Source organism: Arvicanthis niloticus, chromosome 5 (assembly GCF_011762505.2).
Source record: "Arvicanthis niloticus isolate mArvNil1 chromosome 5, mArvNil1.pat.X, whole genome shotgun sequence".
In the NCBI taxonomy this organism is placed as follows: Eukaryota; Metazoa; Chordata; class Mammalia; order Rodentia; family Muridae; genus Arvicanthis; species Arvicanthis niloticus.
In genome coordinates, this window is record NC_047662.1 from 37,598,613 (window position 1) to 37,665,343 (window position 66,731).

The 66,731-nt window shown below is 41.0% G+C and overlaps 1 protein-coding gene and 1 pseudogene across 1 annotated transcript; one reads left to right on the top strand and one right to left on the bottom strand.

Annotated features, from left to right (window-relative positions):
* Positions 1 to 8,324: 8,324 nt before the first annotated feature.
* On the bottom strand, positions 8,325 to 32,620 carry LOC117708417 (cytochrome P450 4A12B-like). Its single transcript, XM_034502027.2, has 12 exons — positions 32,426 to 32,620; positions 28,424 to 28,565; positions 27,816 to 27,857; positions 26,745 to 26,872; positions 25,519 to 25,643; positions 25,045 to 25,199; positions 24,500 to 24,606; positions 24,225 to 24,415; positions 23,990 to 24,123; positions 11,895 to 11,959; positions 11,681 to 11,757; positions 8,325 to 9,167 (listed from the first exon to the last, which is right to left on the bottom strand). The coding sequence occupies exons 1-12, from the start codon at positions 32,618 to 32,620 to the stop codon at positions 8,999 to 9,001; spliced, it is 1,530 nt and encodes a 509-aa protein (XP_034357918.1). The 3' UTR covers positions 8,325 to 8,998.
* A 21,084-nt stretch (positions 32,621 to 53,704) lies between these two features.
* Positions 53,705 to 55,926, top strand: LOC117708672 (equilibrative nucleobase transporter 1-like; annotated as a pseudogene).
* The last annotated feature ends 10,805 nt before the right edge of the window (positions 55,927 to 66,731 follow it).

Below are 66,731 nucleotides of genomic sequence, written 5' to 3' on the forward strand. Positions count from 1 at the left end.
ACACCCTGCGCTGGAGAACCAGTCGACTGACAGAGCTGGCTGAATTCGGAAGTGAAACAAAGGTGATTACATAGTAGCAAAAACGGGGCAAGAAATAAGTAAATAGAAACAGATGAAAAAGGATTTAAAGATGCAAGGAGTAAATTACAGGCTGCTCTGAGTCAAGAGAGCCAAACAGATAGATAAAGGTTATAGTAACGAAAATGGGGCAAGAAATAAGTGAGTAAAAACAGATGAAAAAGGCTTTAAAGACTCGAGGAATAAATAGAAGGCTGCTCTAGACAGAGAGCTAAACAGAATGATAATGTTAATTGATTTAACTTTCAAAATGGGTGTGATTCTGAGTTATACAATTATATTTTTCTGGATAAAAACTCAATGTAAAGGTTTTTCTGGTTACTGGCTTAAGGAAAGACTAATTTGAAAAAAAAGGTTTTTCTATGAGTTTTCTGATGAAGTCATTAAGGTAGTAGTTATGTCTTCCAGAATTATATGGATCAGACATGACAGAGGTAGGCCTCCAGAACACTAGATTTCAGAGAATCAAAATAATTATCTTGATACTAAACCTTGTTTTGAGATTTGTATATTACAGAATACACAGCTTTGGAGAATAAATCTTATCACCTACATGTTCACTGATGCCCTGGACTTCCAGCTGGATGCAGTTAAGACAGACTTCAGATGCTTATCAATTTACCCTTCCCCTCATTCCTCTTCTAAAAGTCAATGCCCATGTTCAGCTTGAAGAAGTTAATGAAGAGTCAGCGCCCCAATTCCCTGGACTTGGGGACTGAGGTGGTTAATATTAGGCTTTCTTAATCTGTATAATTGTTACTAAACTGATACAAAATTCAAGGATTTCATTGGTATAAATTTGTGGGTACAAGGCTTATACCTTTTACTTCCCCAACAGGGGAAGTTGTGTGTTGCCTTAAAGAGTGTTGCTTTTATATCAACGGTTTAGATATTAAGTCTCTTGTCTCTCAGGTTCATGCTGTTCAAACTGATGGCTTTGGTACGGCAACAGATAACAAATGAAACCCATACAGGTCCAATATTACAGGCTGGAAGTAGGGGACTCTGAAACCTCTGTCATCAAGACTGACGAGGATTAACCCCTAACTTACGTGCTAAGCAGGATAGCCAATGACGGGTAAGAGAGCATATCGAGACCCTTGCCCCTAAAATAAGGGAGGCCTCACCATCTTAAGTGAGGCTGGGGTCCTTTGTTCCAACCTAGGACAGGCACAGTTTCCGTAAGTTTTCCCAGCCTTCCCTTTTGAAAAAAATTTAAAAAGGGGGACCTGTTGGGAGCCGACTTTAGTAGAAAGTGGCTAGATCAACTTTGCAGCCATCTGGAACCATATACCCTGATGAAAGACTTGGTTATCAAAAGCCTATAACAGCTGAAGCACACTCTGATAAATATATTGTTTATCCCACATAGCTTGTTTTGCTGTTTAGTGACCTCAACTGTATGGTGCACATGGTAAAGTGTTTTCACCTGTGTTCTCCTGATTGTGTATATAAATACCTCAGAATTCCCTTCAATAAGAGAGACTTGAGAAAATAGAAGAGACTGAATCACACCCTGTCTTGTCTCCATTCTTCGTGTCACTTGCCCCAAGAGCCACACTCTCTCTTGACCAGAGCACTTAGCCCCAAAAGTGTTGAGGCAGAATGTGGGCCTCAACACCAGAGTTCATTGAGTAGAGAGTTGTTCAATTTCCAGGAGTGTGTAGGCTTTCTGCTGTTTCTGTTGTTGTTGAAGTCTGGCTTTAATCCATGGTAGTCTGATAAGATACAAGACGTTATTTCAATTTTCTTGTCTCTGTTGAGGCTTGCTTTGTGACTGACTCTATGGTCAATTTTGGACAAGAATCCATGAGGTGCTGAGAAGGTATATTCTTTTGTGTTTGGGTGAAATATTCTATAAATATCTGTTAGGTCCATTTGATTCATAATGTCTGTTAGTTTCATTATTTCTGTGTTTAGTTTTGGATGTCCTGTCAATTGGTGAGTGTGGGGTGCTGAAGTCTTTCACTATTAATGTATGGGTTTTGGTGTGTAGTTTAAGCTTTAGCAGTGCTTGTTTTACAAATGTGGGTGTCTGTGTTTAGGACATAGATGTTCAGAATTGAGATATCATCTTGGTGGATGTTTCCTTTGATGAGTATGAAGCGTCCTTCTCTGTCTCATTTGCTTAATTTTAGCTGAAAGTCTATTTTATTAGATATTAGAATGGCTACTCCCACTTGCCTCTTAGGTTTGTTTACTCTGAGGGAATGTTTATCTTTACTGTTAAGATGTGTTCCTTACATGCAGCAGAATGATGGATCCTGTTTTCACATCCATTCTGTTAGCCTGTGTCTTTTTATTAGGGAATTGAGTCCACTGAATTGATGTTGAGAAATATTAATAACCAGTGTTTGTTAATTTCTGTTATTTTGATATGGTGGTATTTGTGTGTGTGTGTGTGAGTGATTTGTTTTTGCTGGTATGGAATTACTTATTTTCTGTGTTTTCTTAGATGTAGTTATCCTCCTTGAATTGGAGGTTTTTTTCTAGTATTTTCTGTAGGGCTGGGTTTGTGAATAGATATTGTTTGACTTTGGAATTGTCTTGAAATATCTTGTTTTCCCCATCTATTGTGATTAAGAGTTTTGCCACAGATGTGCTTGTATAACACATTTAAAAATACAAGGCCTAGACCCAGTCCTTCCTTAACTTTTTTAACTGATATGGGACGGTTAACCTATGAGTTAAGGGACTGTAGCAAATTTATGGCTTTGAGTTTATTGTTAGGAGGTTTCCCATATTTTATTTAGAAATAGCCGAGAGGAGTGAACAAACAACAGTCCAGGTGACCTTACATGGATAGTTGGTTTTCAAAACGTCACAAGTCCATAGAATTGACGCTACAAAAATTTATATATTAATGTCCATTCTGATTAGAGACCTGTCTGCTCCTGACAGCTTCCTGTTGTGGATTCTAAGAAGAAATTGAGCATCCTTGGAGTTATGTCAGTTGTGTGGTGACAGCCACTAGGCAAGAATTGCCTCTTTCCATCTACAGACAAATTACTGTCCAGAAGAGGACACACATGCAGAATAGTCGACTGATTATATCTGCCTAGACAGAGTAATCAGCCCTTAATAATCCTGCATCACTAAGGTCTGTCAGATGACTCTGGGCCAGAAGGCTGAAGATTTGATGCTCGAACGTTCGGTAGTATAGGGGCTTCTCAGGTGTTCAGCGGTCTCTATAAATTGGCTAAGTTTTAGAAGCTACATTTAGTGCTTCCCATAACTTCAGTTAACTCAGTCATTCTGGATTTCTGACGGGGTTGAAGACCCATAGTCTCATAGCCAATCCTGGCTATTTACTTTGAGAGAAAAGATCTGAGTAGATAGTTTTCAGCTGACATTCATTCTAAAGCAAAAAAAAAAAAAAAAAAAAAAAAAAAAAGACAGGATCAAAAGTAAGTGTTTTAGTTAGAAGAGATGACAGAGGTTCTGGTTAGTCAACAAAATGATGGACTGGGTATTAGGACTATCTTGTACCTCACTGGTACAATTAGGATTAAGTATGCTCTAACTGTATTTTGAGAGAAAAGTTTTACTTTAACAGGAAGAGTGATATGTAGGAGGAGCTAAGTGGGAAGGAGTACTGAGAGGAAGAGATGGAGTAAGGAGAGAAGATGAAGGAGAGGAGAAGCTAGGTGATGAGAGAGAGAAAGAGAGAGGGGGCATGGAGGCAGATGTTCACAGGTCTCCACCAGTCAAAGATAGTTTTTATATCTAGGTTGGGTATTGGGTTATGCTTCTGATTGAGCATTACCAAACTTATAAATCCTTTGATTAACATTTTAAAAAATTGTATAAAAGCAAAAAGGAAAGCAGGGGCATGGGACAGGGGTTTTCTAGGGAGGGGAAATGGGGAAAGTGGATGGCATCTTAAATGTAAATAAAATAAAATAAGAAAAAAAAAGAGTTTTGCCACAGGTAGATATTAGGCACCTGTGGTTTTTTTTTAGAAGTTGCAAGATATCTGTCCAAGCCCTTGTAGCTTTTAGAATTTCTGTTGAGAAGTTGGATGTAACTCTGATAGGCCTCCCTTTGTATGTTGCCTGGCTTTTCCCTTGCTGCTTTTAATATTCTTTCTTTGTTCTGTAGGATTTGTGTTTTGATTATTATGTGGTAGGAGGATTTTCTTTTCTGGTCCAGTCTATTTCTATAAGCTACTTGTATGGTTATAGGCATCTTTTTCTTTAGGTTAGGAACTTTTTCTTCTATGACTTTGTTGAAAACACTTTCTGGTCCTTGAGTCCCTGGAGGTGGGACTCTTCATTTTCTTCTTCTGTTTCTATTATTCCTAGGATAGGTCTTTTCATGGTATCCCATATTTTCTGGATGTTTTGTGTCAGGAATTTTTTAGATTTAAGATTTTCTTTGACTGATGTATCAATTTTTTCTATTGTATCTTCTATGCTTGAGATTCTCTCTTCCATCTCCTGTATTCTGTTGCTGATGCTTGCATCTGTTGTTATTGTTCTCTTCTTTAGGTTTTCCCATCCCTAGGATTCCCTCAGTTTGTGCTTTCTCTATTGTTTCTATGCCCACTTTTAGGTCTTACACAGTTTCATTTATTTCCTTCATCTGTTTAGTTGTATTTTCCTATATATCTTTAAAGGATTTATGTGTTTCCTATTTCAAGATCTCTACCTGTTTATATTTTCCTGTATTTCTTTAAGGGATTTATTCATTTTCTCTTTAAAGGTCTCTATCATCTTTATAAGATTACATTTAAGATCATTTTCTTATACTTCGATTGTGTTAGTATATTCAGGGCTTGCTATTGTAGAGTAGCTGTACTGTAAAGATGTTATGTTTTCCTTGCTTTTGTTGATTGTGTTCTTCTAAGGGTCTTTAGCCATCTGAATGGTTTTGATCCCTGATGTTCCTGTTGTAGTAGGTATTGGGAGGTGAGGCTAAACTCGATTTATCTGTGTTGCAGGCATCTGGTGGGTATCCTTGAGCTGTATGGTTCCAGATCAGCATGTCTGTATGGTTCAAGAGCCACAGGTTCCATGAAGGTGAGCAGAGAGGTGGCAAGAGAATGAAAGACTGCCTGGGCTAGCAGGCTGCTCGGAGTAGCTTACCTTGGCCCAGAGGACTCAGTGAGCAAGGAAGATAGGTGGAGGAAGGGAATGTTTTCCCATTTCAGTCAATCCAGCCTTACACCCTTTTGTTACAATAATCCTGAAGCTGATCAGCATATGAATTCCTTTAACTTATGAAGTAAATACAGAAATGTTCTTAGAATTGTTACTCATTTACAACACTATTTGGAAAGTGTATTTTTGCTAACCTGATTTAAATCTGAGGCTTTTAATGTTTTTATAAAGTGAGAATAAACAGATGTTCTATGCAAATAATCTTTAAATTATTTTAAGAAGTTTAAAATGGTTATTTGTTATTGTTCATGTATGTGTGTGTTTGCACACAGAGGATGGCTTCCTAGGGACTGGTTCTCTCCACCAAGCCTCTTGTTACCTCTGTTGTTCTGTTTTAGGATGAGTCTCTTGTGCACACCCCACCACCGTTTTTGCCACAAAGGTGCTAAGAATACAGATGTTCATGGCCCAGGGTTGGAACTCAAGTCACTGGGCTTGGGTAGCAAGCCTATTTACCTGCTGTGCCATCTTGCTTGCACTAAATTATTTATTTTAAAAAACTATATTTTATTGATTATTTGTGGATTTCATATCATGTACCCCAATCATACTCACTTCCAAGTCCTCCAAGGTTTTCTCCCCACCTTTGTGACCTTCTCCATTCCCTCCAAAAAAGGAGAAAAGACAAAAAATGCTAGTCTAATTTGTGTTGCCTATATACTCACTGGGGCTTGGTCAAACTTCCAGTGTTCAACTGCTTAAGGCTCTCTCCAGCCACACCCTGCCAGAAGCTACATTTGAGCATCCTTATCATACTTTTTAAGAACTCTATTTGATGGTTTCCTGTCTTGGCTGTTACTTTTTATGGGGAAGGCTGGGGTAGGGTGAGAGTAAGAGTTGTCACTGAAACCTTCCATGTCCCCTTTCTCAGCTGTGAGTCTGCAGATACTGATTCCACTCCAAAAGCAGCTTCCTGCTCTTTGTAAACAGCAGTAGCATGGACCATGGACTTCCACATGGTTTCTGGTGCTAGCACGGACCATGCACATGCACATGGTCTCCAGGCTCAGGTAATCATGTGCCATGGATCTTAGCATGATCTCTGGTGGCAGTACAAACCATGGACATCAACATGACTCTCTGTTGTAGCATGGGCCACAGACATGATGATAGCCCGCAGCAGCAGCAGAGGCCAAGGACATCAACATGGCCTCTGGGTGAAGGACACTAGTATGGTCCCCAGCTGCAGCCTGGCCCATGAATTCATCATGGCTTTAGGCAGCAGCATAGACTGTGGAGATCTGCATAGCCTTTGGTGGTAACACACAGCCTTCTCTCACACTTGTCATGGCCATTGAGTCTCTAGTTTCTTCTCTCTCCACTGCATCCACCTCAACTTTCCTCCAACTTTCCCACCTCTCCAACCTCTTCATCACATATTTGTTTTGTCATACTGGCATTAAAAATTACAGAGCATCACATGGCATATATATATATATCTCCTGCAAATATTCAATGAGTTGAACAATGAGTTGTTAGTTTGGCTCAAGGCTTTTGGTTTCTGATACAACACAAATACTAGACCATTGCCAGGACACTGTATAGAGACAATAAATATTCTGTGTGTTGTATGGATGCATCACCTGTCAATTTAAAAACCTATGACCTATAGAAAAAGGTGGAATGGAAGGTAGGTCATGTTGTAGGCAGAAAGAATTCTGAGATAGAGCAAGGCATGGGAAGAGATAGAGCAAGGTGAGAAAGGCAGACACATAGTAACTGAGCAGAGGTAACCAACCAACAATGTGGTAGAATGTAAAATAGTATAAATGGGCTATTTTAAATGATTAGGTAGTCAGGGAATAAGCCTAGTTATATGACCTTGGTATTTGTGTATATATTTTGAGATTGAGTCATTATTCCGGGTGCTTGGAGCTGGGAAAAGAAGCAGCTCCTCATTTTTTTTTTTTTTTTTTTTTGATATTCTGTTGTTGCCCAGAGTCTCCCAGTTAGGCAGGGCCTCTAGGGATAGGTTCTGGGAAAGTTTCAGGCTGCTGCACACTTCCCCACCCAGCAAGTTGGCCTCCCCGAGGCTCACTTGGCTCTACCTTTGTGCTTGTAACTTGCAGAAGCACCACTGTGCACCCTCCCTCCATGTCCCAGCAAGGCAAGCAGCCCAGGGTGCAGCTGCAGCAGCTCCAAACTGGGCCCCAGCCAAGGAACCTAAGACTGGGCCTATTCAGTGAGGAAACCTGGTCCTACAGGATCACTCCTCCACATGCCCCAGCAGCTTGTAGATGGAGTAGATGTTGAGGTAGACTGATTCAAAGTGATGAATCTGGACCAAGATGGCAGCAAAGTTGGACAACAGACTTGGCTTCTCCTGTACTATCCTTTTTTCTTTTCCTGTTTTTCTTTTGGAAGAAATTAAAATGTAACATAAAATGAGAACCATAAAATCAAAGTCAGACTAACAATGCCAACAGAAAAATAAAAGTCCCAAAAGAAACTAAGAATCATAGACCCACTTGCTTACATTGAAGAGCCCCATAAAATTTCTAAATTGAAAGCTATATTATCTATGCAAAGGACGCAGTTCAGACGCATGTAGGCCCTGTGACTGCTGCTACAGTCTCTCTGAGTTCATATGAGTTTACTCATTTGTTTTAGAGCACTTTATTCTCCTGGTGTCTTCCATCCCCTATCTCTCCAACTCCTTCTGCCTCCTGTTCTTCTGGGTTCCCTGACCTCTAAGGGAAGCAATTGGATGGAGACATCTTATTTTGAGCTATGCATCTTTGTGCATGACAACATTTGATTTTCCCTTTATACTATTGAATTCACTTAGATTATATTAGTGTAAAAGTCAAAAAATATGAAGAAGAGTTAACCTGTCAAATTTACATCTTTTCTGGTGTAAGTGTTAGCCATGAATTTTCAATACTACTCAGTACAGTAGGAAGAAACATATCTTTCTTATCTTTCTAAAGAATGTTGTCTTTGAGTGGCTTGGGAACACAAGAAAAAAATCTTAATTTTATTTAAACTAAGTTTTATTTTATTTTCATTTTTTAATTTTTAAAATAAAAATTGTAATGAAAAATACTTTAATTTTTACTTAATTTTATTTAAGTAGGTTCAGGGGGATGACGATACTTGCCAACTAGAGGAAGCATAGAATGTTACTTTGACTTTGAAGTTCAGAATGTCTGGGCTGATATAATTGGTCTTTCATTAACATAGTCGTTTATGCTGTTGAAGATGTTTTAGCTGCGGATGATGTCCACAGTTGGCTTACGTCAGTTCTAAGAGGTGGCTCTTGATAATCACGGTGGGATTTATCACTCACTGGACACCTTGAGGTGGCTTCCAGAGCTGAAAGATTAGAGAAAGGGATTCTCCCTGAGAGCTTGTGTGAGGCTTGGTTCTCACTCAGGGAGAGCATCTGTCACAGCTGCCCCACAGAAGTGTAACTATAATCTGTGTTCTTTAAGCCATAGAAGTGAGTTAGTTCAAGAGCTCAAAGAAAGAAGTTGAAACAAGGCAGAGGCAAATAAGAAGGGAAAGTCAGGTAGAGGGGCAGGCAGGTCATCGTTTGGACTCACAGACAGACAAACTGTTGGGGAGCTGAGAAAAATGTGACAGAGAAAAAGGCAGAGAAACAGGAGGCCTGGTGACTCCACAGCAGACAGGCAGGGAGAGAGGCAGGTGGGCTAATAGAAGCAGGAAGCAGAAGTCAGACAGGTCTCAGGAGCAGTGACAGGAAGATAGGATGGCAGGCAGCAGGTACTCAGACCCTGTCATTGTGCCCAGTAGGACTACTGGAGCTTCCTGAGATGCAGGTGGATCCCATTCTTGGACTTTAAACTGAGTTGTTGAGTAGGGATGGGGACCCTGGTGGGATCTGGCAGCAGCTCAAATCGGAGCAAAGTCAGGGCCACGGCCACCTTCAGTGCATTCATGGCAAGTTGCTTCCCAATGCAGTTCCTGTGTAAGAAAAAAACAATAAAAACAGAAACTAAAAAACCCCACAAAACCAAAAACAAAGCACCAGCAACAACAAAATGGTCTCTGTTCTGTGCAGAGCTGGCAGGGATTGTTCCCTCACTAAGACTGCCTTCTCCTCATCCACACATCCATCTCTGCTCCTGTGTTTTGACAAGGCCTCCCTGTCCCCCAGGACTAAGTCTGACCCAGTTCCAATTTCAGAGCAGTGACTTCTGTTAGGACAGGGTAAGCACTCTAGGGGACAGTCTAACAACATTCAGCATCATGCACTCAGTGATCAGATAAGTTCACTTCTTCCACTGAGAGTTTTAGGTTCCTCCAGTAACATCAGTGGTCAGAGCTACCAAGGAAGAGGCAGAAAACACTTCCAAGGGGTAATGTGATATAAAGGCAAAGGATTGACACGCACCAGAGGGGAGCCAGAGAAAACACCAGTCTGGAGATCTTCAAGCTGCCTCACCATCTGTCTCCACTATCTGTAAAGACTCAACTCTTCCTCTAGCCCAACACCACCTGTCATTTCTAATGTCCCTTCTTGCAAACTTAATCATTTTCTCCCAAACTTTACTGGTATCCTTAAAGGGGAGCCTTCTTAGTGACCCTTCATGCCTTCCTTCAGTTAGAACAATGTGGAAGAAGCCAGGAGTGTGTGGCCTGTGCTCTCTGGGTACCTCTTCCTACCTCTTATCAGCTCTACTTTCTATATTAGATCATGTTATTGAGTTTGCTGAGACAGCCTCTCTCACCCTCTGCCTGCATTTTCTAAAGGCTTAGACAATGGCCTTCATGATCTACCAGCTCTCTCTCTCTCTCTCTCTCTCTCTCTCTCTCTCTCTCTCTCTCTCTCTCAACTCAGACATCCAATAGACCATACATCCTTTACTCAAGGGCACAGGACTGAGGGTGTAGGACAGTGTTAAGAATGACCATGTTTCCACCAACTGTTCAATGAGCTACAGAGGTGTGAGAGATTGAGGGATTGACGTGTGTGCATCAAGTGTCAGTGTCTGATTCTGTGTAACATAAATGTGGTCTCCTTGAGTCAGGGGAGGAGCCATTTCTCTGGGTCCCACTCTTAGGGCACTCTTGGGAACTGGATGCCCCTAATCAGCAGGAAATAGTCTAATGATTAGGTTTCCCCTTTATGATCCCTGACTTCATTCAGGGATCTCTTCCCTTTACTCTCTATCCCCCTTTCTCTCTTTTATGTCGTCTTCAGGGGTTGAAAGGGTAGAAAAAGGAAAGAGAAGAGTGAAAGTAAAAAAAAAAAAAACCCTATAAAATAGCTAAGGTCAGCTACAGGACAGAACTTGGCATAGTGGGCAAAGCAATTAGTCTATCATGTTTGCATTAAGCAGAAGAATAAATCAAGTGAGAATGGAATAAAAGTGATTTTTACTTTTATCTGTGAAATGATCTGTGTGTATTTTACTTTCTTAGCAACCTAGTTTCCACCAGTAGCTGGAAGGGAGTACCTGCCCCCTGGCATGAAACCAGGAAGCATTCTCTAGGTGTAATTTGTTTAAAGCTTATTCTGGGAAGGTTGATCCAGAAGTTTAAGAATTCACATCATCATTGAAATGATCCTACCTTCTACTAATATTTTTAAGTTTCTTTGAGATTTGTATGCCACATGGAACTCTTTGTGCTATAATGAACTATTCAGTAGTTGCTTTGACTCCTTCAGCAGAATTTCAAACTACCCCTTCCCCAAAACATGTCAAATGCTGTGCTTTGGTTCAAAATATTTTTTCTCCTCATACTCAGTTTACTTTCACCTCACGTGTGTGTGTGTGTGTGTGTGTGTATGTGTGTGTATTGTGCGTGTGTGTGTGTACATGGCATGTATTTGTACATAGAGTATATAATTTCTAAGAGAAATTTCAACATATAAAGATCACATTTTTCCTTGTCAAGTTTTGATAACCAGAAACTTTGTAAATGGTGCATTATTAACATATAGTTGAAGTTTATGTTCAAGAGAGTGCCGACATGGACATGATGCACATTGGTGAAAGACTTTCCTAGAAGCACCAGGGTGGCTTTTCAATCATTATACTCAACAGCTGCACATGGCAAACATCTGAAAAGCAAATCTTGGCAAATTAACCATTTGCTGCAGTATTCCAGCATTAGAGAACTACTCAGAAAGAGTGCTGGGCTGGTTTAAGAACATATGGAGAGAAGAATCCTGGAATTAAATTAAGTTCACATCACTCTGCCTCTAATGGGGAAGGGCATAGCAGAATATATGGAGGTAGGAAAATCCACTGACACTGAAACTGACTGGCTGTCAAGAAGGTTACTTGATTAACATTTCCACTGGGTGCTCTGAAATGTCACCTTTCTTTTGCACACACTGACACACCCAAAACAAGCTTCTCTTCTAAACACCAGCAAACAAAAGCATGCCTAACTGGTACATATGAACATAGATCACATACATCAGGTATAATTCACCTCTACCCTATTACCTACACGGAATGCTTTACCTTGATCCTCCTGAGAAGGGCAGGAAAGCATGGCTATGTTGGGCAGAATCCATTGAAAATCGGGAAGGATCAAACACCTGCAGAGAGAATACCAAGGACATAACAGGCAATGGTCACACCACTGGTCTTAACCTATGAGGGACAGAATCCTCAGGAGAGACCGGGAAGAGGCACTGGAATTGAGGTATGTTTCCCTCTGTCCAGCAATGCCTACCTCTGGATTTGGCCACACTTTTGGGTTGTGGTGAAGGGCATAAAAGTGGAGCAGAACTGTGATACCTGTGGGGCAGGTGGGGGAGAGAGAAAATCATGGAATGAATGTCTGGTCTGGTGGACAGTAGGGTCCTTGTATACATGAAAGACCCGGTTCCATGGATCCTAACGTTGGCCAGCATGATCTTGCTGGGAAGGTGAAGAGCAGGTGATGATGACTGTGGAATAAAATGTAGGAAAGCATTGGAGACCCATTGTGAAGTCACTTTTAGTGACCACTCATGTTTGTCAAACGCCTTCCATGGACTAGAGAACATAAAACATTAACTGTGCTCTCTATCAACAGTCAGAGGATACCTCAGACCAGAGCAAATACAATTCATGACACAGAACTTTCTGATCTCCTCCCTTGCTGTAACCTATCTAAAGAACCACATCACAGTCAAGTCTACCTCATTTCTCCATCCTTTGCTTTCAGGAAGTGAGACTTTTATAACTCTAGTCATGAATTCACTTCCATTATTACGGGTGTAAAACCCACACAGCAACGATCCTGGGGGTTCAGTCATTACTGTGTAAATGAATATTTTTTAAAAATACTTCACAACAGAAGCAGACCACACATTCAACCCAGTATGAAGAATGCTTTTAAGAGTATACAGTGAGGAAAGGATTCTTCCAGTCTCCATGTGCACCCCTGAGATAACCTTGCAGCACAGCTCTCCATACTCAAATCCAGCCCAGAGAAAGCTGGTTTCCCAGGAGTGCTGACACAACTAAGTTCACAGGTGAGACCAACACTTTTCCTCCAATAATTGGCTAAAGAGGAACCAGCCAGGAGACCACAGGGCACAGGAACGGCTGAGCAGCCAGGGACAGGATCATGCTGGTTTCCATCAGCACCCTGGAGCAAACCCTGTGACATAGCTCTCTACACCCAAATGCCACCCGAAGAGAACTGGTCTCCCAGGAGTGCTGACACACCTAAGATCACAGGCTCACAGGCTCACAGGCTCACAGGCTCACAGGCTCACAGAAGGGACAGGCTCCAGTCAGAAACAGCAAGACCAACTAATAACAGAGATAACCAGATGGCAAGATGCAAACACAAGGAAAAAAAAAAAAAAAAAAAACCAAGGCTACTTGTCATCATCCAAAGTCAGTTCTCCCACTGCAGCAAGTCCTGGAGACCCCAACACACCAAAAATGCAAAATTCTGATTTAAAATCACATCTCATGAGAATTATAGAGGACTTTAAGAAAAACATAAATAACTCCCTTAAAGAAATACAGAAGAACACAGGTAACCAGGTAGAAGCCATTAAAAAGGAAACACAAAAATTACTTATAGAATTACAGGAAAACACAACCAAACAGATGAAGAAATTGAACAAACCCATCCAGGATCTAAAATTGGAACTAGAAACAATAAAGACATCACAAAGAGAGACAATCCTGGAGATTGAAAACCTAGGAGAGAGAACAGGAGTTATTAATAAAAGCATCACCAAGAGAATACAAGAGATAGAAAAGAGAATCTCAGGTGCAGAAGATACCATAGAAAACATTGACACAACAGTCAAAGAAAATGCAAAATGCAAAAAGCTCCTAACCCAAAACATCCAGGAAATCCAGGACACAATGAGAAGACCAAATGAGGATAATAGGTGTAGAAGAGAGTGAAGATTCCAAGTTAAAGGACCAGTAAGTAAATATATTCAACAAAATTATAGAGGAAAACTTTCCTAACCTAAAGAAAGAGATGCCCACGAACATGCAAGAAGCCTACAGAGCTCTTCGCTTGGTTCTTTTTGCTGGGGCAGACTACTAGCTGGTCTGCATTCGTGAAAACCACATCCTGATCCATCTTAGAGGAACCACAGTACTCAGAGCAGTGGGTAAGAACCCTCCCCCATAACCCTAAGTGCCAGAGCTGCAGCTGGGAGCCTGGGACACTCAGGACCCATCACTCACCCAAACCCCAGCCTCCAGAATACCACTCCCCTTCAGCCGCTCACTTGGTCCTTTTTGCTGGGCCAGAATCCTAGCTGGTCTGCTCCCCTGAAGACACCATACCCTGACCCATCCCAAAGGAACCACTGTACTCAGAGCAGAGGAGAATCCCATGCACTCAGAGCAGTTGAGGAAGCTGGAACCTCAGGAGCTCTAAAACGTCATGATCATAGAATTTCAGATCCCAGAGGCAGCCTGAGTCCCAGGAGCTCTTCCACCCAAGACCTCAGGATCACGGGATCACAGGATCACAGAGAAAGCTGGATTCTGAGGAATTCTGACACAAGCAAAATAACAGGAGAGACAGGCTCCAGGCAGAGACAGTGAGTGCAGGTAGCACTAGAGATAACCAGATGGTGAAAGGCAAGCTCAAGAACATAAGCAACAGAAACCAAGGCTACCTGGCATCATCAGAACCCAGTTCTTTCACCATAGCAAATCCTGGACACCTCATCACACCAGAAAAGCAGGATTCAGATTTAAAATCACTTTTCATGATGATGATAGAGGACTTTAAGAAGGACATAAAAAAAAAAAAAAAAAAAAAAAACCTCCCTTAAAGAAACACAGAAGAACACAGGTAAGCAGGTAGAAGCCATTAAAAAGAAAACACAAAAAATTACTTAAAGAATTACAGGAAAACACAACCAAGCAGGTGAAGGAATTGAACAAACCCATCCAGGATCTAAAAATGGAAATAGAAACAATAAAGACATTACAAAGGGAGACAATCCTGGAGATAGAAAACCTAGGAAAGAGATCAGGAGCCATAGATGCAAGCATCAACAACAGAATACAAGAGATGGAAGGGAGAATCTCATGTGCGGAAGATACCATGGAAAATATTGACACAATTGTCAAAAAAAATGCAAAATGCAAAAAGCTCCTAAGCAAAAGCATCCAAGAAATAAAGGACACAATGAGAAGGCCAAATTTAAGGATAATAGGTATAGATGGGAGTGAAGATTTCCAACTTAAAGAGCCAGTACATATCTTCAACAAAATTATAGAAGAAAACTTCCCTAACCAAAAGAAAGAGATGCCCATGTACATACAAGAAGCCTACAGAACTCCAAATAGTTTAGACCAGAAAAGAAATTCCTCCAGTCACATGATAATCAAAACATCAAATGCACAAAACAAAGAAAAATTATTAAAAGCAGTAAGGGAAAAAGGTTAAGTAACATATAAAGGCAGACCTATCAGATTTACTCCAGACGTCTCACCAGAAACTATAAAAGCCAGAATATCCTGGACTGATATCATATAGACCCTAAGAGAACACAAATGCCAGCCCAGACTACTATACCCAGCAAAACTCTCAATCACTATAGATGGAGAAACCAAGATATTCCATGACAAAACCAAGTTTACACAATATCTTTCCACAAATCCAGCTCTACAAAGGATAATAAATGGAAAACCCCAACACAAGGAGGGAAACTACAACCTAGAAAAAGCAAGAAAGTAATCCTCTTCCAACAAACCCAAAAGAAGGTAGCTACACAAACATAATTTCACCTCTAATAACAAAAATAACAGGAAGCAACAATCATTTTTCCTTAATATTTCTTAACATCAATGGACTCAATTCCCCAATAAAAAGACATAGACTAACAAACTGGATATGTAAATAGGTCTCAGAATTTTGCTGCATACATGAAACACACCTCAGTGACAAAGACAGACACTACCTCAGAGTAAAAGGCTGGAAAACAATTTTCCAAGCAAATGGTCCCAAGAAACAAGCTGGAGTAGCCATTGTAATATCGAATAAAATGACTTTCAACCAAAAGTTATCAAAAAAAGATAAGGAAGGACACTACATACTCATCAAAAGAAAAATGTACCAAGAAGAACTCTCAATTCTGAACATCTATGCCCCAAATGCAAGGGCATTCACATACATAAAAGAAACTCTACTAAAGCTCAAAGCACACATTGCACCCCACACAATAATAGTGGGGGACTTCAACACCCCACTCTCAGCAATGGACAGATCATGGAAACAGAAACTAAACAGAGACACAATGAAACTAATAGAAGCTATGGACCAAATGGATTTAACAGATATCTATAGAACATTTCATCTTAAAACAAACAAACAAAAATATGCGTTCTTCTCAACACCTCATGGTACCTTCTCCAAAATTGACCATATAATTGGTCACAAAACAAGTCTAACAGATGCATGATGATTGAAATAATCCCATGCATCCTATCAGATCACCATGGGGTGAGGCTAATCTACAACAACAACAACAAAAGAACAGAAAGCCCACATACACATGGAAGCTGAAAATGCCCTGCTCAATTTATTACTTAGTCAAGGAAGACATAAAGAAATTAAAGACCTTTTAAAATCTAATGAAATGTAGGCACAACATACCCAAACTTATAGGACACAATGAAAGCAGTGCTAAGAGGAAAACTCATAGCTCTAAGTGCCTACAAAAAGAAACTGGAGAGAGCATACACTAGCAGTTTAACAGCACACCTGAAAGCTCTAGAACAAAAAGAAGCAAATACAAACAAGAGGTATAGACAGCAGGAAATAATCAAACTCAGGGCTGAAATCAACCAAGTAGAAACAAAAAGAACTATAAAAAGATCAACAAAACCAGGAGCTGGTTCTTTGAGAAAATCAACAAGATACATAAATGCTTAGCCAGACTAACAAGAGGGCACAGAGACTGTATCCAAATTAACAAAATCAGAAATGAAAAGAGAGACATAACAACTGAAGCTGAGGAAACTTGAATAATGATCAGATCCTACTACAAAGGGCTATAATCAATAAAACTGGAAAATCTGGATGAAATGGACAATTTTCTAGACAAATACCAGGTACCAAAGTTAAATCAGAATCAGACAAACTATCTACATAGTCCTATAACCCTTAAAGAAATAGAAGCACTCATCAAAAGTCTCCCAATCCAGAAAAGCCCAGGGTTTAGTGCAGAGTTCTATCAGACTTCAAAGAAGACCTAATACCAATACTCTTCAAACTATTCCACAAAATATAAACAGAAGGAACACTACCCAATTTGTTCTATGAAGCCACACTTACGCTCATACATAAACCATACAAATACCCAACAGAAAAAGAGAACTTCAGACCAATTTCCCTTAGGAGTATCAATACAAAAATACTCAATAAAATTCTTACAAACCAAATCCAAGAACACATAAAAAATATCATCCATCATGACCAAGTAGGGGGTGGTTCAATGTACAGAAATCCATTAACACAATCCACTATATAAGCAAACTCAAAGGAAAAAAAACCACATGATAATATCATTAGATGCTGAGAAAGCATTTGACAAAATTCAACACCACTTCCTGGTAAAAGTCTTAGAAAGATCAGGATATTCAAAGCCCATTCCTAAACATAGGAAAAGCAATATACAGCAAACCAGTAGCCAACATCAAACTAAATGGAGAGAATCTTCAAGTAATTCCCATAAAATCAGGGTGTAAACAAGGTTGCCCACTCTCTCCCTACCTATTCAATATATTGAATACTTGAAGTTCTAGCCAGAGTAATTAGACAACATAAGGAGGTCAAAGGGATACAAATTTGAAAGAAGTCAAAATACCACTATTTGCAGATCATATGATAGTATACTTAAGTGACCCAAAAATTCCACAAGAGAACTCCTACAGCTGATAAACAGTTTCAGCAAAGTGGCTAGATATAAAATTAACTCAAACAAATCAGTAGCCTTCCTCTACTCTAAAAATAAACAGGCTAGGAAAGAAATTATGGAAAGGACACCCTTCACAATAATCAGAAATAATATAGAATACATTGGTGTAACTCTAGCCAAGCAAGTGAAAGATTTGTGTGACAAGAACTTTAAGTATCTGAAGAAAGAAATCAATGAAGATCTCTGAAGATGAAAAGATCTCCCATACTCGTGGATTGGCAGGATTGTAAAAATGGCCACCTTGCCGAAAGCAATCTACAGATTCAGTGCAATCCCCATCAAAATTTCAATTCAATTCTTCATAGAGGTAGAAAGGACAATTTTCAGATTCATTTGGAATAACAAAAAACCTAAGATAGAAAAAACTATTCTCGAAAGACAGAAGAACGAGAGAGGCAAACAACATGGAGGCTGATGTTCACTTGACTGTAGCAGTCAAAGGTAGTTGGTATATCTAGGTTGGGTATTGGGTTACACCTCTGATTGTAAGGGTATCTTGTTATTGATCATTACTAAATATATAAACCTTTGAATAATCTAAGCATTAGAATCTCATCTGTACTGAGCCCGTGTGGTTGTCGGGATGGTCTGGGCAATGCCCAGCCTTGCAGAGACAGCATAGAAGATTGGCAGGGCCATCTCCCACACTGGGGTCTTATGGGTGGCAGGGCTGGTGTCTCTGGCTGGCCGTTTCTTGATACTAAATTTCTTGATACTAAAATTTGTTTTGAGAATTGTATACTGCAGAATACACTAGCTATTATGCACACGTGGCCTCTGGCCACGTGGTTGAGCTAGGCAGAGCCACTGCAGCTTAGCCAGTTGGCCTGACCAGCAGCCATTTTTAAATAATTACTACAACAAAGTGCCTCCCAATTTCTGGCATGAATTCACTAGAAATTTAAGTCTATTCACCTGAGAGTAAAAGTTGTTTTTTAAAAAGAAAGAAAAAAAAGTTGTTTTTTAAAAAGAAAGAAAGAGAGAAAGAAGGAAAGAAAGAAAGAGAGAGAGAGAGAGAGAGAGAGAGAGAGAGACAGAGAGAGAGAGAGAGAGAGAGAGAGAGAGAGAGAGAGATAGTGATTGGCACTGATAAGAGTCACGTGACTCCAGCGCAGGGCCCTTGAACAAAGAAGACCTGGCAGACAGGTCCTCTGCTGAAAGAAATTGAAGGTTGCTGCAGTCAGAGCCAAATAAATAAGCCTCTGTTGTGGAACAGTAACTGATTTAAGTATAAAGTTAAAATATAGGGATTATTTGCTTTTAGGAAAGATTTATAAACAGATTTGGCAGAATAACATGGGGATTATTGACCGCGGTTTGGAACTTAGGGAAAATTGTCACTGACTCTAGAGAGGAGACTATAGTGTACACGTGGAAGCTGCTCTGGAGTACAGAGCCAAACAGATAGATGGTATAAATAAAAAACTGTTCTAGGCAGAGAGCCAAACAGAGAGTGTAAATCAGGTATGTTTAAATGATATAAAGTTATATTGCCACACAGGAGACTCGGGTTCTGTCTAACATGGGCCCCACAGGAATTCTAGGTTCATTTCTTGCTTGGCAAAATAGGGAAAAAAGAAGGGTGTGATTTTCAGTTTTGTGGTTATATTTTTCTGGTTACTGGCTCAAGGATATTCTGTTTAGGAAAAATGATTTTGTCTGTGTATTTTCAGAAGAGATGATTAAGATATTTCTGCCTTCCAGAATTATATGGATTGGACATGACAGAGGAAGGCTGCCAGAATACTAGATTTCAGAATTCAAACAAAAAAATTTCTTGATACTAAAATTTGTTTTGAGAATTGTATACTGCAGAATACACAGCGTTGGTGTATCTACTCATCAAGCAAGCTAAGCAGACCTGCTTGAACCTCTGATGTCCTGGAATTTCAGCTGGATGCAATGAAGACACAGACATCAGATGCTTATCAATTTACCCTTCCCTCCACCCTTCTTCTAATATCTCAACACCCATAATCAGCTTGAAGAAGTTACTGAAGAGTCAGTGCCCCTATTCCCTGGGCTTGGGCTGTCTTTCTAGGGAAAAGTAGTGGTTTTGTTGGAACAGGGAGGAATAGCTAGGATTTATTGCATAGCCATAACCTATTGATAGAAATCTGTATAATTGTTATTAAGCTGAAGTTATAATTTCTTAAATGGTATAAAATCTACTTTGATTTCAAATTTAAAGTTTTCATTGGTAGAAGTTTCTTATTGATATAAAAGTGAGATTGATATTGTTACTCTCATAGGCATGTACCTATATAACTCATTTAGAAATACAAGGTATATACCCAGGTTTTTTAACATTTTTAAGCTGATTTGAGATGATTAGTTTGTGAGTTAAGGGCCTATAGCAATTTCATGGCTCTGAGCTCACTGTTAGGGTGTTTTCTAGATTTTAATTAGAAATAACTGAGAGGAGTTAATGGACAACAGTCCAGATTGCCTTATTTAGATAGTTGGTTTTCAAACTTCAGAAGTCCACAGAATTGGCGTTACAAACATTTCTGTATTAATGTTCATTTTCATTAGAGACCTGTCTGCTCCTGACAGCATCCCTGTCTTGGATTCTAAGAAGAAATTGAGCATCTTTGGAGTTACTCCAGTTGTGGTGAGACAGCCACTAGGCAAGAATTGCCTCTTTCCTCCATCTAAAGACAAATTACTGTCCAGAAAAGGGACACACTTGCGGAATAGTCAATTGATTATATCTGCCAAGACAGAGTAATTAGCCCTTAATAATTCTGCATTACTTGGTCTGTCAGATGATCCTGGGCCAGAAGGCTGAAGATCAGATGCTCCAACATTTTGAAGTATAGGGACTGTCCAGGTATTCAGCGGTCTCTATAAATTGGCTAAGTTTTAGAAGCTATGCTTTGTGTTTCCCATAATTTCAGTTAATTCAGTCATTCTGGATTTCTGACGGGGTTGAAGACTTACAGTCTCATAGCCAACCCAGGCTATTTACTTTGAGAGAACATATTTGGGAGGATGGTTTTCAGCTGACATTCATTCTGAAAAGCCAAGAAAAGGGCCAGGTTCAGAACTAAATCTTTTAGTTAGGAGAGATGACAGAGGTTCTGTTTAGTCAACAAAATGCTGGACTAGGTATTAGGTCTATCTTGTACCTTACGGATACAAATTGTATAGTTATGCTCTAATTGTATTTTGAGAGAAAGTTTTTTTTATTTTAACTGGAAGGGTGATATGTAGGAGGAGCTAAGGTGGGGGGCGTAAAGAGAGGAAGAGGAGGAGTAAGGAAGGAAGAGGAGGAGCTAAGAGATGGAGAATAAGAGAGGGAACATGGAGGCTGATGTTCGCCTGATTGTAGCAATCAAAGGTAGTTGGTATATCTAGGTTGGGTATTGGATTACACCTCTGATTTAAGGGTATCTTGTTATTGATCATTACTAAATATATAAGCCTTTGGATTAAAAAAAAGAAAAAATTATTCTCAACAATAAAAGAACTGCTGGGGAAATAGTAATTCCTGACCTCAAGTTATACTATAGAGCAATAGTGATAAAAAAAAAAAACAAAAAACAAAAAACTGCATGATATTGGTACAGAAACAGACAAGTATACCAATGGAATAGAATCAAAGACCCAGAAATGAACCCACACACCTATGGTCACTTGAACTTTGACAAAGGAGCTAAAATCATCCAGTGGAAAAAAGACAGCATTTTCAACAAATGGTGCTGGTTCAACTGGCAGTCTGCATGTAGAAGAATGCAAATTGATCCATTCTTATTTTCTTGTACAAAGCTCAGGTCCAAGTGGATCAAGGACCTCCACATAAAACCAGATACACTGAAACTAATAGAAGAGAATGTGGGGAAGAGCCTCAAGCACATGGATACAGTAAAAAATTTCCTGAACCAAACACCAAAGGCTTATGCTCTACGATCAAGAATTGACAAAATTCAATTCTCATAAAATTGCAAAGCTTCTGTAAGGTAAAGGACACTGTCAATAGGGCAAAATGGCAACCAACAGATTGGGAAAAAGATCTTTACCAATCCTACATCTAATAGAAGGCTAATATCCAATATATTCAAAGAATTCAAGACTCCAGAGAACTAAGTAACACTATTAAGAAATGGGGAACAGAGCTAAACAATTAATTCTCACCTGAGGAAACTCGAATGGCTGAGAAGCACCTAAAGAAATGTTCAACATCCTTAATCATCAGGGAAATGCAAATCAAAGCAACCCTGAGATTTCACCTCATACCAGTCAGAATGGCTTAGATCAAAAACTCAGGTGATAACAGATGCTGGCGAGGATATGGAGAAAGAGAAACACTCCTTGGTTGTTGGTGGGATTGCAAGCTGGTACAATGACTCTGGAAAGCAGTCTGGTGGTTCCTCAGAAAATTGGACATAATACTACCTGAGGACCCAGCTATACCACTCCATGGCACACACCCAAAAGATGCTCCAACATATAACAAGGACACATGCTCCACTATGTTCATAGCAGCCTTATGTTAATAACTATAAGCTTGAAACAATCCAGATGTCCCTCAACAAAGGAATGAATACAGAAAATATGGTACATTTACACAATGGAGTACTACTCAGCTATTAAAAATAAAGACTTCATGCAATTCGCAAACAAATGGATAGAACTAGATAATATCATCCTGAGTGAGGTAACCCAGTCACAAAAGAACATACATAGTATTCACTCACTGAGAAGTGGATATTAGCCCAAAAGTTTGGAATACCCAAGATCCGATTCACAGATCATATGAAGCTCAAGAAGAAGGAAGACCAAAGTGTGAATTCTTTAGTCTTTCTCATAAGGGGGAACAAAATACTCACAGGAGATAGAGGGTGAGAGGGACTTGGGGGAAAGAAAGGGTGGGGAGGGAGAGAAAAGGAGACAGGATCAGTTATGGGAGGTGAAGGGGATGATATACAGAGGGTCAGGAATTTGAACAGAAGTCTGTAGCAATGGGAGATAGGGAACTGAGGGCAGCCACCAGCAAGTCCCAGATGCCAGGAAAGCAAGAGGCTCTCAGAACCCAACAGGGATGAGATTAGCTGAAATGCCCAACAAAGGGTAGATAAAATCTGTAGAGATCATATCCAGAGGTTAGGCAAGGCCCCTGGCTAGGGCATGGGATCACCCACTCATCTCCAAATTTTTACCTATAATTGCTCCTGTCTAAAGGAAGTACAGAGACAAAGTATAGAGCAGAGGCTGAAGAAAAGGCCATCCAGAGATTGCCCCACCTGGGATTCTGTCCCATATACAGACACCAAACCCAGACACGATTGTGGATGCCAAGAAGTGCTTGCTGACAGGAGACTGATGTAGCTGTCTCCTGAGAGACTCTTTTAGAGCCTGACAAATACAGAGTCAGATGCTTGCAGCCAACCATTGGACTGAGCACAGGGTCCCCAATGGAGGAGTTAGAACAAGGACTGAAGGAGCTGAAGGAGATTGCAACCTCATAGGAAGAACAACAATATCAACCAACCAGACACCCCAGAGTTCGCAGAGACTAACCACCAACCAAAGAGTACACAGTGAGTGACCCATGGCACCACCTGCATATGTAGCAAAGGATGACCTTATCTGGCATCAGTGTGAGGAGAGGCCCTTGGTCCTGTGAAGGCTCGATGCCCCAGTGTAGGGGAATGCCTACACTGGTGGGGAGGCATGAGTGGATGGGTGGTTGGGGGAGCATTCTCATAAAAGCAGGGGGATGGGGGATGGGATAGAGGGCTTATGAAGGGTAAATTGGGAGAGGGGATAACATTTAAAATGTAAATAGATAAAATAAGCAATTTTTTTTTTAAAAAAGAGTATACAGCTAAGAAAAAGTGGTCACTTTGTGCTATCAGAGATTAATGTAGGACAACAGACTCTTAAAATAACAGTGATTGAAAGCACTGGCCACTCTTCCAGAAAACATGGTTTCAGATTTCAGCATTCCCGTGGGCAGCTGATAGCAGTATATATATATTAAGTTTCAGAATATCCTAAAACCTCTTCTGGCCCTCAATGGCACTCCAAACATGTAGTACACAGAAATAATATGCAGGCAAAACACCTCTCCACATTTAGAGAAACAAATAAAGGAATGAGCCATCATATTATCAGAGGGAAAAAATCATGAACTCTGAATAAAGAGACATGTTACCATGAAAGTATGGATTCCACAGGTTATTGAACAATGATAATGGTATTCTAATGAAATAAAAAAATTCATAGCATTTTGCCATGATATATGCCCAGATTTACTTATAAGAAGACGATGACTTAATGTCTTCAGACCTCTGGAAACACATATAAACTTCTGATCCTACCTTGTCACCAACACACTCAAGTCATTGAACGTAAAATCTCATACCTTTAGGTAAGGACCGTCCATCGTGGAAGGTGACAGGTGTGTTAAGCTTTCTGCTAACATATGTTATTGGTGGGTAGATCCTCATGGCCTCCTTGATGCACATAGTGGTGTAGGGCATCTGGTGCAGGTGATCCCTGAAACAAAACCCATCCCAAAGAGCAAGCTGAGCCTGAGAGAACCAGAGACTCCCTGTACTAGAAGGCAGCGTTTCCTTTTCCATTGAGCTCCCACTCACCATGTGATGGTGGATCCATCCCCAAGAAGACTCTGAATCTCCTCTCTGCATCTCTGCTGGTGGTCATGATGTGTGGCCAAAGCATAGAAGATCCAGGAGAGCGCAGTGGCTGGTGTGTCATGACCCGCAAACATAAATGAATCTACCTCAGCACGCAATTCTTTGTCAGACAAGCTGCTCCCATCCTCCATCTGGAGAGTCCATGGTGAGAGAGAAGTCATTGTCACTTAGTTTAATCCTGAGCAAAGTCTCAGGACTCAACTTTACCTACTCACTCTGGAGAACAGAAGAATGTCCAGGAAATCCAAATGTCTCTTTCCTCTGAGCTTCTCCATTAATTCCTTGTCCTGTACCTGAGCCTTCCTCAGCTTGACAACTCGGTCTGTCCCATGAAAACAGGTAAGAGACAGGGATGAGAACTACAACCACCCCAGCAGGTCTGTGACTTCCCCAGTCCCAGTCCAAGTGCTCTACAGAGCTCAGGAAGTATATAGAGGCACAAGTGTTGAGAGAGTCTAACTCCATCTATAGGATGTTTAGTTTTCCCCTCTGGACCATGGTTCATGCAGTATCTGCTTGAGCTGCTTTAATGGGCATCAAACATCATGGCATAAACAGTGTCAGAAATAATCACTCCCAGGCTTTCAGACACTCTCCCATTTCTATTACTAATATTGGTGCTTGGGAAATACCCAGGATAAATGCATGGAAATCTCCTAGAATACTCAAGGCATTGAGCCTACCTGAGATGTCATGGCCAGTTCATTTAGGCCAAACCTGTTAAAGGAGCTGAGAAACCTGTTAAAGGAGAAAACAAAACCTGTGTGTTCATGAGCGATCTGACAGGCAGAGTTGATCCTTCGGCCACGGGAAGTCAGATTATAGATAATGTCATTGTGGAGGAAGACATTCTTCATCCGGAAAATCATTAGGTTGCTCAGGTCACTAACAGCCTCGAGGTAGGACTTAGAATTCCTGAGGAAGAAGATACAAAACAGGATGGTAATAGGAATATCTGTCCTGGAAACAGAAGTTGAGTTTTGCTGAGGATTCCTCATAAGAAGGTTGAAGAAGTAGCAGGGAGGTACACATCCATTCTGTGTTATCCCCCTGTGAATGGGTATATGACTAGGGCAGTGTTGGATCTGCTTTTTAGTTAGAACTTGCCTGATCCCAGAGTCAGAATCTTGCTTTTTTGTGGAGATGAGCATCCTATAAGCACGACCTGTCTTCTCTGATGAGCCATATCAGTTGGAAAGAATAAGGTCCCTGCACGTGCAGAGTAGTCACTGACCTGTCCAATTGAACACTGCCCTGGTAACTGAAGGCACACTTCATGATGGTGTCCAACATCATCAAGGAGACATGGTGAGAGATTTCTAGAGAGGTATCTTGGCAAGCAATCTGCTCCCATTTGTCCTGTGATGGAAGTGTGACATGGTTTTCTCATCCCCCCAGAGGTGCTATGCAAATTACACTAGATTCTTCTCTCCACACCAGATCCTCAGCTCTACATACCTTCAAGTATACCTCCTATCACATGAAGAATGTGAAGATGTATTTGTGCTGCCATGCCTATTTCCCAGAGAATCCATTATTAGATTGCATAGTTCCCTCAAGATCATGTGATGGTATCTCAGTTTTTGGAATTAGTTATGACCTTTAAGCTTTTACAAAGTCTCAGTCACCTCAGTGCTCATAAGAATAAATTAGACTTGAAAAATTGACCATTTCTCAAACATGAACATAAAACCTGTTTGGGAAATGAAAGGCAATGAGACAGCAGATGTGATCCCAATGGTACCATCCTAATGTCACTTCCTCTTCATTTGTCAAAGTCAGATGAGAACAAAGCACTGGGGGCAGTGGTGGAGAGGGTTAGAAATAATGTTTTCTATGGGAAGGAAGAGTGCGGTAGATTTCCCCATGGGAATGAAATTCTGGCTTATATTTCATAGTCTAGTCACTGTTCAGTACAGCAGTAGCAGATCCCAAGATTGAGAGGGATAAAGTGTCATTCTTGGATGTCTATTCTGCCACTGAAGCCACCACTGATGAACCAGCAAGGGAAGGCCATCCTAATATTGAGTGGAAATGAATGTTCTAGGCCACATGCCACAACTTGGAAGTAGGAAGTGGGTTTACATCCAGCACAATGTTCTCTGCTTGGATATGAGCAAACTATGTACATATCCTGACACCAGAATCACTTTTGTCTCATCTGATTTTGAAGAAATTATTTTCACAGTAATGGCTTCAGAATGATATTCCATATATTTGTGACTTTTGACTGTTTACTTAGAGAATAAAATCTGAGGGTGCAAGTGTGTGTGTGTGTGTGTGTGTCTGTGTGTGTGTGTGTGTGTCAGAGAGAGAGAAAGAGATAGAGAGAGAGAAACAGATAGAGAGAGAGAGAAAGAGAGAGATATGAGAAAGACAAGTGGAAGGGGAAGGAGGAGGCAGGGAAAAACAGAGCGACAGAGGGTCAGAGGGTCAGAGGGTCAGAGGGAGCGAACTCACCAGCATCATTTGCACAGAGTCTGCCATGATCACCACATAAGGCTTGAGAATGTCATAGTGGAACGCTGGTGTCAGCATCCGACGATGCTGGAACCACTTATATCCATTCAAAAAGAACAAACCATGTCCTGGGCAGAAAATTGGTTACATAGGGGTTAGTGTGACAAGAGGGCAAGAGTTGGGATAATCTGAGAGAGGCGGAGAGTGGAAGTTCTAGGATGATGGAGTAAGAAGAAAATCCTAAACAGGTATAGCAAAGAGTAACAGTTTTCAGGATTGGGTCATTAAATCTGATGGGATCAGCACAGATGTGACTAGAGCTGGAAAGGTCTCATAAGCAGACTCCAGTTTATAGCATTTGTATGTGCACTTGGACGTGGTGGCAAGCATTCACATAGGCTGTGAAATGAAACAGAGGAACAAGAGGAACTGAGAAAAGAGGAGGGGCAATGTGGCAATGGGACATAAGAATGGAAAGAGGCCACAGGGAGGCTGGAAGGTCACTAGGAGGGCGTGGGATGGGGAGAATCAGGGGAGTAGAAAATCTAAAACATAACTTTCTTTAGGAACTCCTCTACAAAATCTAATAGTGTTTTTGCATATTTGAAATAGAAAACATTTTTTAAATGGAGTTGAAGGCTGCGTAGTAGGAGCACAAAAAACATGGGGCCAAGAGTGTTTAGAAAAAACAAAGATGAGATGCAGAGAAGGAAGAGAGCATCAGGCTGTACTCATCAACATTAAGAAGATTAAGGACTGGGAGGTGGCTCAGTGGTTAAGTCTCAGCCTGTTCTTCCAGATGACCCAGGTTAAATTGAAGCACCACATGGTGGCTAAAGACTGTCTGTAACTCCAGTACCTGGCATCTTATGCCCTTTTCTACTCTCTACAAACACCAAGAATGCATATGATACACAGACATCCATTTGGAAAAATACCCATATGCACATAAAGACTAAAATAATAAAGGTAAGGACTGTTTAGAAGAAAAGAAAGGATCCATTAGGAATATGTTAGCACTCAGAAAACATAACTGTAGCATGACCAGAGACCTGGTTTACAGTTACATACCAAGCCAAGGGGTCAGGAATCTATAGAAGTCAGCCTTTGGATCTGAAAAAGAAGGAAGTTTTGGTTGGGAACTGACACTCACCACATAAGGCAGCTGTGGTTGAGGCCACGGTTCTTGGTGAATCTCAGAGTCCCTGTCCTCTCTTACTACAGCTGTCCCTCTCTTTCTCTTGGTACTCTCAACTGAAATCAGAAATGTAGGCTTCATATCCTAGCACATGGACACCCAAGACTGGTCAAAACTGTTAGGAACACCAACGAGGTTCTCAGTATCAAAGAGAGGACCAAATTGTGTGGCCTTTACTGTGTGGGGGTCATGGCATAGTCTTATGGCCTAGGTTGATCAGTAATTAGATGTTTCAAACCCAATTTATATTACAGTCTTAATTATAATTAAGAAAACAATAAATTTTCTAGATAGTCAACTGTTAGAATCATTCAGTATTTAGTGGGTATTGTTGGCCTTCATCTGGTCTGTGGCTGGAGCAGTGAGAAATAATAAAATAGAAACTTCCCATATTTTAGTGGCCAATCTTCTGTCATTTATCAGATTTTGAACATGTGCATGAGAGGAGAGTTTCCTCTGCTGGGGTGGGATCCATTCTCACCTGCTCTCCCCAGAATCACTTTCATGTAGTCGGGGTCATAGATTTGGATGAAGACTTTACCCCCCCATATCCAGCGGAGACAGGCATGTGGGAATTTCTCTACACATCTTAGCATCCAGCTCAGCTCCTGGTCCTCTGTGAACTGTCACCAGGAGAAACAAAGCAAATGACACCATCTTGAACAACAGGCTTGAAGTAGGAATGATAAATTGACGTGATGCTGGATCTATTCACAGAGTGACAAGTATTTGACTTGAGGAAGTGTAGCATAGTCTACCCTCACTGTGACTGCCCAGGACACGGCATAAAGGTAAGAATGTGACTCCATGCTGGGCCTTGTAAGAGCTCTCACTCTGAATTGCCCTTACAGCCTTGCTTGATTGGTTTCCAGTGCTGGCTTCCACAGGGCAAAAGTTAGTATCCACTTATTCTTGTTAGACTCATGTCTTAACTGTGTTCTGCTCAAAATCATACATCGAATGCTAAACCGTAGAACCTCAAAATGTAACACTATCAGGGTATAAGGTCTTTGTAAAGGGAACCAAAGCAAAATGAGGTATTGATAATAGACCTAACCCACTATGTCGCTGTCCTTAGGAAAAGAGGAATATATGACAGAACAGTAAACACGGAGATAGGTGTATGGTGGCATAGTGAGATGATTACCATTTACAAGCCAAAGAGACAGGCCTGCAATAGAAATCTCATTGGGTCCCAGAGGAAAAACCATCTCCATCATCCCCATGACCAGGAGCTTCTTCATGCTGTGAGACATATCTGCCCAGCATGTAGCTCTTTTGTGTTGCAACCCATTCAAACCAATACAATCTTGAATCTCCATGTAATGCCACATTAGAAGAAGGACTGTCTATTTCCCTTGTTTTTCTGAAGATTGAGGATTCTGATGCTAAATGTTATGTCCTTGTGATTGTATTAGACCCAGACCTGATTTCCCAGTGTCCCTCCCCTCTGTTCCCACAGCTCCTGAGCATTGTTACTTCTGTGGTGTCAAATGTAGCTCTGAAATCTGACATCTCCGAGTTCTCAGTAAACTGTTCAGCATTGTGCACAGCAATCCTCCTTTATTTTCATAAACAGAAGCACATGAGGGGAGGAGTCAGTGAATGAGCGAATATTCAGTATGGTTGAGGCAAGAGAGATAGACTCTTGGACTAAAGCAAGTAAGTGAAAGAAGAAAAGAGGCTGGACTCAGAGGAATCCTATAAATTCAAAGACAGGAAGCAGCCAGGGTGCAGAAGGGATGGAGAGAGGCCATGGTTCCACAGGCTGCTGAGTCCTTCCTTCTGCACATCCCTTCATCTGTCCATTACATATTGACTAAAGCCCTACTATGCAGCAGATCCTGTCACAGAAGCTAGTGACAAGGGCACAAATTGTCAGGAACACCACTTTCCCTAGGCAACCCAGGTTCACACAGTGGTCAGAACATTACTTTTCTTGCTGTAAGGACACTTCTGTATCCTTTTTAGGACAGGACTGTGTGGTATGCATAAAAAAAAATTGTCAGGGTCTGATTGTGACAGGCTAGTCCCCGTGTCCTCCTGGTTTATTTGAGTGTTGTGGGAGTTAAAGATGGCTTTTTAGGGTTCACCTGTTGCAGGGATGAGAAACTCAAAGAAAGCTGAGGTTGGCAGAGAACAAAATGCTCCTTCTGCAGTCAGTGGATGAGCACACGAACAGCACAGATGGATTCACTAATAACTGCTGGCACTTACCTATGTCAGTTTCCTTCTGAGGAACAAGGGACCATCAAAGAGCAAATGCATTTGGATTTGTGCTCTAGCAGGGGAATGTGGGTTAGTCTCTAATGATAAGTGTTGAGAACCATCCTGCTAGAGTTACACTGCTTTGTGTTCCCTGATCACATTCATCCTTGAAACTTCTCTGTATTTTAATCTGCCATAAGGACTGTCCAGTGGGTGCCCTATTAGATATAAGATTAGATTCTCTCTGAGTTCCTCAGCTCCACCCTGAAAACACCTGGGAAGATGCTTTTTAGCACAGTAATATGTTTCCTTTTCTAATCTCAACACACTCCTATTCCAGCTTAGTGACAGTGCTTTTATCTAGTGCACACATGAGTCCTTGTTTCCAACTTATGCAATAATAGAAGCAATAAATATAGGTACCTCAGTAAGCCAGAGGTTAGAATTTATGGTTACAGTTTCCATAAACTACCAGTAGTTGAGAGGTCATTCAGTATCACCAAGATATTATTTGTACAAATAAAAACTACCCACCTACTGAGTGTCTACATTGACCATAAGTATTACTGCAATATCACTAGAGAAGTCTTACTCCTTACTTCTTTCAACTGTTAGCTCCAAAAACAGTATCATTTAGATGGTAACAATTGTGTCAAATAATAGGTTATGTCTCAAATCAAGAGCTAATCTGTCAGGGAGATGAAATGGGAGGGGCAGCAAAGGGATATCAAAGAAAGAAAGAAAGAAAGAAAAAATAAAGGAAAAGGGAGCTATTTTGTAAGTTATTAATAAAACAATTTTGAGTAATCAAACTTTTCTTATTAGACTTTGGCCGTTTCTCTGTGACAAATATATTTCCCATATGTGGTGGGTTGCCCTCTGCTCACCATAATTTGGCCTCCTAGGAAACAGTGGTTTAGCTCTGGAATCCCCACCTTATGGAATAGCAGGACAGGGGCTCTGAGATGACCCTCTAGCTCCCAGACTGTTCCTGACCCTCATTCCTGGTCTATATTATGCCTGTGTGAGGCTGGGTACCTGGAGTAGATGGTGTGCTTTCATGCAGCTCACAATCCAGGGTTCATGATAGAACTGGGAGACAGATCCTATTTAATGGGGGGAATCTGAAACATCAATGTCCTTGGTTAAAGGACATCCGAATACTATCTCCCTCATTTTTTTTCCTGCCATTGTTATCATTTAAGCCCTAAGTGACCAATCTTGGGGAAATTTCATGTGAATTGGTCATTCCTCCTAATATTGTGCAACCGTGAGAGAAGAATTCGTTCTCTCCTCGTGCTCTGACCCCTCCTGTCTCCTTGCCTGTTCTCACCACAGACAGTGACTCCAACGGGGCAAGGATTCCACCACAATGGTATTCTTGTGCCAAGGCTTGACACTGGTCTTGACATTGAGTGACTCATTATAGAACCCTCTAGAAGTTTAGCCTGATTCTTAGAGAACAGTTGGGATACCAGAGGTGCTCTAAGTGGAGAGTGACTCACACAGGAAGAATGTTGTCCCTGGAAGTGCAAGGCTAGGAAGTCTCAAGACAGGAGCAAGGAGGGACTGTGGAACAGAGCTGAGACACAGCAGAACTGGCCTCTACCAAAGAAGTGAGTTCTACTCAGAGACTGAGCCACCAACCAAGAGCAAACATGGGTTGGACGGAGGCCCCAGGCACATATGTAGCAAATCATTAGCTCAGTCTCCATGTGGGTCCCCCAACATCTGGAACAGGAGCAGCCCTTAGAGCTGTTCCTGACTGTGGAATAAATTCCTCTACAGGCCTGTCTTGTCTGGCCTCAGTGGGACAGGATAAGCCTAATCCTGAAGAATCTTGATGTGCCAAAGTGGGGAACCCCAGGGGACCCCATCCTCTCAGAGGGGAAAGGACAGGTGAGGAAGGGACTCTGTGAAGAGAGACTAAGAAGGGAGCTTCTTTTAAGATGTAAACTAACAAATAAATAAGTAAATAACTGAGCTCCTTATTATTTAAGATTTACAAAGCTGATAGCAAAGCTGGGTTTGTGCAGAGGCCACATGCTTGTTAAACAATAGGCTATGTCTTTTATGTATATCAGGGGTAGAGTCCTTTACTAGCACACCTGAGCTTGGAATCTGTGCCCCTAAAAACACACAGAAGGACTTGATACTGTGCATTGTGAAGGATATTTTCATCTTCTCTCTATCCTCAATTTTCCATGATTTTATCCTCAAAGCTAGACTGTATAAGCTCCAGCTCACCCCCCTTCCCAGTTTCACTCCCTCCTACCTGCAACCAATGCCCAAAGAGCCAGTGGGAGGGTGGAGATGGGAACTCGTGGAGGGCTGTGAGCAGCCACTGTCTGCGCAGGTAGTACTGTGCTGCCTTAAAGAGCAGCAGAAGCAGGCCAATCAGGGAGGCCACTTGGAGGAACCCAGAGATGCATTCCAGAAATCTCATGGGGCTCAGTGCAGAGATACTCATGGTACAGTGGCTTCTGGATCATAGCCTGTTCATCAATGATACTGAATCCTCCTATTTATCCTTCAGATATATCTGAAAGATGCTCCTCCTACCTCTGGGAGGGGGAAGACTGAGACCAGATCCTGAATCTGAGTCCAGAGTTGACTAGCTATCAACTAAGCAGAAAATGACAATGGCCTAAAGGCTGTAATTTTCCTTCTCTACCTTTTCCCAGAAAGTTAATGAGAGCCTTCTATGTGCTGAAAATTATGGAAACTGGTTCACAGGGCCAAAACAAATAGTCATGGACTTCGGCTTTATGCAATTTATAGTCCAGTTTACTTCACGTCTAATACATGTAGCAGATTAGTATTAAAATGTTTTCAGTGGTAAAAACTCCTTGCCAGAGGGAATTTTTTCTCAAGAAAAGAGTTGTTAAGAGTTCAAGATGACATAAGAAACTTTGCTGGGCTCCAGATCTTCCCGGTGTACCTGTCTTTGATATATCCTCTGGGTCTTGCTACAATGCACTGCTCAGTTATGACCTGGGAAGACTGTTCTGGTGTATGAAGTATCAGCATTGAACTCAGGAAACTTCAGACTCAAATCGTCCTCTCTACATGAGTAGCCGCCCATAAACTTCTCTCTGGACTCAACTCCTTTTTGTAAGGTCACTATCTTAAGATAATCACCATCTTAGGATTTCTATGGCTATGATAAAACTCTGTGACCAAAAATAGCTTGGGGAGAAAGGGTTTATTTCATCTTACAGATTGTAATACATTATCCAGGGAAATCAGATCAGGAGTTCAAGCGGGAAAGTAACCTAGAGGTTTGAACTAATGCAGAAGTTGTGGAGAAATGCTGGATCTTGCTTTTATTAGTTCTTGATCTCCTATAAGGCTCACCTGACCAGGGTAGGCACTACTCACAATAGGATAGAACCTCTGACGCCAATCACTAATTAGGAAACTACATTACAAGTTCTCACATAGGCCAATTTTGTGGGAACATTTTTTAATTGAGGTTCTGTCTTCCAAATGACTCTAGTTTGTGTCAAATTGACATAAAGCTAACAAGTACAAATGACTCCTTGTTATCTTGATAAACAAACACATCACTGTTAAATCATAACCTTTCCTTTCTTGTTCATTCCCCAGGTCTAACGTTAAGAGCAATATCATAATATAAAACACTGCAACTTTTTAAAGTCCCACATTATAAAAAAATAATTATTTTCTTTAAACATCCAAAGGTCTTTCAAAATTCAAGCCTCTCTAACCAATGCTCTAAACTATCCAAAGTTTCTTAACTGTGGGCCCTTGTGGGGATATGGGACCAGGGAGCTGTCCTGGAGCAAGAGCAAGATTGAGAGATACCCAAACCCTGAAAATTTCATCTTGAGACTGGCAGGAGTTAGGACTGCTCTCTCTCCCTGCTCTCACTCTGTGCTTCTGGTGCTCTGCCCCTGCTTTCCACACCTCTGAGGACAATCAAGTAATCTATAACCAGATTACAAGTCTCTTAGTCTCTCTCTCTCTCTCTCTCTCTCTCTCTCTCTCTCTCTCTCTCTCTCTCTCTCTCCCCCCCCCCCCCTAAAGAACCTGTCCACTAGGTTCTTGGAAATCCTCTTTATGTAAATGAAGCATTGCCAAGTTTCAGTCCTAGCCAGTAAAGTATATCTACCGTGGACTTCCCTAACCATTCCCCTAATCAATACAGCCCTTTCCACCCCAAATAAAATTGAGCTGTTTCACTGAAACTGATCCAGGAAGTCAGTATTCATGCCTTCTGAGCACACTCCCCAACCCACCCCTACTCCCACCCCCATCCTGCTACTGCTCCCTTTGTCCTCTGTGGCCAGTAGCCAACAGCCCAGAGGGAGAAGGGAGGGCCACAGGCTCCTACAAAATCAAAGTGAGTTACTTTTCTTTTTCTTCAAGAGAGAATAACCAGGGCACAGTCACCATAAAATCAAAGCAAAACCAAACTCCAACAGGAAATCACTCAATGTCCAATGTGTGGGATTCATTTATGATCCTCTGGCCTCCAACCAGCTTGGAAAGTTGCACTTTCTATGGCTCTGCCACTCACAGCACCCAGCTTGTCTTTTTGACTCAAGTCAGTTCCACTCCATAGATGCTGCTGTCCTTGGAGGGTGTCCCACAGTACTGGTATCTCCAGAATGCTGGAGTCCCTGCTGAAGCTTTGTTGAACCCTTACTAATAGCCTCTGTTGGCATCTCTTCAGTGATTTTGACCTACCACATGGAGCCAAGCCTTAATTTCTCTCCATGACCCTTTCCATCCTGGGGTTTCAAGAGCAATTGAAGAAGTACCTTAACAATGTCCTCTCCCAACCTCTCCCGTTGTCAAGCCTCAGGTTCTCTTCATGACCCCTTCATGCCTTCAAAATCAGTAGTGCTACTTAGGAGACTATCACACAATACCAAGTTCAACTGGCAGCAGAAGGTACAGACTTGGACCCCTTTGGACTACAGCTTCTGTGTGCTGACCCTAAAAAAAAGACTTAACAGAAGATTTAATTTTTTTTAATTTTTGAGATTATAATATGATTACATTTCCTCCTTCCCTTTTTTTCCCTCAAACTTTTCTATATAAGTCATCCCATTCTCCTTCAAATTAATGATGTCCTTTTTCATTAATCACTATTACACACACACACACACACACACACACACACACACACTGAAATATAACCTTCTAAGTCTGAATAATGTTATTTCTCCATATGTTTTCAGGGCAGAACATTTGGCATTGAACAACCAGTTGGTGTACTCTTGATTGTCGAAGGCCACCCTTCCTGCTCCCAACTTTCCTCAGTTGAGGGTTGAGGCCATCTACTTTGATGTGTTCATTGGTGTCATCATTGTTCACCTCATATTTAGCTGGTCATGTTGGTGAACCTCATGTATATAGCTTCTGATGTTCCTAGATGACACAATCGGACAGCAAACTCCCTAGTCCTCTTTTACAAACTTTCTGCCTCATTGTGGTCATTTGAATATGCTTGTCCAAGGGAAAGGCACTATTAGGAGCCGTGGCCTTGTTATAGAAGATGTGGCCTTGTTGGAGGAAGTGTGTCACTATAGGGGTGGGCTTTGAGAACTTTCTCCTAGCTGCCTGAGGACAATCAGTTCCTGGCTTCCTTTGAATGAAGATGTAAAACTCTTAGCTCCTCCAGTGCCATGCCTGCCTAGATGCTGCTGTGCTACCTGCCATAATGACAATGGACTGAAACTCTAAACCTACAAGCCAGTCCCAATTAAATGTTGTCCTTTATAAGAGTTGCTTTGATCATGGTGTCTGTTCACAAGAGTAAAACACAAACTAAGACATTCATCTTCTACTTGACATAAGATTTTTGCCTCAATGATGGTGGTCTCTTCCTAATCACAGCTGATTCTTCAGTCTCAGCTGAGCAGTGTCAATTATACCTGCAAAACAAAGATTTCACTTTAGTGATTCTTAATTTTTAAAAAAGAAAAACTTTACAAACAGCACTTACAGTGTATTTAAGAGACTCTCAACTTCCCTCGGAAATCTCACAAGTCAGGCCTCCATGGTCTGCACTGCTTTTAGCATTACTTTTCAAGTTCCACAATAGGCCACTGAGCTCTGAGAGTTCAGTGGCTTTTCCTACACAAATTCAGATGCCACCAAAAGCCTACCCAAAACACATGGTCAGGTCTGTAACTGTACCCACTCTCTGGTACTAGTTTTGGTCTTAGGGTTTTTATTTTGATAAAACAACATGACCAAAAGCAACTTGGCAAGGAAAAGGTTTATTCCATCTTACAGTATTTAGTGCATTGTCTAGGGAATTTAGGGCAGGAACTCAAGCAAGGTGGGAACCTGCAGGAGGAAATGATGCAGAGGACATGAGGAATGCTGTTTACTCACATGCTCCTCCTTGGCCTGCTCAACCTGTATTCTTACAGCATCAGGACCACATGCCTAGGGCCAGCTCCACCCACAATGCTTTGGACACCCCCACATCAATCACTAATTAAGAAAACACACCACAGGTTTTCACACAGGACAGGCTGTTTGGGGGTATTTTCTCAATTGAGGTTTCCTCTTCCCAAATGACTTCATCTTGTTTCAAGCTGACACAAAACTACCTAGCACAATCTCTTTCCAAAATATCTCTAGAGGTGAGCTCATTTGTTTAGTCATTCAACAAACTTGACACCATCCTCCAGGTTTTTTTGTTTTTGTTTTTGTTTTTGTTTTTGTTTTTGTTTTGTTTTATTTTTTGAGACAGGTCCTTTCTACATAGCCCTGGCTGTCTTGAACCTCACTGTATAGACCAGCTTGATCTTGAACTCAGTGAGATCTTCCTGCCTCTGCTTCCTGAATGATTAAAAGCATGCACCACACACCCAGCTAAAACTTTTTAATTAAAAAATATAAAAGAATTTAATACATGAATATTATATTTACATCATCTGCCCTTCTCTCACTCCCTTCCAATTCCTCCTATGTCCTCACTACTTCCTTCAAATTCATGGCCCCTTCTTAGATATTATTTTACCTCTTCTTCAATTATTAATTTTATGCGCACGCGCGCGCGCGCGCGCGCACACACACACACACACAATGAGCCCATTTATTGTTGCTCATACGTATGTGCTTTGGGTTAACTACTTGAGTTTGGATAATGGATCTGGGGGGACTTGTTCTTGGAGAAAACTCATTCTTTCTCTTATAGTAGCCACTGCTTTTACATGTGGCTCTTCATCTAAGGGTGGGGGTCCTGTGAAGTTTTTCCTATCCTCATTGCCATGTCAGTTGGTGTCATTGTGCAATCTTATGTCTTATAGCAGATATTGGGGTTTTTTCACTCTTGTAATTTTTCCATCCTCTCTTCCATGATGTTTCCCGAGCCTTAGGTACAGACATTGTGCTGTAGATGTATGAACTGGGTGTGGATACCCTGTGATCATTTGTTTTCTGCACTTTGACTAGTCCTGGCTTTCTGTAATGGTCTCCATCTGCTGCATAAAGAAGCTTCTTTGATTGGGAATGAGAGCTACATCTATCTATGGATACAAGGACAAGTATTTAGAATGCAGATGGTAATTAAGCTGGTTTAGGAAAATAGCAGTAATGGGCTATTCTTCAGAGTCTGTGATGTCACCAGCATGGTTAGTTGGCTAGGGTTATAAGACCAAGCATGAATTCCCTCCTATTGTTTAGGTCTCAAATCCAATTAGATGGCTGTTGATTACCTTCAAGATGTAGGTACCATCATTGCACCCATGGGACTATCTTACCATGCTTGTCATTGATGTGGTTTATGGGTTTTACAGGTGGTTAGAACTATTGCTGGCTTTTTTTCCTTGGCATGTTCTTGTACTATAAAAGCTGGTTCTCAGGGAAGAGGCTTCCAGGTCATTTCTAAATTCTCTAAATCATATGTCTGATGTGTGTGGTGTCTTCTGCAATATGGTCTTGCCTTAAAGTTTTGGGACTCAGCCAAGGGCAACAACAATAGTATGTATTATTCTGGAAGCTTCTCCTCTGATTAGCATTCTAAAAAAAAAAAAGTTTCCCATATCTAGCACTAAGGTGTTTGTTAGCTAGGCCATGGCCCCTGAAGGGAGCTCTGAGTGGCATAAATTATAACACATATATATTTACTTTTTATGTAAATATGAAACTATGCTTCCTTGTGTCCTTTGCAAACATCTTTAGTGTTATTTATCCTTCCTCCCTCCTCTCTCTGCCCTTTTCTAGTAAATTATGCACTGTCTTCCCTTCCTTCTTCATAGCATAGGTGCTACTATCCTCCATTTTATTGCTCCATCCTTCCCCCATGAGCTCTTTGTAATTTCCTTATTCAGTTACTCCATATTATATACTCACAAATATAGATGCAGAGTTAGATCCACAAATAAGAACATGAGGTGTTGGTGTCTCTGGGTCTAAGTTACTTCACTCAATAAAATATTTTCTAGTCTGCTCCATTTGCCTATAAATTTATGTATAAATTCCATTTTTCTTTACAGTTGAATAGTATTCCATTGTGTGTATATACCACTTTTTCATTACCCACTTATCAGTTGAAGGAATGTTAGGGTGTTTCTATTTCCTAGCTATTATAAATAGAGTGACAGTGGACATAGCTGAACAAGCATCTGTGGAGTAGAATGGAGTCCTTTGGACATACGCCAAGGAGTGGTATATGTGCAGATGGTAGATCTACTCCTAACTCTGATTTTCAGAGTGATTGCACCAGTTTGCCATCCTGCCAATGCTTCAATAGTATTTGTTTAACAAAACCTTTTTTACCTCATAACCTTGTAGTTAATGGCAGAAATATATATATGTATATATATGCACATATATAATTAAATGTGTCATGACTATACTGGAAGAATGAAATGTTCATATGGAATTAAGGAGAATATGAATTTTAAAAAGTATGGCATATCAAAAGATGAGGAGAATGCACATATGGAGAGAGCTAAGAAACTGGATGAGTACAAACACAGTCACAGATATGATGCAAAAAAAGAGAAATAGACATGGGAGATCATTATCTTCAAGCTTTTTAACCCCTCTTTCTGTGATTATCATTCTCAAGAATTTTGTATCTCAGAGCTATTGACAACTGATGGATTCTGTGGGTAGGGGTAGTAGAGCCAACTTAATTTAGGGATGTCTTCCAGTGCCCAACCTCCAGGAGATAGCCTCACATGTTCTATGCATATACTGATATAACTTGATGCTAAGACTGTACTACAGAAGACACTTTACTACTGAGTGAGAAAACATAGAAACATCATACTAGGATTGACCCAAAAACGTCATTCGCACTGGATAGAACTTTATACCTACTGATGGAACAGAATTCAGATCTAATCATAATTTGAATTGTTAACCTGGCTTTCATAGTGTTGTGGAGAATAGTAATTAACATACTACACATCTCTAAACACTGCTAGACACAAAGATGACTAGTCTAGCATGATATGCCTACTGGTGCAATAGTGGCACAAACGTTATGGAGTAACCTTCTACTTTCTGATTAGATTTAAGGCCCTTTACCTAATATAGAAGTCATGGAATATAGTTTAATATATAAGTTAACTGGGCTGAGAATCTGTTCTTTGAGTAGGCCCTAGGGCAAAACCTACTTCTCTCATTCAGCTTAATGGACACTGTTAAACTGCCTCTAAATAGTTAGATTTATACCATAGATTAGTGCAGCTCTCAACTCTCATTTAAAAAAAAAAAAACCTTCTTTTTGCAGCACATGGTCAATATTACACAGACTCAGACTGGTCACTGTGCAGAGAGTAAGATACCATGGAATGCTCAACCCTAAATGGGACACCTATATTTCATACATCCCTTCTTCAAGATCTAGGGATCACAGTGAAAGGAAGAAAGAAAAACTATAAGAACCAGAGATATACAAATGATGTGCAAGGGCCATTGAACACTTGAACTCACAGTGTCTGTGACTGCTTTCATAAGATCTGCACACCAGCCAGAATCCAAGCATGAATCGGGAAGGAGTTATAAAGTTTCACCACTATCAATTGATGGCTACTTGAGAGGAAGAGTCAGGTTCTTCCCCCCAGGAGTGTGGCACTTGATAGGTTGCCCATGGTCTAGAAGATGTCTCTATAGCTATGCTCATACTGGCAGCGCTAAGTGGTCTCATTGGAGTTGGGAGGGAGAAGTTGTGGAAGTATGGGAGGAATTGAAGAGGAAGGAGCAGGAGATAGATCTGATCAAAACACATGAGTACATGTATGAAACTGTCAAACAATAAAAAGATATATAAAACCTTTGAATGTACTAAAACAGAATGGAATATTAATAACCATTTTAATTTTTTAACAATTTTAAAGGCAATGTCTAGAGGGTGCTATCATTTGTGTCTATGGATATAAAAATGCATATACAGAATAAAGTTCAATCATTTAACAAACATCAGTAGTAAATTTCCTCTAGGTCTTGTGACATTCCCAGCCATGGGATTTGTCCATGTTTATGCCACCATGCAAGAATTCTCTTGGTGAAACAGGCATAATTTGATTTATTAACCTAGAACCAATTACACCATCATGGTATCACGCAACATCTTGACTGGTAAGTCAGTAGTGTGATACACAAGACACACAGCTTGGTTGAAAATTCTGTCTCTTTATGATAAAGGGCAAGACCAAGTCATATGGGTTCCCAAGGGAGCCTAGTCTAAGAGTGCTGACAGGCTGACAAAGGTTTTGGTGTCCCTGTCCCTTTCAACACAGAATGTGGTAGCTTGCTTGCTTTCTCTCCACTGTCTAACATAGCCAATGGATAAGTTACAGCTTGTACTTTCGTCACACCACCATTTATACAAGCTAGAGTCCTCTGAACTAAATATATTGGTGGCTAACATACCAGTGAAAATAGTTTAGTGAGAAGAGCTTCTACAGCTCACGATGATCATGCATGACTCTGAAGCAAATGTGCCCACACATACATAATCCACACACTACTAGAGCTCAATTAGGAATAAGGGGTTATTTAAGATATGACAATTACCAGATTCCTGGGTGTGCCTACAAAATTATTCCACAGGGAAAATATTCCAGGGTCACTGGCCAACATTCCCTTAACCTGCCCTGTAAAAAAAAAATGTGAATTCAGCCTGCATAATTCTTCAACCTGCTTGGTGTAAGAGGAATCACAAACTTTAGTCACAAGTCCTTCTTAGAATCCATGGTCTGAGTTCCTTAAGCTCTGCTACCTAGAAACTATGGGCAGGTAAAAAAAAGAGCTTTTCTATTGTTTGTCCTTGGAAGATATGAAATCCTCAACTGCAAAGATCAGTGTAGCTAGCAGAGGCTACTGGCATACCAAGAATGGAAGCTACTAAAGCAAAAACACCTTTATCAAATACCTGGCATTGGCCATTAAAGCTTAGTATCATCTATCTATCTATCTATTTACTTATTCCCAACTCAAGTTCGGGTTATCTCGGAAGATGGTATCTCTATTGAGAAACTGCTTTCCTGAGATTGACCTATAGGCAAGTCTGTAGAGCATTTGTTGATTAAGGACTGATGTGGGAGGGCCTAGCTCACTGGGAGTGGTGACACCCCTTGTCAAATAGTGCTGGGTGATATAAGATGGCTGGTTGAGCCAGGAATGGTGTGCATGTCTTAAGACCCAGGACTCAGGAGGCAGAGGCAGAAAGGCCTCTGTGAGTTTGAGGCCAGCTGATCTACATAGAGAGAATCCAAAAACAGCATTCAACATAACCCCTGCTTCAGTTCCTGCCTCCAGGTTTCTGCCTTGAATCCTGTCCCAACTTTCTTAGCATGGACTATAAGCTGTATGGTGAAATAAACCTTTTCTTCCCCAAGTTTCTTTTAATTATGGTATTTACTACAGCAGTAGAAACCCAACTAGGACAGGCTAGCACAAATCATAGGCAAGATAAGACTGCAACTTCAACCCTACATCATGTGGATGACTTTGGTTTTTGAGAAGCTAGGAAGAAGCTGTTTCAGGAAGGGAAAATGGATTGAGGAGCTGGAGATCAGAGGAAGGGGAGGGTAGTCAGTAGTTATGAGGACATTTAACCATGCAGACGGGTAGTAGACTCAGACAACTGATGGGGAGATCACAGGAATGTGACAGAGAAAAAAGCAGAGGGACAGGATGATAAGAGACTCCCCAGCAGACAGGTGGGGAGAGAGGCAGGTGGGCTGATAGAAGCAGGAAGCAGAAAGTCAGGCAGGACACAGAAGCAGTGACAGAAGATAGGGTGGCAGGCATCAAACACTTGTACCCTGTCATTGTTTCTAGTAGCACTATTGGAGCTTCCTAAGATGCAGGTGAATACCATTCTTGGACTTTAATACAAGTTGTTGTATAAGGATGAGGACCCTGGTGGGATCTGGCAGTAGCTCAAATTAGAGCAGAGTCAAGGATACAGCCAATTTCTGGGCATTCATGGCAAATTTCTTCCCAATGCAGTTTCTGGGTAAGGAAAAGCCAATGGGGAAAAAAAAAACAAACAAAACAACAACAACAAAAGAGTCTTACATTCTGTGCAGAGCTGGCAGGGATTGCTCCCTAAGACTGCCTTTCCCCCATCCACACATCCATCTCTGCTCCTGTGTTTTGACAAGGCCTCCCTGTCCCCCCAGGACTAAGTCTGACCCAGTTCCAATTTCAGAGGAGTGACTTCTGTTAGGACAGGGTAAGCACTCTAGGGGACAATCTAACAACATTCAGCATCATACACCCAGTGGTCGGGTAAGTTCACTTCTTCCACTGAGAGTTTTAGGTTCCTCCAGTAACACCAGTGGTAAGAGCTACCAAGGAAGAGGCAGAGCACTCTTCCAAGGGGTAACTTGGCCTGAAGGTAAAGGATTGACATGCATTAGAGGTGAATAAGATGTCACCAGAGACTTTAGTCTGGAGATCTTCAAGCTGCCTCACCATCTGTCTCCACTCAGCTGTCAGAATCAACTCTAGTTCAACAGTACCTGTCATTTCTAATGTCCCTTCTTGCAAACTTTATCATTTTCTCTCAAACTTCTCTAGTATCCATAACTCTCCCCAACTTAATGACCCTCCATGACTTCCTTCAGATAGGAAAGTGTCCTAGAAGTCATAGGGGTGGCCCTGTGCTCTCTGGCTGCCTCTTCCTACCTCTTATCCAGCTCCACTTTCTACATTAGCCATGTTATTGAGTTTGCTGAAAATGAAATACTCTCTCATTCTCTGCCTGCACATTCCAAAGGCTCAGCCAACCCTCCCCCTCCCCCTCTCAAGACCACATGAGTGACGGTGTAGGACAGTGTTAAGAATAAACACAATTCCACCAACTGTTCAATGAACTACAGAAGTGCAGAAGAATGAGGGAATGATGTGTGTGTTTCGAGTGTCAGTGTCCGATTCTGTGTAACATAAACATGGTTTTTTTTAATATTTTATTTACATTTAAGATGCCATCCCCTTTCCACATTTCCCCTCCCTAGAACACCCCTGTCCCACGCCCCCCTTTCCTTTTTGCTTTTATACAATTTTTTAAAAATGTTAATCAAAGGATTTATAAGTTTGGTAATGCTCAATCAGAAGCATAACCCAATACCCAACCTAGATATAAAAACTATCTTTGACTGGTGGAGACATGTGAACATCTGCCTCCATGCCCCCTCTCTCTTTCTCTCTCTCATCACCTAGCTTCTCCTCCTCTTCATCTTCTCTCCTTGTTCCATCTCTTCCTCTCAGTACTCCTTCCCACTTAGCTCCTCCTACATATCACTCTTCCTGTTAAAGTAGAACTTTTCTCTCAAAATACAATTAGAGCATACTTATTCCCAATTGTACCAGTGAGGTACAAGATAGTCCTAATACCCAGTCCATCATTCTGTTGACTAACCAGAACCTCTGTCATCTCTTCTAACTAAAACACTTACTTTTGATCCTGGCTTTTTTGGCTTTAGAATGCACGTCAGCTGAAAACCATGTACTCAGATCTTTTCTCTCAAAGTAAATAGCCAGGATTGGCTATGAGACTATAGGTCTTCAACCCCATCAGAAACCCAGAATGACTGAGTTAACTGAAGCTATGGGAAGCACTAAACATAACTTCTAAAACTTAGCCAATTTATAGAGACCGCTGAACACCTGAAAAGCCCCTATACTACCGAACGTTGGAGCATCAAATCTTCAGCCTTCTGGCCCAGAATCATCTGACAGACCTTAGTGATGCAGGATTATTAAGGGCTGATTACTCTGTCTAGGCAGATATAATCAGTCGACTATTCTGCATGTGTGTCCTTTTCTGGACAGTAATTTGTCTGTAGATGGAGAGAGGCAATTCTTGCCTAGTGGCTGTCACCACACAACTGACATAACTCCAAGGATGCTCAATTTCTTCTTAGAATCCACGACAGGAAGCTGTCAGGAGCAGACAGGTCTCTAATCAAAATGAACATTAATATATAAATATTTGTAGCATCAGTTCTATGGACTTCTGATGTTTTGAAAACCAACTATCCATGTAAGGTAACCTGGACTGTTGTCTGTTCACTCCTCTCAGCTATTTCTAAATAAAATATGGAAAACACCCTAACAATAAACTCAAAACCATGAATTTGCTATAGTCCCTTAACTCATAGGTTAACTGTCCCAAATCAGTTTAAAAAAGTTTAAAAAGGGCTGGGTCTAGGCCTTGTATTCCTAAATGTGTTATACAGGCACAATGCCCATGAGAGTATCAATATTCATCTCATTTTTATATTAATAAGAGGCTCGTACCAATGAAAACCTTAAATTTGAAATCAAAGTAAATTTTGTACCATTTAAGAAATTATAACTTCATCTTGATAATAATTATACAGATTTCTACCAATAGATTATGGCTATGCAGTAAGTCCTAGCTAATCCCCCCTGTTCCAACAAAACCACTACTTTTCCCTAGAAAGACAGACCATTATTAACCACATTAGTCCCCAAGCTCAGGGAATAGGGGTGCTGACTCTTCTTTAACTTCTTCAAGCTGATTAAGGGTGTTGAGATTTTAGAAGAGGGGTGGAGGGAAGAGTAAGTTGATAAGCCTCTGACACTGTGTCTTCACTGAATCCAGATGGAATTCCAGGACATCGGAGGTTTGGGCAGGTCTGCTCAGTATGCTTGATGAGTAGATACACCAAGGCTGTGTATTCTGCAATATACAATTCTCAGAACAAGTTTTAGTATCAAGAAAAAAAAAATCCCCCCCTCAGGGGGCTGACATTTTTTTAAAAAAGATGTTGGTTCTGACAACTTTTTTTTTTCCCTTGTTAAAATTGGTTGTAGTATTTACATTTCAGATTTTATCCCCTTACCCTACTTCCTCCCACCACCCAGAAACCTCCTATCCCATCCCCCTCCTCATGCTTCTATGAGGCAGTGACCACACCTACCCCCCCTCACTATCCCCTCCCCGCCCTCACATTCCCACACACACACACACACACACTCTGTGTTCATTTTTTTTATGGAACCAAGAAATTCCTCTCCCACCTATGTCCGACAAGGCCATCCTCCCCTACATATACCTCTGGAGTCTTGGGTCCCTCCCTATGTGTTCCCAGGCTGGTGGTTTAGATCCTGGGGGGCTCTGGTTGTTTGGTATTGTTGCTTTCCACCTGGGGTCACTAACCCTTTCTGCTCCTTCAGTCCTCTCACTAAGTTCTCCATTGGGAAACCCCTGATCATATCAGTGGTTAACTGTGTACATTGTCCTCTGAGTGTGTTAGTCTTTGGCAGACCTCTAAGGAGACAGCTATATCATGTTCCTCACAATATGCACTTCCAGCCATCCACAACAGTGTTTAGCTTAGGTGGCTGTACATGAGATGAATACCCAGGTGGAATGGTCTCCTGATGGCCCCTCCTTCAGTTTCTGTCCCATGTTTTGTTTCCCTATGTGCTCCCTTGAGTATTTTTGTTACTAGTTCTAAGTAGAACTGAGGCATCCCTTTTTGGTCTTCCTTCTTCATGAGATTCATGTGGTCTGCGGGTTGAGTCTTCGCTAATCCGAGCTTTTGGGCTAACATCCGTGGAGATATGTTTGTGTAGCTACCTTCTTTTACGGTTTTTGGAAGATTACTTTCTTGCTTTTTCTAGGTTGTAGTTTCCCTCCTTGTGTTGGAGTTTTCCACCAATTATTCTTTGAAGTGCTGGATTTGTGTTGAGATACTGTGTAAATTTGGATTTGTCATGGAATATTTTGGTTTCTCCATCAATAATGATTGAGAGTTTTGCTGGGTATAGTAGTCTGGGCTGGCATTTGTGTTCTCTTAGGGTCTGTATGATATCGGTCCAGGATCTTCTGGCTTTTATGGTCTCTGGTGAGAAGTCTGGTGTAATTCTTATAGGTCTGCCTTTATATGTTACTTTGCCTTTTTCCCTTACTGCTTTTAGTATTTGTTCTTTGTTTTGTACATTTGATGTTTTGACTATTATATGGTGGGAAGTATTTCTTTTCTAGTCTAAACTATTTGGAGTTCTGTAGGCTTCTTGTATATTTATGGACATCTCTTTCTTTAGGTTAGGGAAGTTTTCCTCTATAATTTTGTTGAGGATATTTACTGGTCCTTTAAGTTGGGAGTCTTCCCCCTCATCTATACCTATTATCCTTAGGTTTGGCCTTCTCATTGTGTCTTGGATTTCTTGTATATTTTGGGTTAGTAGCTTTTTGTATTTTGCATTTTCTTTGACAGTTGTGTCAATGTTTTCCATGGTATCTTCTGCACATGAGATTCTCTCTTCCATCTCTTGTATTCTGTTGGTGATACTTGTGTCTATGACTCCTGATCTTTTTTTTTTTAGGTTTTCTATCTCCAGGGTATTGTCCCTTTGTGATTTCTTTATTGTTTCTACTTCCATTTTTAGATCCTGCATGGTTTTGTTTAATTCCTTCTCCCGTTTGGTTGCATTTTCTTGCAATTCCTTAAGGGATTTTTGTGTTTCCTCTTTAAGGGTTTCTACCTGTCTACCAGTGCTCTCCTTAATTTCTTTGAGAGTGTTATTTATGTCTTTCTTAAAGCCCTCTATCATCATCATGAGAAGTGATTTTAATTCTGAATCCTGCTTTTCGGGTGTGATGGGGTGTTCAGGGTTTGCTCTGATGGGGGAGCTGGGTTCTGATGATGCCATGTAACTTTGGTTTCTGTTGCTTACGTTCTTGCTCTTGCCTTTTGCCATCTGGTTAACTCTAGTGCTGCCTGTACTTGCTGTCTCTGACTGAAGCCTGCCTTTCCAGTTATCTAGCTTGTGTCTGATCCCCTGGGGGTCCAGATGTCTCTGTGATCTTTTCCAGCTGCACTGATTACAGTGGTACCTCTAGGATGCCTCAGGATATGGTGCCTCCAAGGTAACAGTCCAGCTAGGTGTCTGCTGTTCTGGGTGCAGTGTCTCCTCTAGAATATCTCAGGATATGTTGTCTGACGCTCTGAGTTCAGTTGTTCCTCTGTGGCTCTGGGTTGAGTGGACCTTCCAGTATGTCTCAGGTGGAATCTGGGGTCCACACATCAGCAGACCTGACAGAGGTCTGATCCAGGCCTCAGATCTGAGAACTAGTTTCTAAGACACTGTCCAAGTTAGATCGCCTGGGATCCCCACTTCCTCTGGGTTCTTGGAGGTTGGGGGTAGAGCTGCCACCCAAGATCTGCTCACTGCTCTGGTCCAACCTGGAAGGAACCAGTGTTCCGGGCTGGGAGTGACTTCCTGGGTCCTTGTGGGTCCCAGTTACTCCCTGTTTAGGGCGGGCCCTGCTGTCTGCTTACCTAAGATACTGCCCGAGTTAGAGCGCCTGGGATCCCCGACTCCTCTGGGTTCTTGGAGGTTGGGGGCAGAGCTGCCACCCAAGATCTGCTCAGTGCTCTGGCCCAGACCGGAAGGACCATAAACATGGTTTTATTGAGTCAGAAGAGGATCCATTTCTCTGAGTCCCACTCTTATGACACTGTAGTTTCAATTTTACCTTGTGGTTGAGGGTTGAAATGGTTAAAAAAAAAAAGTGGGTTAGAAGGGGCAAATAAAAAAGAACCCACAACTTAGCAAAAAGTCAGCTACAAGTGGTGCCCAGATGTGGGGCTAGGCAAAATGGGAAATTTTATTTTACATACTGTAAAGGAAATGGCAGAGGATGAAGGAATGGACTTTTTAAAAACAGAAGCTAGCAAAAATTTATTGCAGCTGCTACTGATGAAAAGTGCCCTGCTTCGATCAAAGAAGGAATTTTTTTGTTTTTCTTTTTCTTCTTCCTATATTTTGTTTCAAAAACTGTTGAGAAAATGTCTGTGAAACTGGAAAGATTGTGGATGGAAGTGGAAACACTGGAGAGGAGAGGAGCACCAGAAAAGGAAGAAGAAAAAGGCTTAGCTAGTCCTGGTGACTGAACAAGAAAGTGGGAGTTTCCTGCAGGAGGAGAGAGAAAAAGAAACTGTGCTAGAGGGCAGTCAGGTCAGAGGTACGCTGACAAGATGGGAGGATGATCTGAAGAAACAGCTTGTTTTGAGAGAAAAGGTTAATGTCAAGCAATTGTGCCATCAGAGTAAGAGGCATAGCAGCCCTGGGTTACAAAATCACAATCAGCCTTCCCAGTAGCCCTACAGTATATGCTTGCTAATGATGTGGGACACGGTTATAATAACATAGGATGATGTCCAATAGAAATAAATATAAGGTGTTTTTTTTTAAAAAGAATTGATGACATCGTATGGAATGCACTTGCCTTATGTGAAACAATTTCTAAATATCTGGGCTACAAAAAAAATAAAATTTCCCCCCACGACTGGAAGGGATTGGTGGCAGCTGTACAAGAAACCAGTCTGCAATTGCAATGATTAACATGTGGAGGGAAGAAGCTGCCAATATTGAATAGTGAAATAGAGCAAGGAGAATGAGTATAGTCAGAGATCAGTTGCTGGGTTGAGGGCGGTACTCTGTTTACAAGAAAGGATTCAATTTAATGTCTCTACTATAGAGCAATGCTGCTTAGCAGCTTTGTGAGCTTGGGACAAAGTTGAGGAGCCCGGGAAAGGTCTGCCTTCCTTATAAAGATATACAAGAGAAGCCTTCACTGATTTTTTTTTTTTTTACAAAGATTTGTTTCAGCTGTGAACAAAGCCATATCAGACCCTGACACAGACAGATGTTACTATAGGATCTTGGCATATGAAAACACAAATACTGAATGTAAAAAGGTTATTAGACCATTAAAGATATGAGCAACATATAGATGAGTAAATAAGAAAAACAACTGATATTGGTTCTAACATGTACCATGTTAATATCATAGGTCAATCTATGTCTAGAGGTCTATATGCCAAAATGCCTAATGCTTCAATTGTGGGAAATTAAGTCATTTGTAAAGAGACTATAACTAAGTCACTAAAGACCATAGATCTCAAAATGCTCAGTGCTTTAATTGTGAGAAATTTGGCCATTTGCAACAAAGTGTGAACATGGCATCTCTAAGGGCTGTGTCTTTTCTAACTATAAACCAGAAATAGAGCCTACACTTCCAGGGATGTGCAGGTAATGTGGCAAGTATTGTCACTGGACCAATGAGTGTAGGTTCAATAGAGAGAAATGAAATGGGGAGCCCAGCTTGAGGCCTACAGCAAAAAGTATGAGCCATTTGTCTCTTGTCAGCCAGCAATAAATTGGCAGGAAAACCTCAACTAAGTACTGCAGATCTGTTTGACCCTAAGATCCAAACCGGTGGACACACTCCCACAGAAACACTCACAAACAGGGGGTTTGATGCAAAAGCAAGAGGTTTATTGATACCAGTGCACTGGGGTTTCCCCGCAGGCTAGAGGAACCCCAAGCTAAAGCTAAAAGCAGTTTTTATACCAAGGGTTTACAAGGGCAGTTTTACAATCACCTTTTAGACAATATTAACCCCAAAGGCTGACCTCAAACGACCACTCCCATTTCTTGGCAACATTATCTTATGACAATGAATGTTATACTGTAGCTCCTGTTTACCCAGGTGAATTGCTCTAAGGGCCCAGGGTCCTGATAACTTTTTAACTCTCTTATCTTGAGCCCTTCTCCTGGAATGTATGTGCCTGTCTTTGGAATGTGCTCCTCCCAGAACGTGTCTCTGGAGAAGTTAATGTTTAGGCTGAGGCCTGAGATTCCTTCAGATCTAATATTTGTTACTGCAGGTAGTGCTGCTTTAGATTTAGCCACTGATCCGAAAAGCAATTGTCTTATTGAAAATGCTTTTGTTTATAATTTCTGCTACATATCACACAACTAATGGCTTAACACAGAAGGAAGGGAATGTAGTGAAAGTTTTGGAATTTTGGTGTTTTTGAAAAACACAAAATTATTATAAGAATATGTTTTCACTTTAATCCCAGGTGTGGGATATTGGGCTGCTTTGGACTGACTGTCTGCAACAGCTAACTATAATTTACCTCATGCTCTAACAGAGGCACAATATGCCATCTGCAGATGATTTCTGCAATTGTGTAATGTTTGGAATTCTGAAGACTTTTCAGAGGGTATAAAAATGCTAGGGCCCTGAGAGGCAGGGTGAGTTGTTTGTTTGTTGGTTGGTTTTTTTTATTTTATTATTAATTTTTTTTTTTGGTTTTTCAAGACAGGGTTTCTCTGTATAGCCTTGGCTGTCTTGGAATTCACTCTGTAGACCAGGCTGGCCTTGAACTCAGAAATCTGCCTGCCTCTGCCTCCCAAGTGCTGGGATTAAAGGCGTGTACCACCACTGCCCGGTGGCAGTTGGTTGTTATTTGTCATGATTTGTCAAGTAGTCATGCACAAAGAAGATGCAGCAACATAAACAACAAGAAATTAGATAGACTGATGGTAAAGATCAAACTTGCCCCAAAGATCTTGACCTTATAACCATCAGGAAGTAGTCTAATTATAAAATCACTAGAAACTCTTTCCTTTCCCATCTATCCTTTTTTTCTCTATTACCTAGTGTTAGGGAGCTGAAATGGTAAAAGAGAGGTAGAGAAGAGTGGAAGAAAGAGGAACCAACTAAGGAGCTAAGGTCAGCTACAGGACAGAACTTGGCACAGTCAGCAGAACAGCAAGTCCTTTGTGTTTGCATAAATCAGAAAAAGTAAATCATGCAAAAAATGGCATATGGGAAAGTCAGAGGACAACAGATCATCGGGGGAGGTGCCCTGAATTCAAATCATCGTCAGTGATTGTGGGAAGTGCCTTACTTCCTGAGCCATCTTACAGGACGTATTTCCTTAACATTTAAGGAAGATATTCTATGACAGGGCCTTAAGAATGTTATTTCATGTGACCATGTTTGACGGTTTTTATGTTAAAGGGTGAAATATGATTCTGTGATATGAGAGGTTATGCAGATAAGGGAAGGGAGAAAAGAGTAGGCATCTCATACACAATCTGCTATGATCCTCACATTAGACTTCAGGATGTCATAGTGGAAGAGGAGAGTCAAAATATGCTAGTGTTGAAATCATGTCTGTTCATTTGACAGGAAAGATCATACCAAAGATGGTTATGTTCATGAGTATATGGGCAATGGGATCAGAAGAAAGACTAGGCATAATTTGGGAGGGGTAGATGTTGGTAGTTAAGTGAGAAGAAAGCTGCTGGGAATTCTAAATTTCTTGAACCAAGATAGTAAATTGTGGCACTTTTCAAGAACATTTATTTTCTAGTTGGTCTGGTACATCTAATGCAATAATAAAAGCTGAGATAAAGGTTGAAACAGTAGGGGCAGGACATGGAGGGACATAGATATAAATGTCACTCCTATAACAAAGCTATACTTGGGTTGAAGAGGTGGCTTGCACGAGCATGAGGGAAAGGTGAAAATCTGGCTAATTTTCTGCTTCATTTTAGGGGTAGGTCATGATAGTATTGATCCATCAAATCTTCAGTGATGTATCCTCTTACCCCTAACTGAGAAATAAACATGTTTAGGCAAACATACTGCCTTAGTTACTGTTCTTTTGCTGTGTCAAAACTATTGATGTGGTGAAACACCATGACCAAGGCAACTTATGAAAAAAAGTGTTAAATTGGGGCCTTGCTTACAGTTTCAGAGGGCATATATGACCACCATGGCAGGGGGTGTGGCAGCACATAGTAAAATCTGATTAATGTCCAGGACTGGACTACACAGGGCATAAAACTTTTACATATGTTTGCTTATGTTAGAGTAAGGGGTTAATTAGAAAGGTATGTGTATTCCTCTACATTTGCATATTAAAATACTAGCTCTTCATTCCTCTGAATGTGACATTATCAGGAGTTAGAGACTTTATAGAAGTAATCAATGTAAAGTTATATCATGAGGGTGGATTCCTTTTTTCATTTATGTATGTATGTATGTATGTATGTATGTATGTACTTATTCACTTTATATCATAGACCCTTTTTCTCCTCTCCTCCCTGTCCCACCATCAGAAATCCCTCCCCTCATTGCCTTCTCCTCAGAGAATGAGAAACCCCACCCCTTGGTAGCAGCCCTTCTTGGGGCATTAAGTACCAGCACTACTAAGTGCATCCTCTCCCACTGAGGTCCAGCAAGGCAGTCCAGCTAGAAGAAGGGATCCGATGGCAGGCTACAGAGTCAGATGTATAGACTCTAACTCACTAAGATGATATCATCATGAAAGGAGGAGTTTTGTACACAATAACATGCATAGAGAAGATATGAGGTGGTATGTGTATTAAGATGATGGCCATTTACAAACTACATTGACAGGTCTACAATAGACCCTTACCTCCTCAGAGCCTACAGAAGAAACCACCTCCATAATCAGGTGGCCGGGGACGTCTAGTGTCCACACTGAGGAACAAGATATTCCTGTGGTTTTATCTGTGGCTCCTCAGTGTTGCAGCCCCATCAACTGGTACAATTTTATAATGCTGTAAGCAATGCTGTGCTCAGGGAAGGGTTGTTACTAAAATCAAGCTCTTGAAGAATGAGGAAATGAAACCATGGTTAGATAATACCTTCAGGAGATTTATTTACTCACCACCAAATGTATTCACCATGTGTACAAACTTGAGTCCTCTGGACTAAATATACTGGTGGCCAACACACTACTGAAGATATTTTAGTGAGAAGAGCTTGCTGTAGCCCACATGACCATGCTACCAGGCATTCCTCTGAAGCAAATATGTCTCCACATACACAGTCCACACACCAACCCTGGTGACCCCATGGTGTCCTACTTTCTCAATCCCTATAGCTTCCAACTAATTCTTTATGCTGTGCTGGAAAACTGCTTCAAAATCTGTCAGTTGAGGATTTTTCAGAGCCAACCATGCACCATGGCTCACAGAATTCAAGTTTTATTTTTAAAGAAAAGGGCAGGAGTTCATTATGGGAAAGTGAGTGAATGAGTCTTCATCAATATTTTTGTTACATGTAAGCATATATAATAAATGAGCTATTTTTAAAAAAAAATTCAGAAAAGAACAAAAGAATACTGTGGATGGGGGAAAGCCCTATAAAACCCAAGGACAGAATGTAGCCAGGATAGGGGCGGGGGAGGGAGGTAATGGTTGCAGGCTGGGTCTGGCCCGGCAGAGCCGTGTTGGGCAGCTCTGGGCTGCCAGGTCGTGGTGGAAGGCGGTGGCCAGGTGGCGGTGGCGGTGGGGCTGCAGGGACAGCAATCTGGGAGAGAGTGGCTGCCAGCTGGAGCAAGAGCAAGAGCTATCTCTGACTTGGTGGAAGATCTAGACAAACCGTTCCACGGCATTTCTTGCTCAACCCTGAGACAGTTGGAACAAGACGGGTCATTGAAGTCGAGGGCTTGCCAAAGGAATTTTCCACACATCACTACCTGTGGTCGACTCTGAAGTTCGGGATAGGATTTGTGGACCCACTTCATCTCAGACCATGGCAAGCCAGGGCCTGCCCCTTTACTTGGCCACCTTCTTGACTGGCCTCCTGGAATGCATCGGTTTTTCTGGTGTCCTCTTGGGCTGGACTTCACTATTGTTTGTGTTCAAAACAGAAAAGTACTTTTTAAAGCCCTGTGAACAAGACTGCTTGCCCCAGAGCAATGTAACAGGGCCCTCTGACTCAAAAGCACAGGACGAGAAGTTCTTACTCATCTTCACCCTGGCAGCCTTCATGAACAACTTCATGACCTTCCCCACTGGCTACATCTTTGACAGCTTCAAGACTACCGTAGCCCGCCTGATAGCCATAATCTACGATGGTGTAGGGAAGGCTTGGCCTTAAGGCTGTCAGAACAGCAGTAAGAACTGACAGCTGGATCTACAACCAGGAAGCTGAGAGTACACTGGGGGTGAGATCACAGCCAGCCACCAGCATACACCTCCTCAAGCAGGGTCGTGCCCCCTAGTCCTCTCCACCAACTGGAAACCAAGTAGAGAAATGTATGAGCCTGTTGGAGGCACAGACATTCAAACCACCACACCCCTAGTTGTGAACTCAAGTTTGGAATTTAGATCATTCTGATCCAGATTTTTCTACACCTGTGCCACGCTCATCATTGCCTTCACCTCTGCAGACACTGCCATGCTGCTCTTCCTAGCCATGCCCATGCTTGCAGTGGGAGGAATCCTGTTGCTTATCACCAACCTACAGGTGTGAGCCTGTGTCCCCTTTCCTTATCCCAGGCAGCTGAGGGAGATTGGAAATCTCTTCAGCAAACACCGTTCAACCATTATCACCCTCTACAGTGGGGCATTTGACTCCTCCTCAGCAGTGTTCCTCATCATTAAGCTTCTTTATGAGAAGAAAGTCAGCCTCAGGTCTTCCTTCATCTTCCTGTCTGTCTGCAGTGTCTGGCATGTTGAGGGTACTTTGCTTCTGATGCCCCAGGGACGTATCCCCTACCCACTGCCTCCCAACTACAGCTATGGCTTGTGCTCCAGGTTTGGCACTAGAAAGGAAGAGAATAAAGCAGCTGAGCATGAAACCAAGGAGCTGCAGTCAAAGGAATGTCTGTCACCAAAGGAGGAGAACTCTGGACCAGAGCAGCAGCAGCAGCAGGAGCAACACTCTTTTCGACACTGCGCTCTCTCTCAACGATTCATCTTGCATGTGGTGTGGCTGTCTATTATACAGTTGTGGCATTACCTCTTCATTGGTACTGTCAACTCTCTACTCACCAAGTTGGCTAGTGGGGACGAAGTGGCAGTCAGTTCCTACACAAATGCCTTTGCCGTCACCCAGTTTTTTTGGCATGCTGTGTGCCCCCTGGAATGGCTTACTCATAGACCGCCTTAAACAGAAGTATCAGAAGGAAGCCAGAAGGACAGGTTTCTCATCTGAGCCTGTGGCTCTCTGCTCCATGGTGCCTTCACTGGCCCTGACGTCTCTGCTGTCCCTGGGCTTTACCCTGTGTGCCTCCATTCCTGTCATACAGCTACAGTATGCCACCTTCATCCTGCCAAGTGGTCAGCCGCTCCTTCCTGTATGGGTGCAATGCTACCTTCCTCACACTGGCTTTTCCCTCAGAGCATTTTGGAAAGCTCTTTGGGCTGGTGATGGCCTTGTCAGCTACTGTGTCTCTGCTACAGTTCCCTCTGTTCAAAGTCTTCCCCAAGAGCAACGCTGTAAATGTATCAATGGGGCTGGCCATTTTCCTGACATTGGTCCATCCTCAGAGTACTGGTGTACTCTGAGTGCCATGCTGAGAAGAAAAAAATCGTCTGTGGATGCCTAGCCCAGAAGCCCTTACTCTCTAGCCTTGATGATACCTTTCCTGCTCATTACTTTGATGATCCAGTGTTCACAAAAACTTTGCCTACCCAGGAGAACTGTAGTAGGCAGCCATAGTTTTTTTTTTTTTTAAACAACAACAACAACAACATACAAACAAAAAACCCCACAAAAAAACAAAACAGAAACAAAAAACAAGGCATTTAAATGTTATCCAGGACTTTTGATTACCAAGAAGAGAATTTCTGTGGCCAAGTAGCTAACCTTCACACCAACCCAAAGAAAAGTTTTATATGAATTCTTAGTTTGGGAGCAGGAAGTTACTCCCTGCACAGGGCCACAGAAGAGCTCACTGCAAGGGACAGGGAGATATGTCACAGTTCATGCTACCCCAAAAGACATGGGATCCAACTGACTGGCTAGCCAGAAAGATTTTGGACAACTCTTCGTACCCTGCCTGTGAGCCATGTCTCCTCTTCAAGAAAAGAGATATTTATTGACTTAGGGCATGTATAATTAGCGTGGGGCTGGAGAGATGGCTTAACTCTTAAGAGCACTGGCTGCTCTCCAGAGGACCTGGGTTTGATTTCTAGCACCCACATAGTGACCCACAAACTGTAACTGCAGTTACTCCATGGACACTGCATGCTTGTGCACAGACATAAGCAGACAAAACATCCATTCACATTAGATAAATAAAAACTTCTCTAGGGAATAATTTTATACTACAATAAAGTCTCTGTGTTTAAGGCCAAAAAAAAAAAAAAAAAAAAAAGAATATAGCCAGGATAAGTAAGCAAAGTCTAGAACAGGGACAGTGAGCTCTTGGGACTCTGAGTCTTTTCTTAATCACATCAATGTATTCATTCATCCTACAAACATTTATTGAAGCCTCTAGTTACATAAACACAAATCAGCAGAAACACTTCCTGCTCTGGTGAAGCTGATGTGCTCTTGGTGGCCAGGGCATTTCTGACACAGCTCCTGAACGCATCAGCCTGCTGTGCTGTAGCAGGTGTATTCACAACGGCTAGGACATGGAAACAGCCAAATGTCTATTAACTGATAGATGAATAATTAAAGTGTAGTACCCATATACAATGGAATTTTATCCAGGTTTTTAAAAAAATTGCAGATAGATGAATAGAGATAAAAATATTATAAAGAATGAGTTAACCAAACCTAGAAAGACAAGTATTACATGTTTTTACTCTCATGAAGACTCTAGCATTGATTCTTTATATTTGTGTGTTTAATTTGGAGCAATTGTGCAATCCAGGAAACTAAAACAGGATAATTGGTGGGGAAAGAAACAAAAGATCCTCAGGGAGAAGGAATAGAATACAGGTGATATGAATGGAGAGGAATAGTACTGGGGAATGAGGCTTAAGGGGAGAGGAGAATGGAGGACAGGCAGAGAAGGGCATTAGGGGAAGAATAATTAATTAATTAATTAATTAATTAACATTCTATTCATTACTCCTCCCAGTTTGCCCTCCCACAGTTCCTCAGCCCATTCTCCCTCCCTCTTGCTTCTGAGAGGTTGCACCCCTTCAGTCCCCAACATCCCTCTTCACTGGGGCCTCAGGTCTCAGAGGATTGGGCACATCTTCTCCCACTGAGGCCAAACCAGGCAGTCCTCTGCTATATATGGGCTGGGGGGCCTCGGACCAGCCCCTGTAGGCTGCCTGGTTGGTGGCTCTAGAAGCTCCCAAGGATCTAGGTTAGTTGAGACTGATAGTCTTCCTATGGGGCCACCCTCCCCTTCATCTCCTTCAATCCTTCCCCTAATTCCTCCAGAGGGGGCCCCCTGACTTCAGTCTAATGGTTGAGTGTCAGTATCTGCATCTAACAGGGTCCCAACTAGAGAGATGGGGTTACCAACCCACAGTCAAAATTTCTGAACCAGAATTGTTCTTGTCTAAAAGAACTGCAGGGACAAAAATGGAGAAAAAAACTAAAAGGAAAGGCAGTCTAGTGACAGCCCCAACTTGGGATCCATCTCATGGGAAGGGACACCAAGGCCTGACATTATTACTGATGTTGTAATGTGCTTACAGACAGGAGCCTAACATGCCTGTCCTCTGAGAGGCCCTACCAGAATAATTAATTCTAACAGTTTTTGAAAAAGCCGTATCAAAACCTATATTCTCTTTCTCTGGTTTTGGCATAAGGCAGTTTGGATAACTTTCCATGAGGCTTATATACCAGGCAGGAAATTTGGCCAAGAAAGTGGCATCAAATGTTCTAGGTTACAGGACTTAGAAAAAAATGGTCCCCATTTTGAACCATTGTGGCCATATATTAGAGAAAACCAAAACAATATAGAATGCAGACAAATCTAAAGATTTAGGATCATTTTTTTAAAAATGAGGATAATAGAGTTTGCAATATAACAATGTATTATAGATTTTTAGAAGCATTTTTGCTCTACAATCATACTGGTTTTTATTAAGTATCATCAAAGGGAAAGCAGTTTATTGTCACAATGACTTTAATTTTCTGGGGATTTAATTTATTCATACCTTGAAAGCTAGCATTGGATAAAAAGCTGATGGTGTTGTAATAAAAACTCCGGAGTACTATAACCAGGAGCTACCTGGAAACAGGTTTCAGTGTTAGGAGCCAAACTATTCTGGGAATCAGAAGACAAGGAGTAATCATAAGCCAGGTTCCCTGACATATTGACAAGACAGGAGATAGTCATGAGAGGCAGTCACAGTGGGAGGATTGGCCAACACAAGGCCCTGAGCATCAGGATCATAGACTGTAAACATCGGGAGAGTGATTGCTGTTTCTGTCTCTGATGGACAAGACCAGTTCCATATAGTTCCATATGGTTTCACAAGGGAGCCAAGTGTGAGCGTGCTGACAGAGTGTTTTGGTGTCCCTGTTCCTTCCAACACAGAAGGTGAGGGCTTTCGTGCTTTCTCCCACTGTGTGGCATTCCTGGGATATGCTACAGCTTGAACTTTTGTCACACCACCGTGTATACACACTAGAGTCCTCTGGGCTAAATATACTGGTGGCCAACACACTACTGAAGCTATCTCAGTGAGAAGAGCTTGCTGTAGCTCACAATGACCATGCTACCAGGCATGTCTCTGAAGCAAATGTATCTCCACATTCACAGTCCACACACCACTGAAGCTCAGTCAGCAAGAAGAGAGTGTCTGAGGTATGGTAATTGTTACATGCCCAGGGACACCTGCAAAAATACTTCAGAGCTAAACATCTCAGGATACCTGGTCAACATTCCTTTAACAAACTAGGGGAGGAATGTGGGTGCAGCTTGCATAATTCTCCAACACTTCCAACAGGTTTGGCATGAGCTGAGGGGACTCTCAATAAGCTCCTTCTCACCAGTGGGCTGGGTTTGTTTGCTCTGCCTGAGTTGAAATCATGGGTTGGTGAAGAGACACTCTGGCAGTACTGGTCTTTTCTGTGGCAGCTTTTAACCCTAACTGATGTCAGCAAGACTTGGGAACAAACAGTTTGAGAAGCGGGGGACACTGCTGACTTAGTGCATGTGTGGGTCCTGGGTACTAGAACCCTTAGCCCTAGGTGAGTGTTGTAGCTCTTGTATGGTTTCAGTAGGTGTGGAGTTCTGCAGCCACAATCATAGTTAGTGGCACAGGTCCAGGGCTTAGATGCAAGCCACCATCTTAGAGGCCTGAGGCCAGTACACACACACACACACACACACACACACACACACACACACACACACACACACACTATTGTGAGATGGTTAACAAGTTGCTCATTCAGCTTCTGTAAACTTATTTAATTGCCTCCTGCAAAAGATATGGCACATTACTCACACCGACAGAAGTGCACATCTGCAGGAATGAAGTATTTGTGTGATTCTTGATTCTGCCTTTAAAAATGTTCTCCCATCTTCAGTCCTGGCAACAATCTCCAATCTGACCAAGAGGCTTGTAGTGAGCTGAAGCTTATATACATCTTGGCTGATTAAAACTGGGTGAACCAGTCATTGGTTCCTCATTCTCTCCATCTCTGCTCCATTTTTGTCCCTGCACATCTTGTAGGCTGGATACATTTTAGAAAGAAGGTATTGAGGGTAGATTGCTGTCTTTATCCCTCCACTGAGAGTCCTGTCTGGCTGAAGATCACTTAGATTTCATGTCTCCCACTGCTAAGAGTGTAGGTTTATTTCTGGATCTTTTTTTTTCATTAATTTATTTATTCAGTTAACATCCCAATATCAGTCCCCTGACTCCACCCAGTATCCCCTCACACAGCTCCTCTACTCATTCCCCCTTCCCCTTCTCCTCTGAGAAGAAGGAGGACACCCACTGGGTATCCCACCACTCTGGCAAAAAGTCACTGCAAGTTTAGGGGAGATCTCTCATTGAGGCCAGACAAGACAGACCAGTTAGGGGAATGGGATCCACAAGCAGGCAACAGGTTCAGGGACATCTCCTGCTCCTGTTTTTTTGGGAGGGACCCACATGAAGACCAAGCAGCACATCTGCTACATACGTGCAGGGGGCCTAGGTCTAGCCCTTGTATGCTCTTTAGTTGGTGGTTCAGTCTCTGGGTGCCCCCAACAGTCCAGGTTAATTGACTCTGTTGCTCTTCTGTGAAGTCCCTATCCTTTTCAGGTCCTTCAGTCTTTCCCTTAACTCTTCCACAAGACTCCCCAAGCTCCATCTAATGTTAGCTGTGGGTCTCTGCATCCGTTTCTATTGGCTGCTGGGTGGGGCCTCTCAGAGGACAGTTATGCTAGGCTCCGGTCTGCAAGCATTGCAGAGTATCATTAACAGTGTCAATGATTGGTTCTTGGCCATGGGATGGGTCTCCAGTATACCCTACCCATTCTCTTTCAAATTCATGACATATATATGTGTGTGTGTGTGTGTGTGTGTGTGTATACATACATATATATTGTATATATATTCCTAGTTATATAAATGTAACTTGCTCATTCTGCATAATGTTGCTGGTATATGTTTTCAGGGCTATTTGGTATCGAATAACCAAGTGATGTGCTTTTCTCTAGAGAAGATTTCCCATTCCATGTTATTATGTCTATTGATTTCTTTATTCGGGTTTTGTTTAGGCACTTCATGCAAGTAAGACTTCATAGCTGTAGCTTCTCTGACATTTCTAAAAGAACCAGTATCACTGCAAACTTTCTGATCCTCTGGCTCTTATACTCTTTCTACCCCTCTTCCCCACAATAATCCATGCTTAAGGTGCAGGAATTGTGTTAGACATGCATTAGTACTAGGCTTAAGAAGTCTGTACTGGATCAGTTGTAGTTTTCAATAATGGTCTCTATGATCAGATCAAGGCCAGCATTAAGGACCTATAAGATTTGGGGAGTCTCTTGGACAACTCTGACCAACAACTCGAAAGAAAGCTTCCTATACTTGGTGTTTTGTTAGTTTATGTCAAGTCTTTTTAAGTCTACTGAATAATACCTTAAGGTAGTTATGTGTTAGATGTTACCATTCATGGCTCTTTTCACAATACACTAATTGAATAAAGTTATTGAGTTGTGATAATACTAACCCAATAAAGTTTCAAATTCAGGGACCTATTTTCTGTGACAGTGTAGAAGTTAGGGCCTGGTTCTACCTACCAGCCCCATGCTCCCAGAAATAAGATTTAGACTCAAAATATATTTAAAAAGACCTTGGTCATGTAGCTAGGCTCTTCTCTGACTGGAATCATAACTTAAGATAATCCATTTATTTTAACTTATATCCTGCCATGTGGATGTTTACTTGTGCTTATGCTCCATGCATCCATCTTCCTGGGCAGATGTCCCGGTGCCTTGCCCTATCCCAGAATTCTTTCTGCCTCCTAGATGTTTCACCTCCTATTTCCTGCCTAAGCCATAGGCCATAGGCTTTTTAATTGACAGGTGATACATCCATACAATACACAGATATTTTCTCTACATTATAGCATTTTCATGTTTTCTTGGGGGAAAGGTTTTGTTTTCTTCTTTACCAACATTCCCTCCTTAAATCTCAGTGAACAGAGGGTCAATATCTGCACGTCATGGAAGTGGTTTTCCCATTAATATCCAATCACAGTTTATGCTGTCTTCTGGGAACAAAACAAACAAGAGAGCAATTTTCTAAACTCGCGTGCTGAGTCAGACACAGTTCCTAGTTATCTGGAGGCAGAACCCTGTTTGCCTCTTTTATTCACTTTTATATATCTTTTAATGTGGGAAGTCTTTAAGTTTTATGATTTATGTCTTTTTTATACAATGAAGATACGGGGAGAGCAGGCATCCTTGTCTTGTCCCCGATTTTAGTGGGATTGCTTCAAGTATCTCTCCATTTAATTTGATATTGGCTGGTTTGCTGTATATTGGTTTTATTGGCCTTAAATTCCTGAAAGAATAGCCTTCTCTTGCCACACTATTAAGTCACTCACTGTCTTCTCCTTTATTCATTTATTAAAATATAATTACATTATCTCCCCTCCATCTCTTCCCCCAACACTTCTGACACCCCACCCACTCTCTTCTTAAATTATTTATGTTATGTATGTATGTGAATAAATACACAAATACAACCTGCTGAGTCCATTCAGTGTTGCTTATATTATCTATATGATGTTAAGGATGACCATTTGGTATTGGACAGTCATTTGCGGGCTTGCCCTGGAAAAAACTAATTCTCTCTCCCTTGGCATTCATTAATTGAAGCTCTTTAACAAGGGGTGGGGCCCTTGTGAAATATCTTTCATCTGTGTTGGTATGACAACTGGTGGTATAATTTTTTCAGGTCAAGTTTAGGCATCCATATTGTTGAGATTTTGTGGATACAGCTTTCCTATTGGATTTAGAAATTACAGCCTGCTGCAGACTTCCTCGTCTTCTGGCTCTTATAATCTTTCTATCCTCTCTCTAGCAGTGTTCCCCAAGTCTGACCTGTAGTGGTTGTAGATTATTCATTGGGGCTGGGAATCCCATAATCACTTGTTCTTTAAAGTTTGACCAGTTGTGGCTTTCTATAATAGTTTCTGTATTTTGCAAAAAGAAGCTCCCTTGATGAGGGGTGAGAGCTAGACTTAACTGTGGACATAAGGGTAAGTGTTTAAAATACAGTTAGGAAATATACTAGTAGGAAATATATTCTCCTACAAGGTCTATGATCACATTAACAATGTATTATTGGCTAAATATACAGTACCAGGCATGGTTTTCCCCATGTTGAATGGACCTTAAATCCAATTAGACAGGCAGGTGATGGTCGCCTCCAAAATATAAAAGTCACTATTATACTCTCATGGATATCTTGCCACACTGATCATTATTGTGATGAGTAGAAATCAGTTGCATAGGACTATTGATTACTTGCCTCCATTGGCAACTTCCATGGCAATTTCCAGTACTATAAAAGGTAGTCATCAGGAAAGAGGCTTTCAGGTCAGATCCAACTGGAAACCTGAGTCTTGTGTCCAAAGCGTGTGTTGTCTTCAACAATAGGAACTTACCTTTAACTTCTGAGACGCAATCATGCACATATACATCATATACATATACATCCACATACGCACATACATTCAAACACACATGTACATATACACATACACACATACATATACATATAAACATATACACATATATACATACACACATAAATATACATTTGTTGTCAGTTGTTTTCTTACTCTTTGCTATTTTGACCAGGGTAACATGAAATCTCAAAATACTTTTTAATTTCCCAAATTGCTACATATGGCAAACATTTTTTTCAGATATTTCTCAATTTTTTTCTTTCTTTCTTTTTTTTTTTTTTTTGAGAATTCTCTATTCAGATTCATAGTATGTTTTAAGTTGGGTTGTTTGTTTTATTGAACCTTCTTTTTCAGTTATTTATATATTCTGGATATTGTCCACCTGTCAGATATATGGCTGGCAAAGATTTCTCCCAGTCTCTGGGCTTGCCCTATGCTTGGTTGATTATTTCTCTAGGTATTTATAAACTTTCCAGTTGACAAGGTCCCATTTATTGTTTGTTGGCCCTAATTCCTGGGCAAATGGAATCCTATGAGTAAAGTCCTTTACTACACCTATATTTTGTAGGGTATTTCCTATGCTTTCTTCCATCAGTTTCATCATTTCAGATTTCACACTGGGTTCGTTGATCAATTTGGAGTTGATTTTTGTGAGGAGTGATAGATGTGGGTCTAATTCTATTCTTTCATGTGGCCACCATCTTTTCTATTTAATTCCAGGTAAGCCACTCTAATGAATTACAGATGTATTTACATATGCCTTGAACTACAGAACCTCACTGATCCTTCATGTTGGAACAATATGTGTGAAAGTATACAGTCCCTTGTAGGAGGCTGGGCACATTTGATATGCATGTATTCACTTGGCATGCACAATAAAGAAAGCCAGCACAAAACAGCCACTGAGTTAGGCGAACATAGTCCAAAAGGCTGCTATGAAAATCCACAAGATGCAAATAGTTCATGGTTATGAATTTTTTTGTTTCTGTTATTGTTCTGGTACCACAAATTTTCATGAAATATCAATATTTACAGTTGTTGCTTTCTCAGTCAACAAAACTCTCTATGTGGAGAGGGATTTTAGATTACAGTATGAGGTCTATGTAATCCTAAATAGGGGAAGATGGAGGGCTGTGAGTACTGAGAATTCACAGTATTTAGTTATAACATGAACATGAGTTCCCACATTGCTCCCCCTCCCTCTTAGGTAAATTCTTTCAGCTGATGAAAACAAGGACACCCAGGATGAAGGGCTTTCGCTTAACTTTCTCTTGGCATGCACAATGAAAAGCCAACACAAAACAGCTGCTGAGTTAGGCAACAAAGTCCAAAATGCTGCAGTGAAATCCACAAGACCGGAATAGTTCATGGTTAGGAATTTTTAGAAACTCACAGGAAGTTAGAGAAAATATTTTTCTGAGTGAATAGTTGTTTAAATTTTATAATGCTTAACCAACAGAACAAGTTTTTTTTTTTTTTTTTTTTTGGAAACTAGTTTTCATCAGAAACTTGTGGCTGAGCACTTTTAGATATAACACTAGACACCATGGTGAGTAGGCTAGCTCAACTTCTAGCTAGAAATATTTGACATCCATTGATTATACTGAATTTCATTTTACTGTATTTTAAAGTTCAATTGTTGTAGGCATAATGGTTTTGTACACTGTGTAACATTTACCCTTGGTTATTCAAATGTGATTTCTCTGCCCTCATATTTTGTTTCAATTTCAACATGACATTGTAATGCTTATACTAAGACCTTTCTGTCTCAAATTTGTATAAACAGTTCTTACCATTTATTCGCTGCCTTGCCAATAAATGCTGATCACCCAATGGCTGGGCAGAATAGAGAATAGGGAGTAATGTCTGCCAGCCAGAGGAAGGAGAAAGAAAGAGAGAGGGAAAAAATGAGATTTTGAATGGGTATGGAGAGATCATGGAAACATATCTGAAACCCAAAAAGCCAGATCAATAATAAATAATGCAAGTACCATGAGATGGGGTTAGGAGATAGCCAGATTACCATAGAAAGTTAAAGTAGACCATTTAACTGCTCAGCTACTGAGGTGAAGTTTTAAATATATCTTGGTTTCTCTGTGTAGTTATTGGGGGGCAATATAAGATAAAGAAATACAGCTGCCAGACTAATTTACTACAATATTTATATTAAAGATAATAACTTTACAAATTGTCATTGCATAATTGAAATATTTGAAAACTGTGGCAAGTTTTGTGCTGAGATGGAACACAGAGATGCAGGATTATGTCCAGTGTTATCCTGTTCTTTAGTTCTTCTCTGAGTGAAGCTAATCTCAGGGCTAAGAGGTTAGTTCCTGGGTCCTTTGTTGACTTGATAAGGAGTCCCTAGGGAAGTTACAGATGAACTTAAGAGTAACAGCTAAATAGTTATAAGATTTAAATAGTTTATATTATGTGATTAACAATATACAAAGATGTAAAATAATCCAGAAATACTTGTTAACTGTACTAGGGATGCCCTTAAAGGAACATCTAACCAGCTGAAAGCCACCAGCCAGAGATGGCTTGGAGAAAAAGAAATGTACTTGATAGCATGCTTGCTAGTAGAAAGGAAAATGTTTGTATCATGCTTAGCCATGTAGGAGAAGCTAAAAAGTAACAGGTGATCTTCCTGAGATGATTCTAACATGGACTGTAAATCTATGATGGATTTGCCCTTCTAGGCTAGGCTGAGGGGTTACATTTGAGGAAAGATTCCTGCTATTAATATGTCTCCTGATATGATTAAATATATAACAATCACTAGGTATTAGCTCACCCCTTTGAGCAGATTTCTGCAGAACAATACTGTCTTGCAGTGGTGCTATAAAGAAAAATGAATTATTTATTATTTCTTAATGATGATTCTATAAGACTTCCTAAAATTTAGTTATTAATTCCTAAATTATTTAGTTATTAATTCCTAAAATTTAGTAGTTATTTAGCTCTTTATAATGACTACTATTAAGTCCTCTTTGATATTAAAACTACAATAAGAACTGTGCCAGTCTTCAAGTGTCACAAGTTAATTTCTTCTGAGATAGAAAAAAAGCATTTCCAACTTAGAAAACATTCCAAGAGGTTATAAAACAATTAACCAAAGATCATAAAAAGGGAACTAATGATTTATTGTAGATGCAAGGGCAGAGAATAAAAACAGGGTTTATCTATACAAAACTTTAATGATAACTTAGTTGTGGTCTTTAATTCTCCATGAACCTGCATAGTTAGTTACAAATAATGAATGTCTAGTCTTAATGGATACATATGTAAACATCTCTATTGTACACTTCTTATTCAACTTATGATTTGAAATTAAGTTTGAATTTTTAGTTAACTTTTATAAAAAGAAAGAAAGAAGGAAGGAAGGAAAGAAAGAAAGAAAGAAAGAAAGAAAGAAAGA

What these genes read in the sequence shown, in the direction of transcription:
- LOC117708417 (XM_034502027.2), bottom strand. Translation starts at nt 32,620, where the DNA reads ATGAGTATCTCTGCACTGAGCCCCATGAGATTTCTGGAATGCATCTCT. An exon ending in GATGGATCCACCATCACATG is followed by an intron (nt 24,124 to 24,224) that starts GTGAGTGGGAGC and finishes GTTTTGTTTCAG; the next exon opens with GGATCACCTGCACCAGATGC. An exon ending in CCCTTCTCAGGAGGATCAAG is followed by an intron (nt 9,168 to 11,680) that starts GTAAAGCATTCC and finishes TTTCTTACACAG; the next exon opens with GAACTGCATTGGGAAGCAAC.